At 42.2% G+C, this 60,948-nt stretch overlaps 3 protein-coding genes and 1 long non-coding RNA gene across 4 annotated transcripts; 1 reads left to right on the top strand and 3 right to left on the bottom strand.

Annotated features, from left to right (window-relative positions):
- Positions 1-2,223: 2,223 nt before the first annotated feature.
- LOC136768846 (E3 ubiquitin-protein ligase TRIM39) lies at positions 2,224-8,225 on the bottom strand. The gene is made up of 7 exons (XM_066723230.1): positions 8,069-8,225; positions 5,210-5,807; positions 4,907-5,002; positions 4,568-4,801; positions 4,068-4,215; positions 3,739-3,765; positions 2,224-3,109 (listed from the first exon to the last, which is right to left on the bottom strand). Exons 2-7 carry the CDS (start codon positions 5,789-5,791, stop codon positions 2,565-2,567), a joined length of 1,632 nt encoding a protein of 543 aa, XP_066579327.1. The 5' UTR covers positions 5,792-5,807; positions 8,069-8,225; the 3' UTR covers positions 2,224-2,564.
- A 790-nt stretch (positions 8,226-9,015) lies between these two features.
- LOC136768030 (uncharacterized) lies at positions 9,016-14,316 on the top strand. Its single transcript, XR_010821937.1, has 2 exons — positions 9,016-9,288; positions 13,360-14,316. It is a non-coding gene; the product is annotated as an uncharacterized LOC136768030 (long non-coding RNA).
- Positions 14,317-17,497: 3,181 nt separating this feature from the next.
- On the bottom strand, positions 17,498-27,702 carry LOC136768845 (serine protease 33). The gene is made up of 5 exons (XM_066723228.1): positions 27,479-27,702; positions 23,731-23,941; positions 22,676-22,947; positions 18,501-18,646; positions 17,498-17,934 (listed from the first exon to the last, which is right to left on the bottom strand). The coding sequence occupies exons 1-5, from the start codon at positions 27,528-27,530 to the stop codon at positions 17,773-17,775; spliced, it is 843 nt and encodes a 280-aa protein (XP_066579325.1). The 5' UTR covers positions 27,531-27,702; the 3' UTR covers positions 17,498-17,772.
- A 13,394-nt stretch (positions 27,703-41,096) lies between these two features.
- On the bottom strand, positions 41,097-50,655 carry LOC136768844 (serine protease 27). Its single transcript, XM_066723227.1, has 5 exons — positions 50,301-50,655; positions 45,225-45,435; positions 42,672-42,943; positions 42,211-42,353; positions 41,097-41,613 (listed from the first exon to the last, which is right to left on the bottom strand). Exons 1-5 carry the CDS (start codon positions 50,350-50,352, stop codon positions 41,452-41,454), a joined length of 840 nt encoding a protein of 279 aa, XP_066579324.1. The 5' UTR covers positions 50,353-50,655; the 3' UTR covers positions 41,097-41,451.
- Positions 50,656-60,948: the final 10,293 nt, after the last annotated feature.

Here is a 60,948-nt window from a genome sequence, read left to right as displayed (position 1 = left end):
GTTTTCCCTTAATGGCGGCTCCGTTTTGTTTCTGAGTGTTTTATTGTTTGTCTTTTTTTTTTTTCTTTTTGACAAGACATTTGCCAATGTTTGTGAGAACCTGCCAATGGTGTAGCCTGATTTTGTCCTTTGTTTTTCTTGGAGCTGAGCTCAGTTTAAGATGAGTTCGTTGTAGGGGCTTTGTGTCTTGGCTGCAACTGTGCGATCTCCCCGCTATCCCAACCGCCCCCAAAAAGGACGAATTTAAAAAATAATTGCTTACGTGCCAGTATCCCTGTTTGTTTGCTCTCAGACGGTGGGAGCCACAAAGGGACACCTCTCGCAGAGTCCTGTATGCCGTTTTGGTGAAATGGTGAAAAAAGTACTGTTTACTCTTCCCCACCCTTGCTACAAATCTAGTAGGATAAAATCGCATGACTGGTTTTGCGCTGCTTGCTCTCTGTGGGTCTCTTCCCACATTCCTCCCCACCAGCGACGGGGAAAAAAAGCCTCAGTAACAAGAAGGGATGTTCGTGGGAGACCAGAAAGATATTAAACCTCTGAGCTCTGGTTAACAGTGCAGAGAGTCCCGTTTTGTGAGCTTCGACACAGAGCCCATACACAACACTGGGCACAAAAGGGAGCATGCCTCACCCTTGGCCTGAGATAGACTCCCACTCCTGGACAGCGGAAGATGTTATAGTGGGGGAAAAACAGGGCGATTGTTACTGTGTACTGTGGGCTACTCCATGTAGTGTCAGAGCTCTGTATACATAGATCCAGGCTGTAGATAGGTATATATATATGTAGAGAAATAGAGAGCGAGAGAGGAAGAGTATTTTTGTTCTGTACATAGACACAGGCATTAGTATTGTTAACTTGATTTCCTTAAATTATTGTGTATGTATGTTTTTATTTTGCAATCTAGATGTCATTTGGCTTTGGAGAGAGAGAGTGAGAATGGTGATAATGGAGATTGGTCTGAATCATATTGAATCCAGTGGATCTTATGCCCTCCAAATGTACTTCCCAGGTCTCGTTATTCTTCTTTCCGCTTCTAACACAAATACCACCTGTTTAAACTAGTCAAGGAACTAACTGACTAACTTCAGTTAGTCTTTTTTTTTTCTCCTCCCCTCCCCTATTCCCCCTCTCCCTCTCTCTCTCCTCTCCTCACCTCTCCCCATCACTCTCTTTCTCCCTCTACACCCCTCCCTCCTGGTGTCAGTGCCTCACTGGACTAACATTGAAGTGGGGTAGGGGGGCTAAACCCTGAACAAAACACGATGGTACCCCCAGACGTGTGGCTCCGATGAGTGTAATTACATTCCCTGTTGTGAACAGTATTGAAAGAGGCGGCTGCTTTATCCCTTGTGAATAGCTCTGTGAACCGATTTCAGTCCTAGCTGTGTCGGAGTCCCTTCCCGAAATTTGTTTAAAGTGATAGACGCTCCAGGTTTCCTTTTTCAAAAGCAGGGTCGAACTAGAGAGCCACCCTTTATGCAAGCTTGCCAGTCTCAAGAGAAGGTCACATCAAGTTGTCGAACCTGTGTGTGTATGGGAGATGCATAGACTGTTTTAAAGTGAAGAAAAAAAAAAAATCAACCTTTCCTTAAGCTGACCATTGAGAGAAAAGGGCGAGACCTGTCCTTCTCACATCTATTGATCCTTGTGGACGTTTATATTATGCAAGTATGGAGGCAGGTGGACAGAGGCAAGCGATGGTCAGATGTTTCACTGCACAAGTTCCGAGAGGCGTATTTAATAACTGTTATGTGTGCGTTCTTTGTTAGTTCCCCCCCCCTATTGTTTTTCTTTTCTTAATAGATGGTTGTTTAATTTGTTTTCATTATTTTTTAAATTTTATTCAAATGTGCTGTTTTTTTTTTTCTTTTGTGTCGTGTGTGTGTGTGTGTGTGTGTGTGTGTGTGTGTGTGTGTGTGTGTGTGTGTGTGTCTCTCCTCGTTTGAAAAGTTTACAGAAGCGTGGTTATTTATAAGCAAACGGGCATCATTCCTAAAACGCCAGAAAAACAAAAACAAATCTAAACGCCATGTACTTAATTGTTATTAATTAGAATAATAATAATAATGATGATAATAATAAAAATAATATATTAATGTTTCCTCTTGGGGCTGTGGTTATTTTTGTTTGTGTGTGTTGGGAGGTGTATAATGTATAAAGGTCCTTCAAAAAGCTCATCTACAGTGCAATCCCAGAAAGCATTGTGAAAGTACATGCGTACACAGTGTATGTCATTGTTTTATCAGTTTGTTTCTTACATATATGAAAATATGTATTTTTTCCACATTTACACGACTTGCATCTTCAAAAGTAAAAGTAAAACGATTGATGACAATGATTATAATGTTAATATACAATCACTCAACATGCTTTTCTCAAGAGACCTGTAGAGACTAGAAGATGGCGTTTACTTTCTCAAATGACACCACGGACTCTGGCAACCAAATCTCCCTGGCATCCCTCGCTATGGATGGGAAGTAACCTGCTCAAACCCCCTTTACCTGAGCCCGAGGGAAAACCTGGGAGGGGTTTTCTAATCGTTGTCAGCATCGGTCTCTCTCTCAGTCCATGTGGCTGACTGGGGAGATGACTAGGGGGGCAGAGTTATTGCCATCCTCGTTGGTGCAGGGGCTGAAGTAGGGCAGGAGTTTCTCTGTGAAGGTGTCGGTGAAGGTGTAGATATGAGCCCCGGCCTCCACGTTGTAGAAGGAGACCTGCCCTTCCTCGTAGTCCACGTACACCCCCACCTTTCTGGGCTTCTCCGCCAGGTCGAGGGGCGTGGGGGGATCGGTGCGGAAGGTGTACCGGTTTCTGTTCCTCAGGCTCATGAACCAGAAGCCGTTGCCAGGACTCGCCCTGATCTTGCCCTTCCTGTTGATGGAGTCCCGGACTACGCCCAGGTCCCAGTCGGTCTTGCTCCACACTGTCACCTCCCAGTAGTGTCTCCCGGAGGTGAAGCTCTCTCTGCCCAGGATGCAGCCGGCGCAGTCGAACCGCTCGGGGTGGTTGGAGAAAGTCTGGCGTTTTGGGCCCAGCGCCACTTGCTTGTAGTCCTCAGACAGGGTGAGGTAGGGGTGGGCGGTCCTGGGGTCCAGAGTCACGTTCACTGGAATGTAAGAAAGGAGAGATGAGCACAGGACGCATCTCCGTCCATGGCAGTTCCTGTTCATTTAGGACCATTCCGATGGTGTGTCTGGTGTTCATACCAAATATATGACCCCTACAGGTCCTTGTCACAGAGGTCTTCAGCACGCTTGAGATTTTGTCTATACCAGGTATGTCTGAAATGGGCAGAAAGGCATCTGCAGACACTGGCAGCCTGGATCAGCCATACCTGCCATACCTGACCCACCCCCCCACACACACACAGACACACACACGCAGACATGAGTGTGAAGACAAACACAGGTGTAGAGATACAGACACACACAGACATGAGGCATGAGTGTAGAAACACAGACAAACACACATGAGTTCCCGGAGAGGCACAATCATGAGGTTTTCTCAGCTCTCTCTAAATCACCCCTCACTGACCACCTTCAACATAGGGACAATGTGGCTAATTAAGCCACACAGTTGGCTCCGTTAAGCAGATTTGGATAAAACAAAAGACCCAGAAGGCACTGCGGCTCTTCCAATCCAGGGTTGCCCACCCCTGCTCACTAGAATTGTCTGCACAGTTCGATTTGCTCTTTCTGCAGGACAGAACAGAAGAACAGGAGAGGAATTACTCACCTTCGTAGCGCTGAACCTTCTTCAGATCTGTGAGAGAAAAAATGTGAGTACTAAAAATGCTTTTGATGTACATCCAGATGAAGTCAGTTAATGTGCTTTCCTAACGCAGGTAAGGGTGTGACGCACTGTATCTGGAAAATTAAGTGGGGTTGATGGGAGAAAGAAGACAATTCTGCACTGTGGGTAACGAATACATCCCAGCTAGCAAAACGTGCCCGTTCTCGTGCTCTGAAACTATCTCAGGATGTACTTGTTCTTCTGTCTGTCTGTCGGCTTGTTTTAATTTCTTTGCAATAAATTGAAGAAAAAAAAAAAAAAGCTATACTCACCAGCCTTGGCGAGTTTGGTCACTTCGGTGTGGACCCTCTCCTCCAGCTCAGACACAACCCGCTGGACAGCCCCCAGGCAGAGGTCAGAGTGCACAGTGACATCAGACCAGTCCTTGCCTTGGGGAGTGAGGAACTGGGAGGGGAAGTTCTGCAGCACGAGAGCAGATGGTTGGCTTCAATGATTGTTCAGACTGTGTGTGTGGGTGACAGGAGGTGGTCTGGGCGCTTCTCTATCTCATTGACGATATTCAAGAGTATTGTGTCTTTGCAAGTGATGTCCCTGATGCTGTCAAGCAAAACTGTCCCGTGCACTGCTGTCTCTCCACAACGCCTTCCACTCGAACACTGGGTACAACCCCGTACAGGAAGTATCAGGCTAGGCCCCTAATATCTGTTGTTAATGTGTTTTGTTCATATATTGGTATTGTGTGTCATATGGCCTCTGAGTTCTCTGGGTAAATGGAAAGGCTGAGAGGATGGAAGGGCCAGCGGGGGCTGACCTGTACAAACTGGACGTGGTCCTCTGTGTGCAAGAGCTGCGCCAACTCCGCGTGCCTCCTCCTCAGCTCTCCAATCTCCTGCTCCAGTTCGTCGAGGAACCCGGCGGCCCGCCTCTCCACCGCCTTCTGCTTCTCCTCGATCAGCTTGATCAGCTTGGCCTGGCTCCGCTCCATGGAGCGCACCATTAAGGAGAAGAGCTGCAGGCTGTCGTTGAGGGCAGTCTGAGCCGAGAGCTGTGCGGGGGGGAGGGGGCTCGATCAGCGGGTGAGCGTGGGCTGATGCCAAGATGGACAAAACCACGTACAGCACACTCACTCATACACTCACAAAGCACTCACTCTGCTGAGCTCCACCGACCGACTGATCTCCTCTGCCTTCGCCTGTTTCTCCTGGATCATTTGCTGCATGTCTGCTATCGTCTTCCCCAGATTAGCCTGCAGATGAACGAGAGGCTCAGAATCCACCACAGGGTGAGAGCGCCCACTGCCACACGGGTGCAACACCCTCACTAGCCAGTGTGTGTGGCTGTCCGTGACCACATAGGAAACCACCAGGGTACGGCCCCAGTCAAACCATGTTCAAAATACCACTGTGAATGAACTGGTGTATGTGTAAACTAGGCATATAGAAAAAACACACACCTTCTTTAAGAGCCACTCTCGCTCCAGGGGGACAGTGTTGTGTTTGCGGTGGTCGGTCTCACTGCACATGGCGCACACGCAGGTGCGGTCAGTCCTGCAGTACAGGTCCAGGAGTCTGTGGTGCTTGGCACACTTGCGTCGCAGGATGTTCCTCACGGGCTGGGACAGTGTGTGCCTCCGCAGGTCCGCCCTCTGCTGGTGGGGCTGGAGGTGAGGGCCGCAGTAGGATGCCAGGCACACCAGGCAGGACTTCACCGCCTTGGAGGCCTCACCCGGGCAGAGGTCACAGGGCACCTCTGGCACCGTGTCCCCGGCCCAGCTGACCGCGGGAGGACTGGGCAGCAGGCCCTTGAAGCGCTCTGTGATCTCCTTCAGGATGGTGTTGATGTGCAGGTTGGGCCTCCTCTCGAAGCTCTGCTTACACAGGGGGCACTGGAACTGGGTGCAGGCTGCCCAGTACTTGCTGATGCAGACCTGGCAGAAGTTGTGTCCACAGGGGGTGGAGACGGGGTCTGTGAACACATCCAGGCAAATGGAGCACTGGAACTGGTCTTCGGATAGGACGCTGACGACGGATGCCATGGCTGCCCAGCGTGAACTTGGGGGGGGAGTGAGGGAAGACAGGAATGAGGGAGGGACACCTGCCAAGTCACCCAGTTGAAGTTTATATATACTGCAGTTGAGGCTCCCAGCCCTGGCCCTGGAGGACTCTCCCTGTGCCTATAGGCTGGGATTCCCTCTCACCTCATTTGTTTTTGTTTTAATTTATTTATTAGCAGATGTCCTTGTCCAGGGCGAGTTACAAAATATAAGAGCAATATAAAGTGCAATAATACAGTGCAGTTCAAGGCATAATACATTTTACAAATTCCAATTTACACAAGTGTATACAAGATGTACAGTAAACAATATATAAGGTCTTACATCCTAGAATAAAAAGCTGATAAGTGCAGACAAGATGATAAGTCAAAGTTAAGAGCTAAGGGAGAGGGAGCGTAGGGGAAATCAAAATAAACAATACAAGTGCTAGCAAGGAAAGAGTATGACAAAATGTTGTATAAGTGCAATCTTACAGGAGAGTAAATGTCTAAATTACAAGTATGGTCTGAAAAGATGAGTCTTGAATAATCGCCGGAATGAAGTCAAGGACTCAAAGTTTTTACTTCAATGACCAGCAGACACACAGGGTACCTATTGGGCAAGGATTGGCAGCCATTGCACTATATTATTAGTCAAAATACTAAAAGATGGCCGCTCACAATGTTTTAAAATGCAATGAGCACAGGCCACATAGATTGGAACACCAACCAGCCGACACTGCGGCCCCCCAGGACTGGAGTCTGACCCCCCGATTCATCCCCCAGGACTGAGACCTGACCCTTTACTATTCTCCTTGAATCTGTGGTAACATGGGGGCTCCTCATCGTAAACACTCCTTCATGGCTGCCACCCTTACAGAACAATCATACAGCTCTGGAAAAAATGAAGAGACCACTGCAAAATGATCAGTTTCTCTGGTTTTACTATTTATAGGTATGTGTTTGGGTAAAATGAACATTTTTGTTTTATTCTATAAACTACTGACAACATTTCTCCCAAATTCCAAATAGAAATATGAATGGAATGGAATGGCTGCCATACATGTAGAGATGCTGATTTAAGAAAAGTTTGCAGTGGACTCTTCATTTTTTCCAGAGCTGTATATTTTAAATATAACATAGAAATATCTGCCATATATTGTCATGTACTTGTTCTGTCCAGTCAGCGTTGTCCCGAATAGGAAAATGCATCAAAGCAAGTATGGCGGCCCTTTAGAAAAGTGAACCTCTACGGGCACTTTTACAGGCACCAGATGATGTCACGGGCAATATTTATGTCCAGGTTCAGCTGTGAAGATGGGAGACTGAACATATGTCTTAGATACCCTCTGAAATGGACAGTGTATATATTAGGGCTGTGCGGAGGGAGGTAAACTAAGAAGGAACAGACATTCTGAAATCTGCACCGACACAGAACACAGTCTCAGTCAGCAGACACAGGGGTGTTGTGGAAGGGGAGGAGAGGGGTGGAGGAATGAGGAAGAACGAGTAGGAATAGCCTATTTTTGTCAATTCTTGACATCCTCAGCTGGGAATGTGGTAAGACAGCCTTCATCTAGAGACACAGCGATCACAAGAGCTCTCGTTGGACCCTGAAGTTTGAGGACACTGGGGCACGGGACAGTGAAATGGCTTGACTTGAAAACCCATGCCAATGACTGATGGATATTATTATTGTTATTTTAAAGCTACTTTAATAATATATGCAAACCTGCAGCTGTCCTGTTATCTGAAGACAGAACACACGGTTGTGATGGTGGCTGTCAGTGTGAAGGACATGTTTACCCCAGTGGTGAGGCTACAATCCTGTCTTACTTCATTCCACATGCTTGTCATTCCAAATACATTCCTCCAAAATGTCAGGAGCCTGACCTCTCTCCACACTTACCGCAATGCAAAATGCTCATTTTCAGCAAAAGGCTGTACTTTTGCATGACATTGTCTCTCATCAAGTTGTGTAGAGTGCATCTAACAAGCAAGATTTGTGTTCAATGTATCTTTCTCTTCTTCTCTTCTTTTCTCTTTCGTATTTTATGTTTATAGTTTTTCATTAGTCTCTATCTGAATGTGAGTTGTCTTGGATCATATGCTATTATAACAAACAAAAACAAGGATCCTTCTGAAGAAATACTACTGCTGTTACTGCAACTGCCACTGCTAGTACAGAAAGTCAAACTATTATTATTATTATTATTATTATTATTAGTAGTAGTAGTAGTAGTATTAACCCCAGGACATTTACCCAAAATTAAACCATTACCTGGCAGAACTGCTGTCTCGACCCAAGTCACTCTTTCCGCGCTGGGGTAAGGGGACAGATCCTCACGTCCTCTGCCTTGTGTAGCCCTGAGCAAACCAAGGAGCAGTGCCTGTAGCACCTTGACAAAAAGTACACACCCAGCGTGTTGTTGTGTACAGAGGTGGAAAAAAGACACTGTCACCTGCACAGAGCTGCTCAGCCTGCTGTGGACTCCACCCACTAACATGAATCCACCCCCACACACACCCAGCACAACACTCCCAATCACACACTCCTGTGTAGTGTAAACCGCAGCGCAGTGAATGACAGCAGGGAAAACATGTCTGAGCAAGCTACACTGGGATGCAACCGTTAAGACCACGATACACTATGAAATTTCATAGTGTATCGTGGCCTTTACACAATATAGGCCTTTTGTACCAGAGCTATAGAGAAGATGCTCAGCTGCACCACCAGAGGTCAGTAAGGAAACAGCATTTAAACTATTCTCACTGCAGGTACTCAGATCTTTTTTTCTTTTGTAGTGTTAGAGAGACAAGCAAACGCTCCCATTTAATACCAAAAAAAAAAAAAAAACAGAGGGAGAAGGAGCTGGATTGTCCAAAGAGAGACATAATGATGCGTTTAATCCCAGGTGGGGGTACCTTGCCCAGATTGCTTCCTGTAAAAACACTGGATAAATTGGTAATTGGATGTAAATGTAGGCACTGTTATAAAGGAGCACTACTGACTTTGTTGAACTGTGGCTAAAGACTACATTACCCAGGATGCCAATTGCGCGCCTAGCATTAAATGTGAACTTGTGAATGTGAACTGATAGGTAAATAAAAAGACCATGTGTGCAAATGACAAGTGGAGCACCAATCACAACTCTTTCGTTATGATGGCCCCGCCCACCCTCAGAGCCATATAAGGAACTCGAGCTAAAGGACAGGGGATTTCGCGGGAACGACGGATAGGACGAGGAGCTGCGCTTTTGATTTCCTGTCCGGAGTAAGAAGAATAGTGTAGATTGAAATCCTTTACATATATGCGGGTTATCTGAACAACTGCTGTCTTGTTTTGAACAGTTAAACAAAAGAGGGCCGCCTGTCATGGCTGCTGCGCTGTAGAAGAGCTCTGACCCGGGAGAGAAGAGGACTGTGAGTAAACCATGAACATCCCGGCAAAGAGACCTCTCTTCCTGGTTCATTTTCCTCACTTATTAAGCAGTGTGACTAGTAAGCTCAATATTCTTCAAAGATTCTGTTGACATTTACTTAAATGCTTGGACTTGCATATGTTTTTTCTCTCCGCATTTATTGCATTTGATTATAAATTGCTTTGTTAAAACCCAACGAGGTTAAGCGCTTTTACACAATGACAACATAAATGGGACTCATTTAGAGTAGAGACTGTTGGTGAACCTGTACTTTTTGTTATTATTATTTTTGTTTATTTTCTCCTGTAAATTATGTTTCCTTTAATGTGAAATAATAATAATATAATAATGTGAACATGCATTCTACATGTGTATCTGGACAGTATGGGATATTCTATATATATATATATATATATATATAGATAGATATAAAATAAATGTATTAAAAGTGACTAGTTTTATGAGTCTTTGTGTAGAAACTGAAACTGAACTGAGGCACAGATCAACTCATGCATTTTATTATTTGTTGCTTAGCAGATGCCTTATCCAGGGCGACTTACAAAATATAAGCGCAATACAAAATATTTAATATAACATATAACAGAATGGTATGATCCTTACATTCACGGCCGGCCCTAGCCCTTTGGGGGCCATAGACGAGATTTGATTGTGGGGGCACCCACCTCGCCGCAAAACATTTTAGTGATGCCCATCTTAATGGCGGAGAGAAAATGTTAAGGTAACACTAAGAGACACAAACTTAAATATTGCACAGAACATGTATTGCACTTTAACATACACTGAAATAGATTTAGTAATACATACACATGTAAATAGTGCACTGTGCACACTGAAATAACAGTACAAAAAAAAATACCCACACCATCAATACTATATTACACAGTGCACTTTAAAAACTAAATCTATTAAAAAAATATACAATACTATCAAAAATCATTAGCTGACAACTGGCAAACTACTGTAGTAGTTAACAACTAGCTAATCATTATCATTTGGATGACAACTGGCAGTAGGCTAGCTATCACAGTGCTGCTCCACCACAATACCAGTCACATCACCAACATTTTCAAAAATAAGATTACTTCATTTGATTGAGCTGGATTATTGCTTTATATATAATGTGTAAAAATATGTTAATTGCTCACAAATTCATTACATTTTAAAGTCCCACTACTTGGAATATATAATACCTTCCAGCGATTACTCAAGACACACCTATTCAGACTGTACCTGTAACTTAGCTGTTATTCCCTTGCAGGGCTCAGCTCTCCTGTTAAATTGCACTTTATCTAGTTTTTGTTGTACAACTTGCTTTTACATTGCTAGCAGAGGTGCAGCTTATGACCAGGCAAGCCAGGCAGCTGCCTGGGGCCCCAAGACTGAAGGGACCCGCCGAGGGGCAACAAAATTGAATCCACAGCAATGCCGATGCCCCCCCCTGCTCTCACTGGAGAAAACTGTCAGCACCCACCAGCCCCCCCACGGCCCCGATTCTTCTGCCTAGGGCTCCCACAGACTCTAGAATCTCCACTGATTGCTAGTACTCGTGTTGTTTATATTGATTGCCCCTATGTCCCCTTCCCCTGAGCTATTAACTATGACTTCACATCTTGTCTACAATTAATAGCTCACAAATCTAGGATGTAGGGATTTAGGGAACACTTAAATCACACATCAGATCTCGATGAACGAAATATATTAAAGATCAAAATCTTTACTGTACATTGTGTAATTCGTTGAGAACAAAATGACGTAACAACGGTCAATGGAAACCAAAATCACCAATCGATTGAGGGCTGGATTCAAACTCACACCAAAAATCAAAGTAAACAATTGAAATCACAGGCTGTTCCAACTTGCATGAATTTCATCACAGCAACTCATAATGTGACTCAGTAGTGTGTGTGGCCCCCATGTGCCTGTATGCACTCCCGACAACGTCTGGGCATGCTTCTGATGAGACAGCGGATGTGTCGTGGGGGATCTCCTCCCAGACCTGGATCAGGGCATCAGTGAGCTCCTGGACAGTCTGTGGCACTACTTGGCTGCGTCGGATGCACTGATACATAACGTCCCAAAGGTTCTCAATTGGATTCAGGTCTGGGGAACGAGAGGGCCAGTCAATGGCATCAATGCCTTCGTCATCCAGGAACTGCCTACACACTCTGGCCACATTGTCCTGCACCAGGAGGAACCCAGGGCCCACCGGGGATTTCATCCCGGTACCTAACGGCAGTCAGGGTACCGTTGGCTAGCACGTGGAGGTCTGTGTGACCCTCCAAGGATATGCCTCCCTAGACCATCACTGACCACCGCCAAACCGGTCATGCTGGATGATGTTGCAGGCAGCATAACATTCACTACGGCGTCTCCAGACTCTTTCACGTCTGTCACTGAATCTGAATGATTCAGAGGAGAACTGGGTGAAAGTGTTGTGGTCAGATGAGACCAAAATCAAGCTCTTTGGCGTCTACTCAACTCGTCGTGTTTGGAGGAGGAGGAATGACCCCAAGAACACCATCCCCACCGTCAAACATGGAGGTGGAAACATTATGCTTTGGGGGTGTTTTTCTGCTAAGGGGACAGGACAACTGCACCGCATCAAAGGGACGATGGACGGGGCCATGTACCGTCAAATCTTGGGTGAGAACCTCCTTCCCTCAGCCAGGGCATTGAAAATGGGTCGTGGATGGGTATTCCAGCATGACAATGACCCAAAACACACAGCCAAGGCAACAAAGGAGTGGCTCAAGAAGAAGCACATTAAGGTCCTGGAGTGGCCTAGCCAGTCTCCAGACCTTAATCCCATAGAAAATCTGTGGAGGGAGCTGAAGGTTCGAGTTGCCAAACGTCAGCCTCGAAACCTTAATGACTTGGAGAGGATCTGCAAAGAGGAGTGGGACAAAATGCCTCCTGAGATGTGTGCAAACCTGGTGGCCAACTACAAGAAACGTCTGACCTCTGTGATTGCCAACAAGGGTTTTGCCACCAAGTACTAAGTCGAAGGGGTCAAATACTTATTTCACTCATTAACATGCAAATCAATTTATAACTTTTTTTAAATGCGTTTTTCTTGATTTTTTTGTTGTTATTCTGTCTCTCACTTTTAAAATACACCTACCATTAAAATTATAGACTGATCATTTCTTTGTCAGTGGCCAAACGTACAAAATCAGCAGGGGATCAAATACTTTTTCCCCTCACTGTATAATGCTACCAGAGAGAGAGAGAGAGTGTTAACTCGGAATGGCAAGTTTTTTGTGCAGGTTTATGAATCGATTGCAGTGCACAGGGAGTATCCACACACAGCATAAGCTCAGTCACACACAGACAAATGGTTACCAAATTTACAGCGAAAACAAAGGCTGTGACGACATCACCGTGCATCCATATACAGCGCAGACAATTATAGCAAAAGCCATTTCCAATGAAGATCCATAACTGCACTGACTAACACAGCACAAACCAAACAGCTCTGACCCAACACAGCACAGTGACAACACCTATCCTATGAACTGCATCCGGTCACATCGCATTAACCCTATTAAGACTGACTACTTTATTTACTCTTTATTATATATTATTATTAATAATATTATAGTACTTAATAATCATAATCATAATAATAAATTCCTGTTGAGTTTGTTCTAGAGCAGCAGCTTTTGACTTAGCTGCCGTACTGCAAGTTAAAACGGTAAAACTGGGAAACTTGCTGTCAACATCAGCTATAATGGTACAGTCGGACTGAGTTCAATAAAACATTCTTGTTAAAAGAATAGTAGCCTATGTGAGTGTTTGCATACATTACATAACCAGTATAGGTTATAATACATTTTCTTTTAACCAGGAAATGCATCATAGCTTCAAATGTCTTAGAAAAGTGACATGCAAGCATGAGTTTTCCATATGGGAGGGATCGACTTATGTACCATTCATATTAAAATGGTGTAGGCCATGTATGGAAAATATATGCTGTGATTTGTATTAGAGACAGAAGGAGAAAGAGGAGATCATTTATCCATGTTAGCCCAAACAGTGCAATTTTAGCCCAAGAATGAAAATAAAAATCCTGGTAACAGTGTTGTGAGCAAAACCTCTTATGAAATGATGGATCTTCTTACTGTCATAGGTGTTCAGGAGCAGGACCCAAAACAGCAGCTGCAGGAAAAGCATCTTGACCCTCCTGGATTCTCACTGGACACAGAAGACTGAATCTCCTCCACTCTACTGGACGCCACTGTAGACAACACGCTTTATATAGACCTCACTGTCACACACTGTGAAAAGGAGACGCCCACTGACACGTCCACAGTCTTCAACCCAACTGCTCTTTACCTGACACACTCACACACAGTGTAGGCACATTGACACTATAGGAGACCCCTGCAATATAGTGGTAAAACCACAGTAAAACTCTTACTGCATAAATGCCACATGCAGCCTCCCCCCCATCCTGATCAGGAGTTTATTTAAGCTTAGGACGTACTGATCTTAAAGTGGATGTGTGTGTGTGCGTTGTTGGGGTGGGGGTTGGTGGTTGCAGTGGTTGTTCTTGATCTTGTTCAGTTCTCTACTCACCACCACTGTTATTGGACAAGCCTGAGAAACCGATATGCATTGCTTAGTGCTGAGCTGCTCCAGAAGTTGTCAGCTACTACTTTGTGATGGAGATAACACAGTTTTCACACAGCTGCTCTGACAGTGCCAGGCCCCTGCAGTTATGTGCCATCAACACTCCACTCCACTCCAGCCCATGAGGCCATCCACTAGGAAGACACTAGTATAGGAAGTGGGCTACAGCAGGCACTATCCCCAGGATCTGCAATGGACAGCTCCCAGTTTCTCCTCGCAAAGGCTCCCCTGCGTCGAGCTGCTGCAGCACCATGGAGAGCAGCTAGAGGGCAACAAGGGGCAGCTGACAGCACTTCTAATGAGGAGGGAGTCTTATATAAGCAGCCCCTGCACTCTCTTCTGGAAAGAAGGCAAGCACATCACACCCCAAGAGGCCCAGAAAGAACAGGAACTATACATTTATTTAAATAAAACAAGGCAAATAAGCCTAATTTCACTACAGAACTTCTCTTGTTTCTCTTTCATTCCCAGGCCTACCCACCTGGCTCATGAAAGAAATAGATTCAGTTTGAGGCTCCCTATGCATAACAAATACATTATATATGAATGTGATGCTTGTTTCCAAAACTGTGACATGTTTCCACTTGTGTACAATTCAAACCACAATACATTTTGCCACAAGCAGGAGGAGGAGACCCCTCCTGATATAGATATTTTGCGACAGGCTTGGATTTACTACCGCTGCTTGCTCTCACACTGTGGAGGAAAAATACCTGGAAAGGTAAAAACCAACACAGCGACTAGCCTACTTGTAATATATACAGACAGGTGACAAATTAAAGGAACAACCAACATAAAGTGTCTTCGTAAGGTTTTGGGCACCACGAGCCGTCAGAACAGCTTCAATGCTCTTGGCACAGATTCTATGAGTCTCTGGATTCTACTGGAGAGATGAACACCATTCTTCCAAAAGATATTCCCTCATCTGGTGTTTTGATGATGGTGGTGGAGAGCGCTGTCTAACATGTCGGTCCACAATCTCCCATAGGTGTTCAATTGGGTTCAGATCTGGTGACTGCAAAGGTCATAGCATATGAGTCACAACATTTTCATACTCATCACACCATTCAGTGACCCTCGTGCCCTGTGGATGGGGCATTGTCATCCTAGAAGAGACCACTCCCATCAGGATAGAAATGTGTCACCATAGGATAAAGGTGATCACTCAGAATAACTTTGTAATGATTTGCAGTAACCCTTCCCTCTAAGGGGACAAGTGGACCCAAACCATACCAGGAAAATGCCCCCCACAACATAACAGAGCCTCCGGACCCCCTCACTATAGGGGTCAAGCAGTCAGGCCTGTACTGCTCACTTGGTGTCACCACACATGCACTTGTCCACTTGTCAAGAATATGCTGAAGGATGACTCATCTGACCATATCACTTTTTTCCACATCTCTGTAGACCAGTGCCTATGGTTGTTGTATCACTGATCTCTCAGATGTGCATCTGTCTTTGTAATGGGGGGTTTATGCACTGCAGCCCTACTATAATATCCTCTCTGTGTAGTTCTCGATGGACTGTTCTTGCTGACAGTCTGATCACGTCCTGCATTGACATTCTCAGTCACCTGGGAAAGAGTTGCTCTTCTGTATTACCTTACATCGCAGTAATGCACGAGCATCACGTTCATCGAATGTGCGCTTTTGACCACAATTTCAACCCTATTTACTTTCCCATAGATCTAAATGCAGATGTAACTTTAGTCACTGTTCCTATTGAAACACTAGCCAGTTGAGCGTCTTTGTGACTGAAGCTCCTGCCATTCGTGCCCCAATAATGACCCCTCTTTCAAAGTCACTTAGATTCTGTCCTCTTGCGATCTTGATCCAAAATCGAGGTAAACTGGGCCTGCTCAGCATTAGTATACATGCCACAGAGCAGGATAGGATGTTAATTGCTTAAATGCATCATGCAATACACCTCCTTGGAGGCATCAGCATTCGTTATGTTCCTCCACTCATTTATTCAGGTTTTTTCTTTCATTTGTCACCCATCTGTATGTTACTGTTTGTGTCTGTGTTCACAAGGTACATAGTAACATTCTTTTTCCAATACAATCTGTGGGAAGTAGTTAGTTTTGTCTTTTGTATAAAACAAAAGAGTTGTTTAAAATAAACACTGTCCCAACACTCCAGCTTGAGATGACTGTGCCACCTACAAACTAATTAAACAACTATGATCATAATGATCATAACTATTACTAGTTGATATTATTGTTTAACAAGTTTAGTCCAAACTGAAATGAGAACATGGCAGTATTGATTTTAAACCTGTAAAAGACAAAACATGGTGCCCTATGGGTTTTCCTTTTTTCTCTGTTCTTTACTGTTTGATCCGCTCTGTGGCAACTTCTTTATGAAGCACCCTATAGTACATAAAAATAGACGTGGATGTGATTGGATTGGATTGGAGTGATGAACTCAGCCCCATGTTTGAAGCTTTGACTTTTCTGAAGCTTTTGCATTTCCTGCAACTATTTTTACATAGAAATGTGTTGATCATGTGTATGCCACTGTGTATATTCAGTGGAAATGCTTATTATTATTATTATTATTATTATTATTATTACTTTTCATATCAAATAATTATATCAGTAATTGTGGAAGAAACAATAGATTCTGCAATGTAAATCTTGTTCTTCATATGCTTTCAATTATACACCTTAAATATATTTTTTATAATAGTAATATAATTCAATGTTCTCAAGTTTCCCAAAAGTTATTGGATATATTAGCCTTATGATCTTGAAGGCACTTGGGGAACCTGAAGCACTTTGGAAGGATTCTCCAGCACTAGGGTTGAGGATTGCGGGGTTAGGTGTATCAATAACTGTCAACAGGACATATTGATCTTGAAGTAGAATTGTGTGTGTGGTGTGTGTGTTGTATTGATGGAAGGATTGGTGAGGTGCTGTGGTGGTTGATCTTGATCTTGCTCAGTTCCTCCTACACCACCAATCAGTTATCGGACAACCCAGTGAAACAGATACACATTGCTTATCTAGAGAATAGCGCTGAGCTGCTCCAAAAATGGTACATACTCAGCACTTATTGATGAAGATACCAAAGTACATACTCAGCACTTAATGATGGGGATGTCAAAGTTCATACTCAGCTGCTCTCACTGATGGAGTGTCAAGCCCCTGCAGTCCTGTACCATGTCTCCCCCAACACCTGCTTTGTTGAGTGTGACTCCTGCATGGCTCACAGCTCCATGTGCTTTTTTTTGTTGTCTTGCTCCTTAATTCCCGGCTAGTGAGATTGTTTAGGTTCAGCTTCCCTGTAGTCATGTGAGTGTGTGTGTGTGTGTGTGTGCGTGTGTGTGTGTGTGCGTGTGTGCATGTGAGTGTGAGTGTGTGTGTGTGTGTGTGTGTGTGCGCTCCCTGTGATGGCCTGGCATCCCATTCAGAATACCTATTGCTTATATAAGTGGAAATAAGGGATATTTAACACTACACAGTTAATATAATTTTGTTTTTTAGTTTTTGAAAGCTTTTTGGACGGGTCTTTTGTTAACTACTTCTCTCTGCTAAAGCCGCTTGTAAGGGTCCTATTAAATGAGCTCTTTCTACATCTAATCAACCCATGAAGGTGATCAGTAGATCAATTAAAGAAGTGCAACTACATACCAAGTGTTTGAATGCTTTGCAGTTTTATTGAGCTGTTCAGCAGAGTCTCATTACAACTGATCTCTAATAGCAGAGACGGATCTGGAGACACAGTGAAAGAGAAAAGGAGAGATAAGAATACACAACAGGACAGGGAGACATGGGTCGAGAGGATGGGACAGAAGAAAGAGTGCAGGTGATATAAACTGCTGGTCTGAACAGATATCAGATCTGGGAGCAGCAGAGCGTGCAGTGAGCCAGCCAGCCAGGTAGGGGGCGCTGTCCCCAGTAGGAGCCTCAGACACCACTGTGCTCCTTTATCCAGTCTCGATAGCTAGACACCCGGGTGAAGACCCCTGGATAGTCTTTTAGTGCACAGCCAGCCCCGAAACTGGTGAGCCCAGCCAGGACCCAGGACTGCCCAGTCTTCCTACAGACCAGAGGACCCCCAGAGTCACCCTGCAACCAGATAGAGAGAGAGAGAGAGAGAGAGAGAGAGAACCAGTTATGTCAGTTTTTTCTTCTGTCAATCAAATTTGCTGGTTCTCAGATGTGCACTTTTTGGAAACTAGTTGCTCCACTCCACCATTCTGACAGTCTTTGATCGGCTCCCTGTTGGTCTGAAAAGCTGGGTTAAAAATGGAAGAATGCTAATTCACAGTGATCACTTTTCCTGGGTTTCCCTGTGCGAGTGTTTTTTGTGCAGCTGGGTGTGCTGTGGTTCAGCCATGACGTAAATCACTCAAAGTGCGTGCTATTGCTGTCGTTAAGAGCGGCCCACATGACAGCAAACGGAGCTCACAAGCAATTGAGTCTCTTATTTAAAAAAAAAAAGTGCAGCCATCGGAACAAAATCGGTGAGGACTTGTCTGTGTGTCACCTCTGTTGTAACTCAGACTCAACCAATTGATCACTTAAGATTTGACATATGACTGAATCTCAAATGTGACTCTCCACTGTCCACACAATGGGTGTAATCTTTCAAGTGTTAGCAATAGCAAAGCTCAGTACTGTCTGTGACCTACATGGCAGGGACCCATGCCCTCTTCACCCCCAGCGCACAGCATCTCTGGGAAGATAAAAGCATTCCCATAGTACAGCTCCATGCAGTGCTCATTGTCAACAATGGGGAGCTCAATTTCTTGTAGGGTTTGAGGTTCTGGCTGAGGCACTGGGAAGACAGAGAGAGAGAGAGAGACAGACAGACAGACAGACAGACAGACAGAGAGACAGACACAGAGACAGACACACAGAGAGAGAGAAAAGTTGGACTTTGTAATCATACTTTATTGCCAATCAATTTCAAAATAACAGGAAAATGAATCACTCAGAAGATGAAATAACCTATGGTGGTTTGTGAGATTTGGCTCACACAATAATGAATGTTACAGTGTGTGTGTGTGTGTGTGTGTGTGTTTGCAAGGTAAATAGTAACTTTCTTATTCCAGTACATTCTGCCCAAAGTAATATAAATGTTGTTCTAATACTTAGGTTACTGTGTCACAAAACTCTTCTGTGGATTAATCTTCTCTATTGTCGGATGCAAAAAATAATCTGGTGATTCATAGTTTTTCTGCTCAGAAGGATGTCGTGACACGACACATCTGCAATACCCCATCTGCCATTACTTGGTAAGTTTCAACTTTTACATTTTTAAAAGTTGATTATATGATGGACTTGATCTGAAAGAGTGTCATGTCACGCTTAGACACATAAAACTGTGATTTTAGAACAAGTGGGACCTTTCCTTTAACCTACAGCCAAAGCTGCTGCAAGGAGAAGGGGAGGGAGATGGAAACGGAGAATATGTCAGTTAGAAGCTGAGTGGGATTCATATAAAGACATTGCTGATCCTCTCCATAGACACCAACAAATTGTCTGCTAAATGGTACATGAGAAACTCGTACCCAATCACAGTTGAATTAATTAATTAATTAATTATTCAGGAAGTCACTCTCTACTTTCAACACAAGTGTGTCATTTGCAGTGTTGGGCAAGCTACTTGGAAAATGTAGTGAACTAAGCTACCAGTTACTCTACATTAAATTAAGCTTCACTACACTGAAGCTACCCACGGGGGAAATGTAGCAAGCTTAGCTACAGCAACATGACAAAAGTAGCTTACTACATCTAAGCTATTTTTTTATTTTCTTATATTGAACCAAATTAATTTCAATTCAGTGCTATCTCAGTGATCAGTCAAACTGTCAGTCAAACAGACAGGCAGGCAAATTGTTCAGTTCAATTGTTTATTAAACAATAAACTGTGCTCTCTGCTCTCACTGTTCCAAAAGCAACAAACAAACAAAAACATGTGCTCCACATAATAACAAAACCAGGTGTCAGAGTGTGTGTATGTTCATCTTTGTATGTGTGTGTGTTTGTGTGTGTGTACGCACCTGTGTTTGCATGGGTATGCTCAATTTGGACTTGGGCACATTTGCAAGGACAAACTGTAAGTTAACTCAAAACTCAATAACTCAGCTCAAACCACAGTAGCAAAAGAATAAAGACCTGCTCCAAACAGTAACAACAAAAAAACAAGTCCTCACCCTCTGCCATCTTTCCATCAAGTAAACTCAATCTCTGTGTCTTTATTCTCCTGCAGTCGCAGGCATAGTGCAAATGTACCTCATTACATAGTATGTTATAGGCTAATTTTCTATTACAAATAAAATAAAACCTTTTGGTTAATACAAGATATAATATACACTTCTGGTCAAATTAATTGTTGCAACAGTGATAAGTCTACTCAATTTGAGAAAATAGAAGATATCCTTCTTGAGTGTTGTGACGGACGAGCTCTGCATCAGCTGCATGTTGCTCAGACCTGTGATAGTGTTACCTTGACACACAAACACACACACTGTATTGTCTGAACTGTAACGGTTTAATGTTCAGCTAATAAAAGCATGATGTTTTTCATGAATGTGAAATCAGTCCTTTTATTTCTGTGATAGCACTGGAAATCTGGGTTTATAGTTTGCAAACACTTTTCTATATTTACATTCGTTATTGTTTCTATGAACTGAGCAATGCACCGTGCTCATACAAGTTATAAATCCCATCCAATTCCAAAAATAACATGCGTTAAGCTAACTTCCATTGCTTTAAAAAAAGTGAATGTAGCAAATTATTATAAAATTAATATACAAGTTATCAAGCCTGTCTGATTGTAAAAATAACATGCTGCTTTATATGCAGTTGGCTCTCCTGATGAATGACCTCAAAACTACTCGCTATCCATTTACTAACATCAGCGCCAATTCTCAGAAAAAATCACACCAGGACGTTTTTGTTTCCTGCCTCCTCTTCCTTTTTTTCTCCCGCCTTATTTTATAAATGAGAAAGGCGATTGATATGGGCTCAAAATAGCGCCATAAGTATCGCATTAAAAAAAAAAAATTGTAAACAAAAAAAACGAGAAAAAATTGATGTCGATATCAAAAATTAAAAAATCGAAAGCAAAATGTATAGAATTGTAAACAAAGCAAAAAAAAAACTTGAAAGCAAAAAATGTTAAATCAAGAGCAAAACCTGTCTTTGCTTGCGATGCTGCGATCTTCGCTTTCGCCGCCAGTTTCTTTGCTTTCGATTGATTTTTTTTCGTTACGAGTTTTGCCGCTGTTTTGTCGTGAGGGCGGGATTTACAGGGAGGCGCGGATCCTGGGTCTCCATTGGTCCAGCAGGTTTGAGTGACGGTTCTTCCTGACCCAATCAGTGCGCAGGTGGGCTGGTCCGACAGTCACTCTGTAACACATCTGACGTCACTGACTGACCCAGACTGAGAGGAGCAGCTACATGGAATTGAATTATAATCAAAGCATGCTTTTAATAAAAGTTGTGGACAATCACTTTCTACATCTTACATGTGTTTATTTCATACAGCCTTTATTCGCATCTTTATCAATGGCGCCAGTAGTTTTGTAGGTGACTGTGCATATGTATATAGTGTGTATGTGTGTGTGTTTCTTACCTAAACATAAACTGGGCATCACATGCTCTTAATGAATACGATGCCCCTCCATTTGCCTCTTGCTAATGACGTGATCTGCATCAGTCTGGCGCTGTTATCTGAGCAGCTGAATTAAAGTCTGCAGGTGACATTAATATGAACATGATATTAAACATGTTACTGTGCACATAGCAGGTGGATCCTGTGTTGTGTGTCAGTGCTGTATGTTGGGCTCAATGGCGGTGATCAGTGATTGCGCAGCTCTTGACTGCAGGTCTGCGCAAACAGGGGCTTTAATGAGTCGCTGAATCGGCGCTGCTGTTGAAACCGAGACAGTCGATACCATCCAGACCAGCCCACCTGCGCACTGATTGGGTCAGGATGACCCGTCACTCAAACCTGCTGGACCAATGGAGACACAGGATCCCCGCCTCCCTGTAAATCCCGCCCTCACGACAAAACAGCGCAAAACTCGTAAACGAAAAAAAATCAATCGAAAGCAAAGAAACTGGCATCGAAAGCAAAAATTGCAGAATCGCAAGCAAAGACAGGGACTGCAGGCGAGTTTTGCTCTTGATTTAACATTTTTTGCTTTCAAGTTTTTTTTTGTGTGCTTTTGATACATTTTCATTTTTTTTTACAATTCTATAAATTTTGCATTCGATTTTTGAATTTTTGATATCAACATCAATTTTTTCTCGTTTTTTTTTGTTTACAATATTTTTTTTTGAATGTGATACTTATGGCGCTAATTTGAGCCCATAGATTGGCCGCATACAAAATGACTGACAAGTCTCTCTCGCATCAAAAATTACTGGGCACATACAATGTGATTGACAGTTACTCCTCCCACAATGTGCAGCAGTACACACTTGCAGGCCTCAGGCCGAGGACAGGTGCGTGATGTCCCCCACATACAGGTCCGTCACTTACTGATCCTTAGCACTTGTATTTGAGCCTTGAGCTTGAGCTTCAGAAATGCTTGGGAAAATGTAGCTTGTGTGGACGCTACCGCACTCCTTGATCAATAAAAGAGCTTCGCTACTGAAAAGCTATTTGATTCAGAAAACAGCGACACTACCACCACGCTACTGAGAAATGTAGTTAAACTAGTAACAGCGCTACTTGTTTCGACGTTACTGCCCAACACTGGTCATTTGTGATTCTCCAGCATGTATTGATGTGATCTAGCCCAACACATAAGGTTGAAAGGGAGAGAGGTTAATGAGTTCAGCTTCCACCTACCACCCTCCATGATATTCCCCCAGCCTGTAGCCCAGCACTCCCAGGCCTTGGTGTATTTGTCTTCAGGCCCAGGCAGGGTCACGGGTTTAATGTAATTGTTGCTGGACACTGTGGCATTGAGCTCTATCAGCGCGATGTCGAAGCCTGTTTTGCCGCCCACATATTCCTCATGCTTGATGACCTTATTCATGGTGCGTCTCACTTCATGCTCACTGGGTTCATCCAGGGAATGCGCCCCAAGGACCACCTCAGATTCCCACCATTTATAATGGCTGAAAAACAGACGATTGATACAGTTATTCTTGTTGTTTAGAGTGCCCATATAGTGCCATGTTTTTGTCACTTTTAAACCATTTTCAGGTATCCACAAATATGACTGCAGTAAACTGATGTAGAGATGTACCACCCCCAAGTGCACTGTGTTGTTGTTGTTCTTCGCTGCACAGTAACATTGTGTGAATGTCATACAGGGTCCATTTAAGGAATTGTAATCCATGTCAAGCACAGTACTGTTATTTTGCAAGCATGCATATATACGGTATATATTGCATGTATGCATTTTACCATTAATTCTCTGTATTTTGCTATTTGTGAACATTCTTATTAAGTTTTAGAAATATCCTTTTAAAGCCTTATTTTACATTGTTTTGACCACACCTCCATGAGGTCAACACATTTGCAAATTTTTATTTTCAATATGGAAAATGTATTGTTGAACAGAACCTCACCATATATTTTCAATCCACACAATAAATATACAGATAACAAACAAATATATTTTAAATACATTCCATGCATTTTACAAATACCAAAAAGGGACCAATTTTGGCAGATGAAGAAGGAGCATACATGTCTACCTTATTTTAAACTATCTATTGGTTTAGTGTGGGGTAAGTGACCAGAAGTGCTGTAATTTTCCATGATGTAAAGGGGCGTGTCTTGGAGGGGTGTGTCCAGAGTGGGTCAAAGTGTCTGATTGGTCAGGGTCAATAAGGGTGTAATTCAATGGGTGAGCCCGGCTCAGGTACAGTGTGATACAGACAGAGGATACTCACAAGTCCACACAGTGTGCTGCAGTGAGAACCCAGCGGTCACTGATCAGGGAGCCACCACAACTGATATGCAATCCATTCATCAGGGTAATCTTCAGATACACCTGCCAGGGCCACTGTCCCTCCTTAGCATCCTCACCCCCCACTATGGAGCTCCTGGGATGAGGACGAAGATGTGTACGAGGATGAGGACGAAGATGTGGATGGCTGGACACTGGACAGAGCGAGCGAGAGAGAGAGAGAGAGGGAGACACAACAGAGAGTCCGTTAGTAATAACGACACACATAATGGGACCAGAGAGAGATAGAAAGAAAGTGTTAACTCGGAATGGCAAGCTTTTCGTGCAGGTTTATGAATTGATTGCAGTGCACAGGGAGTATCCACACACAGCATACACTCAGTCAAACATTTTCTCTTAATCAGGAAATGCACCTTTTATTTTATACATGTTATTGAGGTAAAGAGATGGAAAAAAAATGATTATATATATCAGAATAAAACAAGGAAAAGGCACGATCACAGAAGAAATCACTGAAAATTTAAAAGTAATGATAAAATCACAATAAAGTACAGAGCACAAGGAGAGCGGCGATCTCACTGCAATGGGTCCCTCACTCGTATCCACACCACACTTCACAAAGGGGGTGGGTGTGTCTGAAACTGTAGGGAGTAGCCAACCGATATAATTTGGAGCACCCAGGAGTCCTGGGTCTGTACAGCAGGAGCAGAGGAGTATCATCACTCAATGGAGGGGGAGGGGTGGCCGAGACCAGCTCCTCCTCCATGAGATTCACCTCAAGCTCTGAGCCTGTGTGTGGGCTGAGAGATAGGCAGTCCTACTCCCAAGTCACCTGTCTATCTGGACCTGGTGAGTTGCTTGCACTGCCTGTGCTGCCAGGAGATCACAGATCTGGTTCATCCTGCTGTTCAGAGCAAGGATGGCTGAATCTTGCTGTCTGTCTGCCAACGCTGCAGGGGGGAGTGTGCCGGCAACGATGAGGAAGAGGAGGAGGGGGCCTGTGAGCGCCGCTCCGTCGGTCTCCCCTGTAACTCTTGTGTCTGCACTAGTGGGACACGGGGGCACTGCAAAACCAAACCGCACGCAACCTTGCTGCTGCCAGACAGAACACTGTGTATTCAGAGTGTGGGATACAAGCACCACATAGGCCCATAGGCTTAACCACACCATGTGTGCTGGGGTTTCTGGGGACACCATGTGACCGGGGTCCGGTACCGAGACCACACACATGGGGGATAAAGTGTAGCGGAGCTCGATCCCAGCAAGCTGAGAGAGCGAGACCTCCTATAGCCGCAGGCGCAGGCTGTAGTGCGGGCGCAAGCTGGTGGAGGAGCCCCTCACATGGCCACAGTATTGGACTGAGCAAAAATATATTTGTCCAGCATATTTGTTCAAAAACTAGGTTCAAAATTGTTCATACCATTAACATTAAAATCCATTAAACTTTGGACTGAAATATTTTTGTGATATCTAACAATTATAATAAGAACATAAGAACATAAGAAAGTTTACAAATGAGAGGAGGCCATTGGATCCATCATGCTTGTTTGGTGTCCATTAATAACTGAGTGATCCAAGGATCCTATCCAGTCTATTTTTAAATGTTCCCAAATTTTCAGCATCTACCACATTGCTGGGGAGTTTGTTTCAGATTGTGACAACTCTCTTTGTGAAGAAGTGTCTACTGTTTTCCGTTTTCCAATTTGAGGATCAGTCTTTGCTGTGGAACCTTATCAAAAGCTTTTTGGAAATCTAAGTATATCATATCATATGCTTTCACGTGATCTACAGCTGCAGTTGCATGTTCAAAAATTCTAATAAATTAGTAAGACATGATCTGCCTCGTCTAAACCCATGTTGACTATCTCCAAGAATATGGTTTTCATTAAGATGCTCCTCTATTTTCTGTCTAATCATTTTTTCCAACATTTTACAGGTGATGCAGGTGAGACTGATTGGTCTGTAATTTCCTGGCTCAGTTTTGTCCCCTTTCTTGTGGATTGGTTTGACATTTGCTGTCTTCCAGTCAGTTGGCACATCCCCTGTTCTAAGTGTCATTTGGAATATTTGAGTTAGCGGCCTATAAATAATTTCCCTAATTTCTTTAAGTACTGTTGGAAATATCCCATCTGGCCCAGGTGATTTGTTTGTTTTTAATTCTGCTAGTCCCTTTAGTACCTCCTCCTCATTTATCCTGATCTCTCTTCGGATTTGACTGGACTGATTGTTAACCTGTGGCATGTCATCTGTTTTTTCTTTTGTAAAAACTTCTGTGAAACAACATTTTCTTCCTCTTGATATTTTTTTGCATACCTCTATTAAACCATTTTGGCCACTGTTTTTTGGTCCTCAATTTGCTAAGTTTTGGTACAAATTGCTCCTGAGCCTCAAGTAGTATATTCTTATAATATAACCATCCATTTTCAACTGACTCTGTATCCAGTGTGCTCCAGTCTACCTCTTCTTAGTGCCGCATCATACCTTCAATGTTTGCTTTTCTAAAATTGTAGACCATTGTTTTAGACTTGGACCTTGTTTTTTGAAAGAGTGCCTCAAAGCTAATCATATTGTGATCACAATTTGCCATTGGTTCTCTAACTAGTGTCCCTCTGACTCTGTCTTGGTCATTTGAAAAGATCACGTCAATGCATGCACTCTCCCTGGTTGGTTCCCTGACAAATTGAGTTAGAAAGCAGTCATTTACCATCTCAACCATTTCTATTTCTCCTTCTGTAGTCCCAACTGGGCTTTCCCAGTCTATGTTTGGGAAATTGAAATCCACCATTATAACAGCCACATCCTTGCTACATGCAGTCCTGATTACACTGTACAATGCATCATCTAGCTGAATATCTGAGTTGGGTGGTCTGTAACACACTCCTACCACTAATCCTCCAGATCTCTTGTTCAAAAGTTTCACCCACAAAGATTCTGTTCGGTTACTGGGATCTAATTTGAGTTCTTCTGCCTCAATGTCATTTTTCACATATAATGCTACCCCACCACCTCTTCGATTTTGCCTGTCTCTCCTAAACTGTGTGTATCCTTCCAACTTGTATTCATCCCCATCATTTTCTGTAAGCCATCACTCCTACAACACTTCCGTCACTCCTACAACATCATAATCACATCATCATTATGATCTAATCAGAAACAGAGACACATTTAATCGTGCCAGAAGAGATGACTGGCATGACATGAATGGGTCCCAACTAATGGGTCCCAATCCACCAGTGTTAGATGTCTACACTTACACTTTGTTTGAACTAAACAAAGATGTTTTAAAGTTAAAGTACACTCACATTTAAAATAACTTAGGATACCCTATAGATCAGTGGTGTCCAACCCTGGTACTGGAGAGACTCAATAATCTTAAACTCATGTGTCACCCGCAATAACCAGTTTTCTAAATACTGGGAACAAATGTGAGTTATTTATCAATTAATCAATTGGCAGGCTGTAGGTATTCACATAATTACTCCAATACTCCAATAGTTATTTAAATACATTAATCTGCTTTTATTTCTATACATTGACCTGTTTATTATTTTGTTGACCATAAGTACATGTATGTATTTTGAATTTGAGAGAGCAAGAGAGAGAGAGAGAAATAATAGATAATTTATCAATGTTAGCCCAAACACAGTGCAGTTTTAGCCCAAGAAAGAAAAGAAAAATCCTGGTAACAGTGTTGTGAGCAAAACCTCTTATGAAATGATGGATCTTCTTACCGTCATAGGTGTTCAGGAGCAGGACCCAAAACAGCAGCTGCAGGAGAAGCATCTTGATCCTCCTGGATTCTCACTGGACACAGAGCACTGACTCTCCTCCACTCTACTGGACCCCACTGGAGTCAACACGCTTTATAAAGACCTGACTGTCACACACTGTGACAAGGAGACGCCCACTGACACGTCCACAGTCTTCAACCCAACTGCTCTTTACCTGACACACTCACACACAGTGTAGGCACATTGACACTATAGGAGACCCCTGCAATATAATGGTAAAACCACAGTAAAACTCTTACTGCATAAATGCCACATGCAGCCTCCCCCCCATCCTGATCAGGATTTTATTCCAGGTTAGGACATACTGATCTTAAAGTGGATGTGTGTGTGTGTGTGTGCGTGCGTGCATGTGTGTGTGTGTGTATGTGCTAATGGGGTTGGTGGTTGATCTTGATCTTGATCTTGTTCAGTTCTCCACTCACCAGCAATGTTATTGGACAAGCTTAGACATCGTATAAACAGATACACATCGCTTATGTGAAGAATAGTGCTGAGCCGCTCCAGAAGTTGTCAGCTACTCATCACTTTGTGATGTAGATAACAAAGTTGATGCACAGCTGCTCTGACAGAGCGCCAGGCCCCTGCAGCAACACTCCCTCCCTTTTCCTGAGTGGGGGTCCCGTATCCCAGGGATCCTTCCTGGCCTTCACCTCCGGTAGCCTCACAGCTCCATTTTTTGGGGGGGATTTCTGTGGTTTCCTCCCACTCGCCAAAGACAGTTTGCTTAAGTTCATTTAGGTTCAGTTGCCCTGTAGTTTTTTGTGTGTGTGTGTGTGTGTGTGCCTGTGTGTGTGTGCGCGTGTGTGCGTGTGTGTGTGTGCGTGTGTGTGTGGTTTCAGCTCAGGTTCTCTCAACCACACTTACAAATTACATATTAATGTACCATTGCCTTCTGAGAGCAGGGGACTTGCTTTATTGGACAGTAATGAAATGAAAGTGTTTCCTAATGTTTAGAAATAGATTTGTGAATTTTCAGGATGACTAGAGAATCTGGGGTTCCCTATACAGAACAAATATATACTTAAGATACCATAGAATTGTAAGATATTATATTATTTATATTCCAACACTGGGCACTTTTTAAAATATTTAAAATATACACGATGACGAAGACATTGATGCCATTGACTGGCCCTCTCGTTCCCCAGACCTGAATCCAACTGAGAACCTTTGGGACGTTATGTATCGGTGTATCCGATGCCGCCAAGTAGCGCCACAGACTGTCCAGGAGCTCACTGATGCCATGATCCAGGTCTGGGAGGAGATCCCCCAGGACACCATCCACCGTCTCATCAGGAGCATGCCCAGACATTGTCGGGAGTGCATACAGGCCCTTTGGGGGCCACACACACTACTGAGTCACATTACCGTGATGAAATTCACGCAAGTTGGAACAGCCTGTGATTTCAATTGTTTACTTTGATTTTCGGTGTGAGTTTGAATCCATCCCTCAATCGGTCGGTGATTTTGGTTTCCATTGACTGCTGTTACGTCACTTTGTTCTCAACGAATTACACAATGTACAGTAAAGATTTTGATGTTTAATATATTTCGTTAATCGAGATCCGATGTGTGATTTAAGTGTTCCCTTATTTTTTTGAGCAGTGTATGTTGAAAATATATTTTAGAAATTAACAACAGTGAAACTAAACTAACAGCTACATTGGGAATTATGTGCAATTCTTTAAACAAAGCTTAACAAACTTTGGAAAGTATGGAATTACACCACTCAGTTATTGCTAGAATATTTGTCAGATAAGTGGAAATCAGTTACATCGTATTTGGTTATTTCTGATCTCTCACAGCAGAGCAGAGCCAAGAGCAGCAGCTGATATCACAGTGGGAGAGGAGAGAGCAGGGAGACCCTCAGGAATGAACACAGAGTTGGATCTGGAGACACAATGAACAAGAGATGGAGATGAAAAGAGAAGAACACAAAACAATTGGACAGGGTGACATGGGGAGAGAGGAGGGGACAGAAGAAAGAGTGCAGGTGATATAAACTGCTGGTCTGAACAGATATCAGATCTGGGAACAGCAGAGCGTGCAGTGAGCCAGCCAGCCAGGTAGGGGGCACTGTCCTCAGTAGGAGCCTCAGACACCACTGTGCTTCTTGATCCAGTTTCGATAGCTGGACACCTGGGTGTAGACCCCTGGAGAGTCTTCTTTACCACAGCCATCCCCGAATCGGGTGACCCCGGCCAGGACCCAGGGCTGCCCAGTCTTCCTACAGACCAGAGGACCCCCAGAGTCACCCTGCAAAGAGAGAGAGGTTTAAAATATATTTTCAGAGTCTGTCTGAGTCTGTCTGAGTCTATCCGAGTCTGTCTGTCTTTTTCGGCATCCGTATATTCCTCATGCATGATGACTTTATTCAAGGTGCGTCTCACTTCATGCTCACTGGGTTCATCCAGTGAATGCGCCCCCAGGACCACCTCAGATTCCCACCATTTTAAAGGGCTGAAGAACAGATGATTGATACAATTATTCTTGTTGCTGTTTATGGTGCCCATATGGTGCCATGTCTTCACCACTTTGAGACCAGATGAAGGCAGTGACACTCAGTCTGAGGCTCGAGAACCTGAATTTGCTCTATAAGGTGTCTGCTGTGGCTCATAAATAAAAACTGTGAATGTGTAGTTCAAAAAGCAACAAATGTAATTTCCCCCTATGCACTGTCAGCAGAACTGCTATTACATGTTCCCCATCGTACTTTTCAATATGAACATACAGACATGCTCAAATGTGTTGGTACCCCTCTACAAAATACGAAGAATGCACTATTTCCTCTGAAATAACTTGAAACTGACAAAGGTAATTGGCATTCACCATTGATTATTCCATATTTAATAGAAATCAGACTTTGCTTTTGATTTTGTTTTTCAACATAATTTGTTAAGAATAAAACAAATGAAGTTGGCATGGACAAAAACTTTTAGAAGCAATCACTGCAATCACACATTTACTGCAGCTCTCAATGAGACGTCTACACCTGTTCACTGGTAGTTTGGCCCACTCTTCCTGAGCAAACTGCTCCAGCTGTCTCAGGTTTGATGGGTGCCTTCTCCAGACTGCAAGCTTCAGCTCTTTCCATAGATGTTCGATAGGATTCAGATCAGGACTCATAGAAGGCCACTTCAGAACAGTCCAATGTTTTGTTCTTATCCATTCTTTTAGCTGTGTGTTTTGGGTCATTATCCTGTTGGAGGACCCATGACCTGCGACTGAGACAGAGCGTTCTGACACTGGGCAGTACGTTTCGCTCCAGAATGCCTTGATAGTCTTGAGATCTCATTGTGCCCTGCACAGATTCAAGGCACCCTGTGCCAGGCGCAGCAAAGCAGCCCCAAAGCATAACCGAGCCTCCTCCATGTTTCACTGCAGGTATGGTGTTCTTTTCTTTGAAAGCTTCATTTTTTCATCTGCAAACTTAGAGCTCATGTGACTTGCCAAAAAGCTCCAGTTTTGACTCCTCTGTCCAAAGGACATTATCCCAGAAGGATAATGTGGCTCGTCAATATGCATTTAGCAAATTCCAGTCTGGCTTTTTAATGTTTGGAGTCCTCCTGGGTCTTCTTCCATGGAGGCCACTTTCGCTCAATGAGTGATGGATGGTGCGATCAGGAACTGATGTACCTTCACCTTGGAGGTTGGCTGCAGTTCCATGGACCTTGATCTTCTTAATAGTATTTGCAACCGTTGTCACAAGAACATCAAGCTGCTTGGAGACGTGTGATACGAATTAAAGAAACTAATTATTTTGGAATATCACTATAATCCAATTATTTATTATCTTTTCAAAGGGGTACCAACAAATGTGTCCAGGCCATTGTAGAATATCTTTGTAGAATGAGCAATAATTCATCTCTTTTCACAGCTTCTTTGCTTTGTTCTATGACATACCAAAGGCATGCAAGTATACATGATGCAATAGCTTTTAATGTCATCACTTTTCAGGAGGAATGAAGCATTATTTCAATGAGCTGTAAGGGTACCAACAAATTTGAGCATGTCTGTACATTTCTATGATTAATGAAACAGAGAATTTATACTACTGTGGACAGTACTTCATTTGTAAATGACAGAGTGGCAGAGTGGGTCAAAGTGTCAATAAGGGTGTGTTTCAATTCAATGGGTGAACCCATCTCTGGAACAGTGCGACACAGACCCGATAAACACATAGTAATATAATTAAATGTTCTCAAATTTCCCAAAAGTTATTGGATATATTAGCCTTATGATCTTGAAGGCACTTGGGGAACCTGAAGCACTTTGAAGGGATTCTCCAGCACTAGGGTTGAGGATTGCGGGGTTAGGTGTATCAATAACTGTCAACAGGACATATTGATCTTGAAGTGGAATTGTGTGTGTGGTGTGTGTGTTGTATTGATGGAAGGATTGGTGAGGTGCTGTGGTGGTTGATCTTGATCTTGCTCAGTTCCTCCTACACCACCAATCAGTTATCGGACAACCCAGTGAAACAGATACACATTGCTTATCTAGAGAATAGCGCTGAGCTGCTCCAAAAATGGTACATACTCAGCACTTATTGATGAAGATACCAAAGTACATACTCAGCACTTAATGATGGGGATGTCAAAGTTCATACTCAGCTGCTCTCACTGATGGAGTGTCAAGCCCCTGCAGTCCTGTACCATGTCTCCCCCAACACCTGCTTTGTTGAGTGTGACTCCTGCATGGCTCACAGCTCCATGTGCTTTTTTTGTTGTCTTACTCCTTAATTCCCGCGCTTCCCAAAAACAGGCTAGTGAGATTGTTTAGGTTCAGCTTCCCTGAACATTCTTTTTAGTGCACAGCCAGCCCCGAAGCTGGTGAGCCCAGCTAGGACCCAGGGCTGCCCAGTCTTCCTACAGACCAGAGGACCCCCAGAGTCACCCTGTAGAGAGAGAGAGAGAGAGCGAGAGTGAGAGAGGACCAGTTATGTCAGTTTTTTCTTCTGTCAATCAAATTTGCTGGTTCTCAGATGTGCACTTTTTGGAAACTAGTTGCTCCACTCCACCATTCTGACAGTCTTTGATCGGCTCCCTGTTGGTCTGAATAGCTGGGTTAAAAATGGAAGAATGCTAATCCACAGTGATCACTTTTCCTGGGTTTCCCTGTGCGAGTGTTTTTTGTGCAGCTGGGTGTGCTGTGGTTCAGCCATGACATAAATCACTCAAAGTGCGTGCTATTGCTGTCGTTAAGAGCGGCCCACATGACAGCAAACGGAGCTCACAAGCAATTGAGTCTCTTATTTAAAAAAAAAAGTGCAGCCATCGGAACAAAATCGGTGAGGACTTGTCTGTGTGTCACCTCTGTTGTAACTCAGACTCAACCAATTGATCACTTAAGATTTGACATATGACTGAATCTCAAATGTGACTCTCCACTGTCCACACAATGGGTGTAATCTTTCAAGTGTTAGCAATAGCAAAGCTCAGTACTGTCTGTGACCTACATGGCAGGGACCCATGCCCTCTTCACCCCCAGCGCACAGCATCTCTGGGAAGATAAAAGCATTCCCATAGTACAGCTCCATGCAGTGCTCATTGTCAACAATGGGGAGCTCAATTTCTTGTAGGGTTTGAGGTTCTGGCTGAGGCACTGGGAAGACAGAGAGAGAGAGAGAGACAGACAGACAGACAGACAGAGAGACAGACACAGAGACAGACACACAGAGAGAGAGAAAAGTTGGACTTTGTAATCATACTTTATTGCCAATCAATTTCAAAATAACAGGAAAATGAATCACTCACAAGATGAAATAACCTATGGTGGTTTGTGAGATTTGGCTCACACAATAATGAATGTTACAGTGTGTTTGTGTGTGTGTGTGTGTGTGTGTGTGTGTGTGTGTGTGTGTGTTTGCAAGGTAAATAGTAACTTTCTTATTCCAGTACATTCTGCCCAAAGTAATATAAATGTTGTTCTAATACTTAGGTTACTGTGTCACAAAACTCTTCTGTGGATTAATCTTCTCTATTGTCGGATGCAAAAAATAATCTGGTGATTCATAGTTTTTCTGCTCAGAAGGATGTCGTGACACGACACATCTGCAATACCCCATCTGCCATTACTTGGTAAGTTTCAACTTTTACATTTTTAAAAGTTGATTATATGATGGACTTGATCTGAAAGAGTGTCATGTCACGCTTAGACACATAAAACTGTGATTTTAGAACAAGTGGGACCTTTCCTTTAACCTACAGCCAAAGCTGCTGCAAGGAGAAGGGGAGGGAGATGGAAACGGAGAATATGTCAGTTAGAAGCTGAGTGGGATTCATATAAAGACATTGCTGATCCTCTCCATAGACACCAACAAATTGTCTGCTAAATGGTACATGAGAAACTCGTACCCAATCACAGTTGAATTAATTAATTAATTAATTAATTATTCAGGAAGTCACTCTCTACTTTCAACACAAGTCTGTCATTTGTGATTCTCCAGCATGTATTGATGTGATCTAGCCCAACACATGAGGTTGAAAGGGAGAGAGGTTAATGAGTTCAACTTCCGCCTACCGCCCTCCATGATATTCCCCCAGCCTGTAGCCCAGCACTCCCAGGACTTGGTGTATTCGTCTTCAGGCCCAGGCAGGGTCACGGGTTTGATGTAAGTGTTGCTGGACACTGTGGCGTTGGGCTCTATCAGCGTGATGTCAAAGCCTCTCTCGACCTCCACATACAGTGAGGGAAAAAGTATTTGATCCCCTGCTGATTTTGTACATTTGCCCACTGACAAATAAATGATCAGTCTATAATTTTATTGGTAGGTGTATTTTAACAGTGAGAGACAGAATAACAACAAAAAAATCCAGAAAAACACATTTCAAAAAAGTTATAAACTGATTTGCATGTTAATGAGTGAAATAAGTATTTGACCCCTTCGACTGGTGGCAAAACCCTTGTTGGCAATCACAGAGGTGAGACGTTTCTTGTAGTTGGCCACCAGGTTTGCACACATCTCAGATGTTCATTGGCAAACGGGCCTGTACATGTGCTTTCTTGAGCAGGGGGACCTTGCGGGCACTGCAGGATTTCAGTCCGTCACGGCGTAGTGTGTTACCAATTGTTTTTCAATATGGAAAATATATCGTAGAACAGAACCTCACCATATATTATCAATCCACACAATAAATATACAGATAACAAACTTAAATATATTTTAAATACATTCCATGCATTTTACAAATACCAAAAAGGGACCCATTTTGGCAGATGAAGATGGAGCATACATGTCTACCTTATTTTAAACTATCTATTGGTTTAGTGTGGGGTAAGTGACCAGAAGTGCTGTAATTTTCCATGATGTAAAGGGGCGTGTCTTGGAGGGGTGTGTCCAGAGTGGGTCAAAGTGTCTGATTGGTCAGGGTCAATAAGGGTGTAATTCAATGGGTGAGCCCGGCTCAGGTGCAGTGTGATACAGACAGAGGACACTCACAAGTCCACACAGTGTGCTGCAGTGAGAACCCAGTGGTCACTGATCAGGGAGCCGCCACAACTGATATATCCGTTCTTCAGAGTAATTTTCAGATACACCTGCCAGAGCCACTGTCCCTCCTTAGCATCCTCACCCCCCACTATGGAGCTCCTGGGGTGAGGACGAAGATGTGGACGAGGATGAGGACGAAGATGTGGATGGCTGGACACTGGACAGAGTGAGAGAGAGAGGGAGACAAAACCATGCATCCATACAGTAATAATGACATTTATAATGCTTCCAGAGAGAGATAGAAAGAGAGTGTTAACTCGGAATGGCAAGCTTTTCATGCAGGTTTATGAATTGATTGCAGTGCACAGGGAGTATCCACACAACATAAACTCAGTCACGCCCAGACAAATGGTTACACAAATTGACAGTGAAAACAAAGACTGTGATGACATCACCGTGCATCCATACACAGCGCAGACAATTATAACAAAAGCCTTTTCAATTGAAGTTCCTTAACCATGCTGACTAGTACAGCACAAAACAGCTCTGGACAAATGCTTGTAACTCCGGGACGTTGATGTGGAGGGCCCACGTGGAACCCGAACCTTGCTTCGCAGATTGCTTGCTTCTGTAGGGACTGTGGGTTTCCATGATGTGGTGGGGATGGACCTGGTGAGCTGCTTGCGCTACCTGCACGGCCAGGAGATCGCAGATCTGGTCCATCCTGCTGTTCAGAGCAAGGATGGCTGAATCTTGTGTCTGCACTAGTGGGACACGGGGGCACTGCAAAACCAAACCGCACGCAACCTTGCTGCTGCCAGACAGAACACTGTGTATTCAGAGTGTGGGATACAAGCACCACATAGGCCCATAGGCTTAACCACACCATGTGTGCTGGGGTTTCTGGGGACACCATGTGACCGGGGTCCGGTACCGAGACCACACACATGGGGGATAAAGTGTAGCGGAGCTCGATCCCAGCAAGCTGAGAGAGCGAGACCTCCTATAGCCGCAGGCGCAGGCTGTAGTGCGGGCGCAAGCTGGTGGAGGAGCCCCTCACATGGCCACAGTATTGGACTGAGCAAAAATATATTTGTCCAGCATATTTGTTCAAAAACTAGGTTCACAATTGTTCATACCATTAACATTAAAATCCAATAAACTTTGGACTGAAATATTGTTGTGATATCTAACAATTATAATAAGAACATAAGAACATAAGAACATAAGAAAGTTTACAAATGAGAGGAGGCCATTGGACCCATCATGCTCGTTTGGTGTCCATTAATAACTGAGTGATCCAAGGATCCTATCCAGTCTATTTTTAAATGTTCCCAAATTTTCAGCTTCTAACACATTGTTGGGGAGTTCAGATTGTGACAACTCTCCGTGTGAAGAAGTGTCTCCTGTTTTCTGTCTTGAATGCCTTGAAGCCCAATTTCCATTTGTGTCCCCGGGTGCGTGTGTCCCTGCTGATCTGGAAAAGCTCCTCTGGTTTGATGTGGTCGATGCCTTTCATAATTTTGAAGACTTGGATCAAGTCCCCACGTAGTCTCCTCTGTTCCAGGGTGAAAAGGTTCAGGTCCCTCAGTCTCTCAGTAGGACATTCCCTTCAGACCTGGAATAAGTCTGGTTGCTCTCCTCTGAACTGCCTCTAGAGCAGCGATATCTTTCTTGAAGTGTGGAGCCCAGAACTGCACACAGTATCCAGTTGAGCTCTAACTAGTGCATTGTACAGTCTGAACATTACTGCCCTTGTTTTAAACTCTACACTTCTGACAATATACCCTAACATCCTGTTTGCCTTTTTTATTGCTTCCCCACACTGTTTGGATGGAGAAAGTGAGGAGTCCATGTAGACTCCTAGGTCTTCCTCATGCAATACTTCATCTAGTTCTATTCCTCCCATAGTGTAATTATAGTGGACATTTTTGTGACCTGCATGTATTACCTTGCACTTGTCCACATTGAATTTCATCTGCCAGGTGTCGGCCCACAACTGAATATTATCTAAGTCCCTCTGAATAGCCTGTGCTGCCGAGATTGTATCTGCTGGGCCACCTATTTTAGTATCATCTGCAAATTTGACAAGTTTGCTAACTATCCCAGAGTCCAGATCATTAAAATAGATTAGAAAAAGCAAAGGCCCTTGTACTGATCCCTGTGGAACTCCACTAACAACCTCACTCCAGTTAGAAGTGACTCCTCTAATCGACACCCTCTGTTTCCTATACATCAACCAGTTCATAATCCATCTACTTACATTACCCTGAATGCCTACAGCTTCCAATTTGAGGATCAGTCTTTGGTGTGGAACCTTATCAAAAGCTTTTTGAAAATCTAAGTATATCATATCATATGCTTTCACGTGATCTACAGCTGCAGTTGCATGTTCAAAAATTCTAATAAATTAGTAAGACATGATCTGCCTCGTCTAAACCCATGTTGACTATCTCCAAGAATATGGTTTTCATTAAGATGCTCCTCTATTTTCTGTCTAATCATTTTTTCCAACATTTTACAGGTGATGCAGGTGAGACTGATTGGTCTGTAATTTCCTGACTCAGTTTTGTCCCTTTCTTGTGGATTGGTTTGACATTTGCTGTCTTCCAGTCAGTTGGCAAATCCCCTGTTCTAAGTGTCATTTGGAATATTTGAGTTAGCGGCCTATAAATAATTTCCCTAATTTCTTTAAGTACTGTTGGAAATATCCCATCTGGCCCAGGTGATTTGTTTGTTTTTAATTCTGCTAGTCCCTTTAGTACCTCCTCCTCATTTATCCTGATCTCTCTTAGGGTTTGACTGGACTGATTGTTAACCTGTGGCATGTTAGCTGTCTTTTCTTTTGTAAAAACCTCTGTGAAATACTCATTTAGAATATTTGCCACATCTTGTTCGTTTTCCAAGATACCTCCATTTTTGCCCTTTATCTGTTTCACTTCCTACTTTATTGTCCTCTTGCTGTTGTAATATTGAAAAAAGCTCTTTGCACTAGTTTTAGCTCCAAGAGCTATGTTTTTTTCTATTTCCCTCTTTGCTTGCCTGATCCCTTTCTTAAGATCTCTTTGCAGTTCAACATATTATTTGTATTTTGTTTTATCTCCGTCCCTTCTGTATGCACTATACAACATTTTCTTTCTCTTGATCTTTTTTGCATACCTCTAATTAAACCATTTTGGCCAATGTTTGTTGGCCCTCAAGTTTTGGTACAAATATCTCCTGGGCCTCTAGTAGTATATTCTTAAAATATAACCATCCATTTTCAACTGACTCTGTAGCCAATGTGCTCCAATCTACCTCTTCTAAGTGCCGCCTCATACCTTCAAGGTTTGTTTTTCTAAAATTGTAGACCGTTGTTTTAGACTTTTGCTTTAGACTCCTTGTTTTTTGAAAGAATGCCTCAAAGCTAATCATATTGTGATCACAATTTGCCATTGGTTCTCTAACTAGTGTCCCTCTGACTCTGTCTTGGTCATTTGAAAAGATCACGTCAATGCATGCACTCTCCCTGGTTGGTTCCCTGACAAATTGAGTTAGAAAGCAGTCATTTCCATCTCAACCATTTCTATTTCTGCTTCTGTAGTCCCAACTGGGCTTTCCCAGTCTAAGTTTGGGAAATTGAAATCCCCCATTATAACAGCCACATCCTTGCTACATGCAGTCCTGATTACACTGTACAATGCATCATCTTTCTGAATATCTGAGCTTGGTGGCCTGTAACACACTCCTACCACTAATCCTCCAGATCTCTTGTTCAAAAGTTTCACCCACAAAGATTCTGTTCTGTTACTGGGATCTAATTTGAGTTCTTCTGCCTCAATGTCATTTTTCACATATAATGCTACCCCACCACCTCTTCGATTTTGCCCGTCTCTCCTAAACTGTGTGTATCCTTCCAACTTGTATTCATCCCCATCATTTTCTGTAAGCCATCACTCCTACAACACTTCCGTCACTCCTACAACATCATAATCACATCATCATTATGATCTAATCAGAAACAGAGACACATTTAATCGTGCCAGAAGAGATGACTGGCATGACATGAATGGGTCCCAACTAATGGGTCCCAATCCACCAGTGTTAGATGTCTACACTTACACTTTGTTTGAACTAAACAAAGATGTTTTAAAGTTAAAGTACACTCACATTTAAAATAACTTAGGATACCCTATAGATCAGTGGTGTCCAACCCTGGTACTGGAGAGACTCAATAATCTTAAACTCATGTGTCACCCGCAATAACCAGTTTTCTAAATACTGGGAACAAATGTGAGTTATTTATCAATTAATCAATTGGCAGGCTGTAGGTATTCACATAATTACTCCAATACTCCAATAGTTATTTAAATACATTAATCTGCTTTTATTTCTATACATTGACCTGTTTATTATTTTGTTGACCATAAGTACATGTATGTATTTTGAATTTGAGAGAGCAAGAGAGAGAGAGAGAAATAATAGATAATTTATCAATGTTAGCCCAAACACAGTGCAGTTTTAGCCCAAGAAAGAAAAGAAAAATCCTGGTAACAGTGTTGTGAGCAAAACCTCTTATGAAATGATGGATCTTCTTACCGTCATAGGTGTTCAGGAGCAGGACCCAAAACAGCAGCTGCAGGAGAAGCATCTTGATCCTCCTGGATTCTCACTGGACACAGAGCACTGACTCTCCTCCACTCTACTGGACCCCACTGGAGACAACACACTTTATAAAGACCTGACTGTCACACACTGTGACAAGGAGACGCCCACTGACACGTCCACAGTCTTCAACCCAACTGCTCTTTACCTGACACACTCACACACAGTGTAGGCACATTGACACTATAGGAGACCCCTGCAATATAATGGTAAAACCACAGTAAAACTCTTACTGCATAAATGCCACATGCAGCCTCCCCCCCATCCTGATCAGGATTTTAATCCAGGTTAGGACATACTGATCTTAAAGTGGATGTGTGTGTGTGTGTGTGCGTGCGTGCATGTGTGTGTGTGTGTATGTGCTAATGGGGTTGGTGGTTGATCTTGATCTTGATCTTGTTCAGTTCTCCACTCACCAGCAATGTTATTGGACAAGCTTAGACATCGGATAAACAGATACACATCGCTTATGTGAAGAATAGTGCTGAGCCGCTCCAGAAGTTGTCAGCTACTCATCACTTTGTGATGTAGATAACAAAGTTGATGCACAGCTGCTCTGACAGAGCGCCAGGCCCCTGCAGCAACACTCCCTCCCTTTTCCTGAGTGGGGGTCCCGTATCCCAGGGATCCTTCCTGGCCTTCACCTCCGGTAGCCTCACAGCTCCATTTTTTGGGGGGGATTTCTGTGGTTTCCTCCCACTCGCCAAAGACAGTTTGCTTAAGTTCATTTAGGTTCAGTTGCCCTGTAGTTTTTTTTGTGTGTGTGTGTGTGTGTGTGCCTGTGTGTGTGTGCGTGTGTGCGTGTGTGTGTGCGCGTGTGTGTGTGTGCGTGTGTGCGTGTGTGTGTGGTTTCAGCTCAGGTTCTCTCAACCACACTTACAAATTACATATTAATTTACCATTGCCTTCTGAGAGCAGGGGACTTGCTTTATTGGACAGTAATGAAATGAAAGTGTTTCCTAATGTTTAGAAATAGATTTGTGAATTTTCAGGATGACTAGAGAATCTGGGGTTCCCTATACAGAACAAATATATACTTAAGATACCATAGAATTGTAAGATATTATATTATTTATATTCCAACACTGGGCACTTTTTAAAATATTTAAAATATACAAGATGTATCAGAAATGTAATTTGGTCTAATTCGTATATGTATTTTTATGTTGAAAATATATTTTAGAAATTAACAACAGTGAAACTAAAAACAGCTACATTGGGAATTATGTGCAATTCTTTAAACAAAGCTAACAAACTTTGGAAAGTATGGAATTACACCACTCGAATATTTGTCAGATAAGTGGAAATGTGGGTTATATTAAACACCACAGTTACATCGTATTTTGTTATTTCTGCTCTTTTATCAGACCTCTTGCAGAGTACACCTCTCAGCTGAAAAACGTTTGAATGATCCATTTAAAAATGCTATCTCTAACATCTAATCAACCCATCAATAAAAGAAGTGCAGCCCCAGACCAGGTGTTTGAATGCTTTGCAGTTTTATTGAGCTGTTCAGCAGAGTCCCAGTACAACTGATCTCTCACAGCAGAGCAGAGCCAAGAGCAGCAGCTGATATCACAGTGGGAGAGGAGAGAGCAGGGAGACCCTCAGGAATGAACAGAGAGTTGGATCTGGAGACACAGTGAACAAGAGATGGAGAGAGGAAAAGAGAAGAACACAAAACAATTGGACAGGGTGACATGGGGAGAGAGGATGGGACAGAAGAAAGAGTGCAGGTGATATAAACTGCTGGTCTGAACAGATATCAGATCTGGGAGCAGCAGAGCGTGCAGTGAGCCAGCCAGCCAGGTAGGGGGCGCTGTCCTCAGTAGGGGCCTCAGACACCACTGTGCTTCTTGATCCAGTCTCGATAACTGGACACCCGGGTGTAGACCCCTGGAGAGTCTTCTTTACCACAGCCATCCCCGAAGCTGGTGACCCCGGCCAGGACCCAGGGCTGCCCAGTCTTCCTACAGACCAGAGGACCCCCAGAGTCACCCTGCAAAGAGAGAGAGGTTTAAAATATATTTTCAGAGTCTGTCCTCAGTGGCCCTGCTCTGGACTTGCTTTAGCAGTGTCACACAGAAAAGTGCTTTGTATTTTTGCCCAGATGGGCTTGTTGTACTGATCTGTGTAAGTCTGCGGGAAAAAAGAAGTCAGACGTTGTTTGAGCAACTCCCTCTTGGTGCATTCATGGTGAGAATTCTTCCTGGGTTTCCATGGGGATCCCTGTGCGAGTGTTTTTTGTGCAGCTGGGTGTGCTGTGGTTCAGCCATGGCATGCGAATCACTCAAAGTGCTTGCTATTGCCATTGTTAAGAGTGATCGACATGAGAGCAAACGGTGCTCACAAATAATTTAAAAAATGCAGCGCGGACCTCGGGACAAAATCGGTGAGGACTAGTCAGTGTGACACCTCAGTTGTAACTCAGACTCAAACACTTGGTCACGTAAGACACAACATACTACTGCATCTTGCATGGAGACATGGTCTGTGACGAAATGTGAATCTCCACTGTCCACACCAAGGGTCTTTCACGTGTATCAAGATTTCAAGTGCTAACAACAGCAAGGTTTAGTTACAGACTGTGACCCACCTGACAGGAATCCACACCCTCTTCCCCAGTGCACATCATGTTTGGCAAGATAAAATAACGCCCATAGTACAGTGCCATGCAATCCTCATTGTCTACAAAGGGGACCTGGACTTCTTGTAGGGTTTCAGGTTCTGGCAGATCCTCTGGGGAGAGATAGAGATAGATAAATTTTTGAAAAGAGATGCAATCAATGTATTTTTTTTTTTTTTAAGTTTGTCATGCGTGATTCTCCAGTATGGTTTGATTTGACCTAGGCCTATGCATAGTTACTGTCAGCTTTTAGGAAATTTTGTTATCCAGATCAAAAAAGAGGAAGAGAGGGGAGGAAAGATAGAAAAGGAGGGAAGGAGAGATGGAGACAGGGAAAGAGAAAGAGAGAGGGTGGGAGAGAGAGAGAGAGAGAGAGAGAGAGAGACAGAAAGAGGAGGAGAGAGGCCAATGACCTGCAGCTTATTCCTTACCGCCCTCCATTATATTCCCCCAGCCTGTAGCCCAGCACTCCCAGGCTTTGCTGTATTCATCTTCGGGCCCAGCCAGGGTCACGGGTTTGATGTAATCATTGGTGGTCACTTTAGCGTTGAGCTCTATCAGTGCGATGTCGAAGCCTTTTTCGGCATCCGTATATTCCTCATGCATGATGACTTTGTTCAAGGTGCGTCTCACTTCATGCTCACTGGGTTCATCCAGTGAATGCGCCCCCAGGACCACCTCAGATTCCCACCATTTTAAAGGGCTGAAGAACAGATGATTGATACAATTATTCTTGTTGCTGTTTATGGTGCCCATATGGTGCCATGTCTTCACCACTTTGAGACCAGATGAAGGCAGTGACACTCAGTCTGAGGCTCGAGAACCTGAATTTGCTCTATAAGGTGTCTGCTGTGGCTCATAAATAAAAACTGTGAATGTGTAGTTCAAAAAGCAACAAATGTAATTTCCCCCTATGCACTGTCAGCAGAACTGCTATTACATGTTCCCCATCGTACTTTTCAATATGAACATACAGACATGCTCAAATGTGTTGGTACCCCTCTACAAAATACGAAGAATGCACTATTTCCTCTGAAATAACTTGAAACTGACAAAGGTAATTGGCATTCACCATTGTTTATTCCATATTTAATAGAAATCAGACTTTGCTTTTGATTTTGTTTTTCAACATAATTTGTTAAGAATAAAACAAATGAAGTTGGCATGGACAAAAACTTTTAGAAGCAATCACTGCAATCACACATTTACTGCAGCTCTCAATGAGACGTCTACACCTGTTCACTGGTAGTTTGGCCCACTCTTCCTGAGCAAACTGCTCCAGCTGTCTCAGGTTTGATGGGTGCCTTCTCCAGACTGCAAGCTTCAGCTCTTTCCATAGATGTTCGATAGGATTCAGATCAGGACTCATAGAAGGCCACTTCAGAACAGTCCAATGTTTTGTTCTTATCCATTCTTTTAGCTGTGTGTTTTGGGTCATTATCCTGTTGGAGGACCCATGACCTGCGACTGAGACAGAGCGTTCTGACACTGGGCAGTACGTTTTGCTCCAGAATGCCTTGATAGTCTTGAGATCTCATTGTGCCCTGCACAGATTCAAGGCACCCTGTGCCAGGCGCAGCAAAGCAGCCCCAAAGCATAACCGAGCCTCCTCCATGTTTCACTGCAGGTATGGGGTTCTTTTCTTTGAAAGCTTCATTTTTTGTGAGATGATGTGACTTGCCAAAAAGCTCCAGTTTGGACTCCTCTGTCCAAAGGACATTATCCCAGAAGGATTGTGGCTCATCAATATGCATTTTAGCATATTCCAGTCTGGCTTTTTAATGTTTGGAGTCCTCCTGGGTCTTCTTCCATAGGGGCCACTTTCGCTCAATGAGCGACGGATGGTGCGATCAGGATCTTCACCTTGGAATTCAGCTTGTATCTCTTTAGCAGTTATCCTTGGTTCTTTTCTGCCATCTTTCTGTTCAATCTGGGGTAGATTTTCCTCTTGCGGCCGCCCAGGGAGGTTGGCTGCAGTTCCATGGACCTTGAACTTCTTAATAGTATTTGCAACTGTTGTCACAGGAGCATCGAGCTGCTTGGAGATGGTCTTGTAGCCTTTACCTTTACCATGCTTGTCTTTTATTTTCTTTCTGATCTCCTCAGACAACTCTCTCCTTTGCTTTCTCTGTTCCATGTTCAGTGTGGTGCACACAATGTTACCAAACGGCACAGTGAATACTTTCATCAATTTCAATAGGCTGAATCACTGATTACAAGATTGGAGACGTGTGATATTAATTAAAGGAACAAATTAGTTTGGAACATCACTATAATCCAATTATTTATGATCTTTTCAAAAGGGTACCAACAAATGTGTCCAGGCCATTTTAGAATATCTTTGTAGAATGAGCAATAATTCATCTCTCTTCACAGCTTCTTTGTTCTATGACATACCAAAGGCATGCAAGTATACATGATGCAATAGCTTTTAATTTCATCACTTTTCAGGAGGAATGAAGCATTATTTCAATGAGCTGTAAGGGTACCAACAAATTTGAGCACGTCTATACATCTCTATGATTAATGAAACAGAGAATGTATACTACTGTGGACAGTACTTCATTTGTAAATGACAGAGTGGCAGAGCTAAACTTCAATGTGAGAGAGCAGATGTACAAGTGGAAGTGGAGGAATCGTTGTGTTAAGTGTGGTGCTGTCGAGTTGACTTGTCTTCAATGTTACTGAGCTGTAAGTGCATGTTACATTTTTTATGTCACAAGGAGGTGCCAGAGCATGGACAGTCTACATTTCTGAGGTGAGAGCTCTGGCACTAAGCTCTGACTATGGCTCTTGGGTAAAGTTGCTTGTGAATTTGTTTTCAGAACCACTGAGTTGTGAGTACCAGTGGGATCTCGGCTGGCACTTTTCTGTTCTGTTCTGTATGATGTTAAGAGTGGGGCAAAGTGTCAATAAGGGTGTGTTTCAATTCAAAGGGTGAACCCATCTCGGGTACAGTGCGACACAGACAGGGCAACACTCACGAATCCACACAGTGCGCTGCAGTGAGAACCCAGCGATCACTGATCAGGGAGCCACCACAACTGATTGAGAAACCTTGCATCAGACTAAGCTGCAGATACACCTGCCAGGGCCACTGTCCCTCCTTGGCATCCTGACCCCCTACTATGGAGCTCCTGGGATGAGGATGGAGATGCAGATGAGGACGAGGATGAAGATGAGGATGACTGGACACTGGACACAGAGAGAGAGAGAGAGAGAGAGAGAGAGAGAGAGAGAGAGAGAGACATACATGACAGAGTTATATTAACATTGATTTAGAAACAGAGATGTCCCTTTTTCTGCTGCAGTTCTTAGCTCTTCACATAGAAACACACAAAAAGATGGGCTGATCTATGTAAAATGTCAAGAAGGAGACTGATCCAAGAGGCTACATACAATGACAACTTTGCATGAGCTACAGGCTTTTATGGTCAAGACTGGTCAAAGTGTGTATGTGACAACAATGTCCCAAACACTGCACAAATGCAAAATGCAAAATGGATATCTTTGATCATAAACACTCAACACACTGAAGAAGCTGTTTATGGACTCTGCATGGAACTAAATAATAGAATTGGCAGCCCAGGAAAAGCTGCGGGGCTGACGGCATCTGCAAAGAGATGTTGAAACACAGCAGCCCTGAGTCGCAGCAGGCTCTGCTCCAGCAGTTGTATCTGGTGCTCATTGTGGGCTACTTCCCTGACATCAGGCTGATGGATGACAAACACAGAGGCACAAGGTACCTGGTCAGCAAGCACAGGCTGACCACTGAGACTGGCTGGCAGGGACAGGCTGTGCTCCCACTGTCAGCCACAACAGGTGGAGACAGAGTTGCATTTCATACTACGATTAACAGAATATCAACAATTAAGAGAAAAATGTTTTTTCCCACAATAACAGAACTCTGCACAAATGTCCCAAATTTGCCAGACCCTGAGAATCTCCAGATCCTCCTGGGAGAATCCAGGAGTTGTGTGACACTGGCAGCCCAGTACACAGTGGCCTGTCACAGAGAAAATCAAAACCTAATCCGTTCTGTGTAATAATTTCATTCTCTATAACATCTACTGTTAATATAATTTTTGTCATGAGGGGGCCAAGCCAAAAAGTATTGGAATTAGTAGGAATATATTTTTCCACCATATATGTCAAATGACCATAAAATGGAAACTACTGAACAGAAACTCATGAAAAGTGGTGTGATGGTAGATACTTATAGGATGTTGTCAAATGGTGGTCATACTTCATAGTGTGGTGACAATATTATTATTATTAATTATGAGACAATATTCAACCATCTTCTCCGAAACCGCTTATGGGACACTTATGATATGTTATGTTATGTTATGATCTATATTCAGACAAGTTGATCAGTCTCATGGTTTGGCAGCCATATTGGATTGATCAAACATATTACATTATTTTCTTCTCTGAAACCATTTGGTGGAGTGAAGTGAAATTATGCAAACATGACTTTGGATAGGTCCTCTTTCAAGTTTGTTCAAGAAAAGTTGATTCATAGAACAGGATGGCCAACATGAACAAAATAATTTACACCTATTGTCACGTTGCATATTTAGACTCATAATCACAGATCAGTTTTTATTTTGATGTTTAAACTAAAGATGTACTTGTCCCCCTACAATTCTGCTTGCAGTTATATTTACTTTTGACAAGAATATTGTTGTGTATCGTGTCACACGAAACAGAAGTATTTACAAGTTGCCACAGAGAGAGACAGGAGAGTACAGGTGAGAGGCAGCCATCTTGTTGTTTGACTAGTTTCAGACCAGTCTTAGCATTGCTCATTTTGTTTTAAGTTTGCCTTAATTGACATTAGCATTGTCTGTAGTTTGCCTAAATTGAAGTAAATTCAGTTCAGCTGCTGAGTTGGTGAAAGTAAACGGGTTGGAGAAGGGAGATTTTGTCTAGGACTAGCAGGAATTCTGTTGCAGGAGGAGCCAGGTGGGGCCAGTTATGTGTGAATTGGGGGTAGGTAGACAAAAGCTACTTAAAGCAGCTGTTGAGAAAGAGCTGTGCTGTTTCTCGCTGACAAAAGTTAGACAGTTGACTAGCAGCAGGAACCAAGAGAAGTCTAAAGAAACAAACAAAAAAAAAATAATAACATTTAGAAGCATGTGGCCACTACAGTGTCAGGTTTGCAGAATGATTGCCTTCCTGGATGAACTCATTGAGGCAGAAGAACTTGTATTAGATCCCAGTAACCGAACAGAATCTTTGTGGGTGAAACTTTTGAACAAGAGATCTGGAGGATTAGCGGTAGGAGTGTGTTACAGACCACCAAACTCAGATATTCAGAAAGATGCTGCATTGTACAGTGTAATCAGGACTGCATGTAGCAAGGATGTGGCTGTTATAATGGGGGATTTCAATTTCCCAACTTAGACTGGGAAAGCCCAGTGGGGACTACAGAAGCAGACATAGAAATTGTTGAGATGGTAAATGGCTGCTTTCTAACTCAATTTGTCAGGGAACCAACCAGAGAGAGCACATGTATTGACTTGATCTTTTCAAATGACCAAGATAGAGTCAGGGGGACAGTAGTTAGAGAACCAATGGCAAACTGTGATCACAATATGATTAGCTTTGAGGCATTCTTTCAAAAAACAAGGTCCAAGTCTAAAACAATGGTCTACAATTTTAGAAAAGCAAACCTTGAAGGTATGAGATAGCACTTAGAAGAGGTAGACTATAGCACATTGGATACAGAGTCAGTTGAAAATGGATGGGTATATTTTAAGAATATACTACTTGAGGCTCAGGAGCAATTTGTACCAAAACTTAGCAAATTGAGGACCAAAAAACAGTGGCCAAAATGGTTTAATAGAGGTATGCAAAAAAATATCAAGAGAAAGAAAATGTTATATAGTACATACAAAAGGGACAGAGACGAAACAAAATACATAGAATATGTTGAGCTGCAAAGAGATCTTAAGAAAGGGATCAGGAAAGCAAAGAGGGAAATAGAAAGAAACATAGCTAAAACCAATGCAAAGAGCTTTTTTCAATATTACAACAGCAAGCGGTCAATAAAGGAGGAGGTGAAACAGATAAAGGGCAAAAATGGAGGTATCTTGGAAAACGAACAAGATATGGCAAATATTCTAAATGAGTATTTCACAGAGGTTTTTACAAAAGAAAAGACAGCTAACATGCCACAGGTTAACAATCAGTCCAGTCAAACCCTAAGAGAGATCAGGATAAATGAGGAGGAGGTACTAAAAGGACCAGCAGAATTAAAAACAAACAAATCACCTGGACCAGATGGGATATTTCCAACAGTAGTTAAAGAAATTAGGGAAATTATTTATAGGCCGCTAACTCAAATATTCCAAATGACACTTAGAACAGGGGATGTGCCAACTGACTGGAAGACAGCAAATGTCATACCAATCCACAAGAAAGGGGACAAAACTGAGCCAGGAAATTAAAGACCAATCAGTCTCACCTGCATCACCTGTAAAATGTTGGAAAAAATGATTAGACAGAAAATAGAGGACCATCTCAATGACAACCATATTCTTGGAGATAGTCAACATGGGTTTAGATGAGGCAGATCATGTCTTACTAATTTATTAGAGTTCTTTGAACATGCAACTGCAGCTGTAGATCATGTGAAAGCATATGATATGATATACTTAGATTTTCAAAAAGCTTTTGATAAGGTTCCACACCAAAGACTGATCCTCAAATTGGAAGCTGTAGGCATTCAGGGTAATGTAAGTAGATGGATTATGAACTGGTTGATGTATAGGAAACAGAGGGTGTCGATTAGAGGAGTCACTTCTAACTGGAGTGAGGTTGTTAGTGGAGTTCCACAGGGATCAGTACTAGGGCCTTTGCTTTTTCTAATCTATTTTAATGATCTGGACACTGGGATAGTTAGCAAACTTGTCAAATTTGCAGTTGATATTAAAATAGGTGGCTCAGCAGATACAATCTTGGCAGCACAGGCTATTCAGAGGGACTTAGATAATATTCAGTTGTGGGCTGACACCTGGCAAATGAAATTCAATGTGGACAAGTGCAAGGTAATATACGCAGGTAACAAAAATGTCCACTATAATTACACTATAGGAGGAATAGAACTAGATGAAGTATCGCATGAGAAAGACCTACGAGTCTATGTGGACTCCTCACTTTCTCCATCCAAGCAATGTGGGGAAGCAATAAAAAAGGCAAACACAATGCTAGGGTATATTGTCAAAAGTGTAGAATTGAGAACAAGGGCAGTGATGTTCAGACTGTACAATGCACTAGTTAGAGCTCATCTGGATACTGTGGACAGTTCTGGGCTCCACACTTCAAGAAAGATATCGCTGCTCTAGAGGCAGTTCAGAGGAGAGCAGCCAGACTTATTCCAGGTCTGAAGGGAAAGTCCTACTGAGAGACTGAGGAACTGAACCTTTTCACCCTGGAACAGAGGAGACTACGTGGGGACTTGATCCAAGTCTTCAAAATCATGAAAGGCATCGACCACATCAAACCAGAGGAGCTTTTCCAGATCAGCAGGGAGACACGCACCCGGGGACACAAATGGAAATTGGGCTTCAAGGCATTCAAAACGGAAAACAGGAGACACTTCTTCACACGGAGAGTTGTCACAATCTCGAATAAACTACCCAGCGATGTGGTAGAAGCTGAAAGTTTGGGAACATTTAAAAATAGACTGGATAGGATCCTTGGATCACTTAGATATTAATGAACACCAAACGAGCACGATGGGTCGAATGGCCTCCTCTTGTTTGTAAACTTTCTTATGTTCTTATGTCACACAAAGGCCTGTCTGCTCTGAGTTACCAAAAGGTCTATTACAATGTTGGTATTTAGAGAGACAAAAAACATACAACTAAGAATACAAACAATAACTGTATAGACCTACACATTCAATCTCAGGTTATTAAAATGCCTTTAAACAAAACCCTTAATCATAATCATATCAGAGCAAGAGATTGAGAACGAGTTACCCACAGTAGCCCGAATACAGTGCAGTTTCAGTCCCAAAAACACTTTTACAGGAGAATGGATCTTCTTACCTTCATAGGTGTTCAGGAGCAGGACCCCAAACAGCAGTTGCAGGAGAAGCATCTTGACCCTCCTGGATTCTCACTGGACACAGAGCACTGACTCTCAACAACTACTGCAGCTCACTGGACACTGAGCACTGACTCTCAACAACTACTGCAGCTCACTGGACACTGAGCACTGACTCTCAACAACTACTGCAGCTCACTGGACACTGAGCACTGACTCTCAACAACTACTGCAGCTCACTGGACACTGAGCACTGACTCTCAACAACTACTGCAGCTCACTGGACACTGAGCACTGACTCTCAACAACTACTGCAGCTCACTGGACACAGAGCACTGACTCTCCCCCACTCTACTGGACCTCACTGCACTTAATATAGACCTCAGTGTCACAGGAAGATGCCCACTGACACGCCCTCAGTCCTCAAACCAACTCCTCTTTAACTGACACACACACACACACCATATGGTGTACTTAAATGCTGACTCACACTCTGATGAAACATACATTTAAAAAAATGTCCTTTTCACAGGGCTCAGTGTAAAACATTTAAATTTTGGCAGCAGATTCATGATCAGCATGTTTCTTACATACCTGGAATATAGGGGTTCTCAATCTTTCAATTTGGCTCTCATGACCTATCTTCTACTTTTCACCATAAAATAATCCTCAAAATGCCACAATACAATGAATTGTGTGTTTGTGTGTCTGTGCGTGTGTGTGTGTGTTGTTTTGATGGAAGAATTGGTGAGGTGCTGTGGTAGTTGATCTTGCTCCTCACACACCGCCACTCTGTTATCGGACAACCCTATGAAACAGATACGCATCACTTATCTGGAGAATAGCGCTGAGCTGCTTCAAAAATTGTCAGCTGCTCAGCACTTAGAAATGGAGATAACAAAGTTCATATTCAGCACTCAATGATGGAGATATGAATGTTCAAATTCAGCTGCCCTGACAGAGTGACAAGCCACCTCACTTCTGTACTGTCGGCACTTTCCTTCATCTTTTCCCCCAGCCCCCTCTTTGCTCAGAGGGGCTCCTGTAGCTCAGGGGTCCACAGGGCATCACCTCTGGTCCCTAAACTGCATGGAATTAAAGGTTTACAAAACCTGCAAACTCTATTTCAACTCAAGTAAGCTACAGATTTGCTAAATGTACACACTGTGTAAACTGCTTTGTAAACATTAAGATTATACAGTGTATACAATGGTTTGCTTGCCTTGTAGCTCACCATGTATATTTGTTTACATACTATAAACATGCTTCTCACAAAGTTTACTGAATAATGTAAGATTATTGGCAATTTGTAAACATTACATTTGCATAAGTTAAATTACACAAACATTGTAGGTCATCATGTTTACAAATGGTAAACTTTAGGTTTGTTTCTTTTAGTTAGGTAGCTTTAACTTTAATGTTATAGCGTGGTTTAATTAAAGGCTTTTTAGGGAGTTATTATAGGATGGTTTCCCCATTGTTTGAATAGTGAAACCCTGAGATAGACTCTTTGCCTTTGGGTTAGAGCAGTGGGCCGTGGGCCGTGACGGTATTGCAGGGGGGCCGCCAATTATTATTAATAGAAATAATAATTTTGTTAATATATGTAAAAATATCATAATTAAATATCATAATTCGATATATAATTAAATAATGAAAAATAAATATTAAACTGTTACTGTGCGTTCACTATTCAAGCTCGCTTATTGGTTTGAGAGTAACCCGCCAATTGCCATTTCCGACAACATACTTATGCGAGGCTGGATTTTCTGCATTGGTGGCACTCAAGACAAAATACCGGAATAAGCTTCACGTCGAGCCTGATCTCCGTTTGCAACTTTCTTCTCTTCAGCCCGACATACAGCACTTAGAAAATGCTAAACAACACCAACCTTTGCATTAGGTGATTCACAATGATTGTAGTTTATGAGGTCTAACTGTCATGTGATCAAGTCGAGAAGGTTTTTTTGTTTGCTTATGTTATCTGTTTAGCTAAGTTTGTTTCATGGTTGTTGTTTTCAAATTATTCACACATTGCAAATTACAAATGGTCAGGACTTGGGTTTGATTGCTGTCTTCTCAGTTCTGTGTTTCCCTCGTGTCTTCTTTGTTTTTGTTTTTCCCTTCAGCGTGGCAGCTGCACGCAGCGCAGTTGCTCATTAGTTTCTTACCTGGTTTCTCTCTATTGATTGTTCACTCTATATCTGCTCTCACTTTGTGCTTGTCACTCGAGCCTGACTCCAGTCTTGCCTTGCCTTGCTTTGTCCAGTGCTCCAGTCCTCAGCCGGTTTTGACTCTGCTGGTCTCGACCCTGCTCTGCCTGTTCCCTCTTGACTGATTGCTCCGCTGCCGACCTATGCCTGGATCTGGTTTTCCCGGGCTCCTGAGCACTGCCAGCTCGAGTCTCTTGAGGCTCGGTTACCCGTTATCTGCAATTTCTGTTCATTGCCAGTTTATTAAATAAAGATTGTTAACAATCTCTGCTTCTGAGTCCTCAGTTATCAACCTGACAGAAATAGTCGGGTCCATTAAAATTTTTGCAGTGGGCCGCGGAAACTGATGTGTTTGGTTATGTGGGCCGCGAGTTGAAAAAGGTTGGGAACCACTGGGTTAGAGTATTGTCAATTGTATTAAGAAATGGTTTTCTTTTAACTATCTTGTCTGTGTGCTGTGAACCTGCCTGGGGGAGAAGTCTCCCCCACCTCATACAAACTCAGGGGATGGTGTAATCAGTAATTTGGGTTTTAGATGCCACTACCACCCGTGACAAGTTATCCATTGCAAAATATAGGCATATTTAGAAAATATGTGCAGAGAACACCATGTTGCTTTTAAGTTAAAATCCAAATACTGTCTACAAGTTCTCTACCCGACCAAGTATTATATGGCTACATTATATGGCTGGTTTAAAGTTTTTTGAAGTAATCGATTAAACCTCATTTGTAGTAACAACAAAATTACTTTAATTTCTGGGGTGTGCTTGTAGAACCGTCTCGGAAATAAGTGGAGAGTCGCGGAGATAAAGCAAATAGAACTTTAATCGAGCCGGCTCGGAAGCTCCACTGTCAGAAATAATTCCTTCAGTGAGGCTTAATGTTTACAAACATGAGTACAACTTTATAGGAAAAATGACGTAACATCTTATGGCCGTTCATCCAATCAGAAGATACAGGCCTGTCCTCCCGTGAAGAGGTGATGGATACAAAAAGCAGATGTCCGTCTTTGATGTGCACTAGGAAGATGCGATCCTACGGTGGTAATTTACCTAGTGTCAGTCGCTCAGTAAAAGAAACATTCCTGCCTATCTTGAGAAACGATTAAGTCATAATCAAATTCGCAGCAGACATCTGTAGGCTATTTCAGCACTGTGTAATCTTTCATTACTGACAGGAGATTCTAACAAACCAACCTTGTTGACCCTTTACTTGTCCTGCTAAATCTAATCTGCTCAGTCTGTATACAAACTACTTCTAATGCTAGTATTAATATAAAACATTATATAATTATCACAAAACACTTTCTTCAACATCCTATACAGTCTTCAGTGCTAAAAAACAATTTTATTAAAACCTCAAGATCTTGACTACGCCACCTCTGTGGTGAGGTGAGGAGTAAGGAGAGGACACCACAACAGATAGGGGTAAGGATTGACATACATTGTTCATTGTGCAATAGCCAAGAGCAACAGCTGATATCACAGTGGGAGAGGAGAGAGCAGGGAGACCCTCAGGAATTAATGCAGAATAAGATCTGGAGACACAGTGAACAAGAGGCCAGGAGAGATGGGGAGAGAGAGGGAGGAAGGGAGAAAACAGATGACAGAGTCCAAACAAACACAATAAGAGAGAGAGAGAGAGAGAGAGAGAGAGAGAGAGAGAGAGAGAGAGAGAGAGAGAGAGAGAGAGAGAGAGAGAGACTATACTATGGAGGCCTTTGCTCACAGTATAGAGACCTTCGTGCTCCAGAAAAAAGAGAGAGAGCTGCTGATGGCTGCAGATTTCACAGCTTCTTGCCATTGGGCCAGAATCGACTGACACTGATACTGAATGCATGTGTTTAGATTGCACTGCTGTAGAACAAGGGCTGATCGTTAATGTTGTAATTGTCTGTCTTTGGTGAGGCAGGTGTATTTAAGCGGAGAGCATCATTATTCAATTAGCTCTATTCAAAGTAGCTTGTCTTTTGAACTGAGTGTGGAGGGAGTGAAAAGACATTTTAAATTTTAAAGTTTGGATAACAAGCATTTATGTACACTGGCTATGTCTGAAGTAATTTAGATAAGTATCCAGTGCAGGGCAGCATTCATTTGCAATTTTAAGGTTGTTGCAACAACAAATAAATTATTATTAAAAAAATATATATATATATATATTAACTGCAGTTTTATTGTGTATGGGTTTTATATAGCCAACAGAGAGGCAACTGGTTGGATTAGTTTTAAGTACCAGTGTCTTAGTAAATAACGATTTATTTATAATATTATTGCATGTGACATTTTGGGTTGTGAAGTGTCCTGTTCTGAAAGTTATTTTGTTTTTCATGTGGACATTGCTGTATTTTACTATTTCACAATTGAAATGTATGTAATTGTTATAGAAACTACTAATGCACTTTAACTTGCTGCTGCTATCTCTCAAAAAATACTGGCTAATTGAAGCATTGTACAAATAAGGTGTCAAACTTTTAAGTGGTTTTGGGAGTAATTCTGGTATAAGTCCTTGCTCAATAAAAGAACCTTTAATACATTTTTCTCCCCATTAATATTGGGGAGTGGCATAGTGGCTACATTTTACCTTAATTGGTAGGTGTAAGGTGTGGTTACACTGTATGTTTGATTCTGTGATGACATACATACATACAGACAATTATAGGTATTGGGTAATATTTATTACTACTACGTCCACAACATTTTGTTAGTACTGCAATACTACGCGTGTGAGCCTCGTTGTTTGCCCTGTCAGGACAATGGCATAGAGGTGCGCAGTATATTACCAAGGAGGTCTGCATTCGGGATGTGTCCAGACTTGAGTGCACTGTACAGTATGGATGTGATTTCTAATTAGATATATGCATGTGTGTGTGTGTGTGTGTGTGTGTGTATGTGTACAAATAACAGAACATGAAACATGGCACTCACCTCTGTCCAGCACACTGCCTTCATTCATCCACCTGCAGAGTCATGTTCCTTTTAATGACTGACTCAGTAGAGCTTTAAACCTAACCAGAATCAACTTGTTGCATTTAAAAATGCAGATTTCCGCCAAAATGAATTATCATGAGAGGGCATTACACAATAACTATAATGCTGCATGCTACAATAAATGTTATAAATTGCTGAGATGTACTCACTTTTGAGGACACAAGCTCAAGTACATAGTAAATATATGAAGAAAATATGAAATATTATATGGTGTTGTTCCTATTCATCAAAAGCTGAATAGGGCTGGAAAGAACTGATATGGCTGGCATGTACATTAATCAACAAACTATCTGGCATCATCTTACTGGATGTTAGGTAACTAGTAGGAATGTTAAATTATAGTAAATGTGCAAACAACACAAATAAAATAGCTTAAATGGATGCTTGAAAGTGTCCTTGTACATTTTTCTTTAATAAATGGTGATGAAGATGTGACAAGTAGAAACAGCCAAGCAATATTTTAACTAAATTACATGGATTACTTCAACAGAGAAGTGTTAATTAAAGGAAAACAGAAATTGTGCAGCACCCTGAGACACTTCCGCCTATATGGGGCACTATAATACATTTTTGTTGATGTTATCCTGTTGCTGTCAATTTAAAATGTTGCTCAATTATTAATCACCAACCTCTACAATGTATCATGAATAAACAAAAGAAGTTACATCCCCCTCGCATGCCTTAAGAGTATCAGCGTTTTGTGAAAGTGTGCAACAACAACAATTAATAATAATAATAATAATAATAATAATAATAATAATAATAATAATAATAATAATAATAATTGTCCAAAGACCTGAATATATAATTTTTGTGGGGACTTACTTTTTCAACCCCACCTTTGCATTTTTATTGTGTTGTTTTCCATGATTGTTTTACTAATTATTATTATTATTATTATTATTATTATTATTATTATTATTATTATTATTATTATTATTATTATTTATTTATTGGCAGACGCCCTTATTATTCAGGGCGACTTACAAAATATAAGTGCAATACAAAGTGCAAAAATACAGTTCAGTACAACGCATAAAACTAATTTAAATGTACATAATACAGTGCAATTCAAATCACAAATACATTTTACAGATTCGAATTTACACAAGTGTATACAATATATGAGGTCTTACATCCTGGACAGTAAAGCTGAGCAGAGGTGGAAAGAGTACTGAAAAATCCTACTCAAGTAGAAGTACTGTTACTTTGATGAGATTTTACTCAAGTAGAAGTACTGGTTTAAAAAACTACTAAAGTAAAAGTAAAAAGTAGTTCATTTAAAAAGTACTCAGAGTACAAATTACATAGTTACTTTTAACAAGGCGTTGTCACATGATCTCTAAGCAAACGCTAACACACACACATATATATACACACACACAGGAAAAACCTGAATAAATTAGTGGAGGAACATAACGAATGCAGATGCCTCGAAACAGGTGTACTGCATGATACAATTAAGCAATTAACATCCTGTCATGCTCTGTGGCATGTATACTAATGCTGAACAGGCCCAGCAGACCTCGATTTTGGATCAAGATGGCAAGAGGAAAGGATCTAAGTGACTTTGAATGAGGGGTCATTATTGGGGTACGAATGGTAGGAGCTTCAGTCACACAGACGGTCAACTGGCTCGTGTTCTGGACAAGGGGGCGAGTGCATGTGTGGCGACAAGAGAACGGTACAGGCCTGACCGCTTGACCCCTACAGTGAGGGGGTCCGGAGGCTCTGTTATGCTGTCGGGGGCATTTTCCTGGCATGGTTTGGGTCCCCTTAGAGCAGTGGTTCGAAACCCTGGTCCTGGAGGACCCCATACCCTGCCGGTTTTTGTTCCAACCGAGCTCTCAATTATTTAATTGAACCTTAATTGAAGTACAAATCTGCTTAGATATGACTTTTTAAATTGGGTAATAAAAGGGTTGTTTAAAATAGTGAAAAGGCTCTGATTTAGGAAATTATTAGTTCAATTAAGGGTTCAATTAAGTAATCGAGAGCTTGGAGATATGCAGATATATGTAACAATAAAGTAGCAGTTTAATTGATTTAAAAGTTTGTGTTATTATTATTATTATTATTATTATTATTATTATTATTATTATTATTATTATTTCTAAATGGCTGTAACTGATACTTAAATAAATAAATAGAAATAAAATCACAACACCACCTTCCCTAGAACACAAATATGTGTTGATATAACTTTACTATTAGTTTATTTCGGACAGACTAAAACAAATGACAAAACAGAATACCCATTGACTATAATGGGGAGTGGAATGCCCATAGACTACAATGGGGAAAACAGAAGGACGGCCTGTATCTTCAAATCCCACACGGAATCCTAAAATCCTGAATACACTTTCTTTAAAATAACCTCAGATAAAAAATGTAAGTGGAATGACATGGAATGACAGCTGCTTTCTATGGAATGACAGGCCTGGGATATTGAAAACATAACACAAATAGGATTGACTGCCTATTAATCTATATTGCAGAAGGTGTGCTGTGGTATCTGGCACCAAGACGTTAGCAACAGATCCTTTAAGTCCTGTAAGTTGCGAGGTGGGGCCTCCATGGATCGGACTTGTTTGTCCAGCACATCCCACAGATGCTCGATTGGATTGAGATCTGGGGAATTTGGATGCCAAGTCAACACCTTGAACTCTTGATTCATCAGACCAGGCCACCTTCTTACATTGCTCCGTGGTCCAGTTCTGATGCTCACGTGCCCATTGCAGGCGCTTTCTGCAGTGGACAGGGGTCAGCATGGGCACCCTGACTGGTCTGTGGCTACGCAGCCCCATACGCAACAAACTGCAATGCACTGTGTGTTCTGACACCTTTCTATCAGAACCAGCATTCACTTTTTCAGCAATTTGAGCTACAGTAGCTCGTCTGTTGGATCGGACCACACGGGCCAGCCTTCGCTCCCCACGTGCATCAATGAGCCTTGGCCGCACATGACCCTGTCACCGGCTCACCGCTTTTCCTTCCTTGGACCACTTTTGATAGGTACTGACCACTGCAGACCGGGAAAACCCCACAAGAGCTGCAGTTTTGGAGATGCTCTGACCCAGTCGTCTAGCATCACAATTTGGCCCTTGTCAAAGTCGCTCAGATCCTTACGCTTGCCCATTTTTCCTGCTTCTAACACATCAACTTTGAGGACAAAATGTCACTTGCTGCCTAATATATTCCACCCACTTAGATTAGGTTATTTTAAAGAAAGCGTATTCAGGATTTTAGGATTCCTGTGTGGGATTTGGAGATATAGACTGTCCTTCTGTCATTGGGCATTCCGTTTTGTCATGCATTTTAGTCTGTCCACTGTATTTTACAGAAACTCTTTCCAAAAAGCAAATTGCTATTAAGTATGGGTTTGCAATTTCTGATATTGTCTGATATGTTGTCAACATTGCTGAATGATGTATTCATTATGATCGTGTGAATGTTTACCATTTCAGAGATCATTGTTATTTTCAAAAATGAGTGTGATGCTGATTGGCTAAAATTGATATATTGCGTTTTGATATAAATCAGGAAAGTCAAATGTCACCATTTTTTAACATTGGGATTACAAAACATATAACTCTTTTTAGATTAAACTGTGTATACTACGTGAAAAGGGTACACTCTAGGAGTAAATCCACAGCATGAACCTGAATTATGTGTGGAATTGGCTTCATTATCACATTTTGCCACGAAGCTCTTCAAATGTTTGCTCACTAATAGGGCTGTAATGATTCCACACATTTTCAATTTGGTTCTATTTTCGATTGTAGTTGTTATTTTTCTTCACACACAAAAATCGAACAATTATGTTAACACTGCCAGCCAGGAAATTAACAGTAAATGAACAGTAAGGGCTTATGAAACGCACTTTAACGGATTTTAAGTAGTTCTAGATTTGCATGAACAGTTTTTCTAGAGTTTCATGATTGAATTCCAGGGATCGTCAGAAACTCGCTGAGCCGATCAGGACAGGCAGACAGGAGCTGGATCAGCTGCCATTATTCAATTATGTATCAAAACCTGCACATGTACACAAGAATAATAATAATAAAACAAACTTTACACAATACATTTTATAACTCAGTATGCACATATCTTAGCAGACATATACAATTATAAAACAAAGAACCGGTTATAAAATTAGCAGGAAACTGAAATATGACATAGCTATAGTATTATGCAACGTGAAAGCGCTTTGAAATGGCTGCGTCTCTATTACAGCTGTACATCAATGCAATAAACATGCTTTTCTACACTACAGTGCCTATAATATAAAAGAAATAGCATCAAACTGGTCATTGTCAAACACTGATCCAGAGACCTGGTCTGCAATGAGATCGAGACACATCAGTGGAGTTTTACAGCTGGACAATTGACTAAGTCGACTGTATACGAAAGTGTCAGTCATTTAAATAGCTATTTGAGTCTTAAGAAACTTGACCCTTGGAACAAACAGGGCCCTGCTTTCCTCAAAGACTTTGTCCTCAAGTAACTATGGTGGAACCCCTGCTTACAAAGAAGATTTTGTGCACAACCTTGGAGCCTTCAAACCAGTGGAAAATCTGTTTGGAAACGACTCTACATTTGCGAAACCCCAACTTCCAAGTGCATCGACTGAGTGGAAGTTCTTGGACAAAGCCGAACCGGACTGCCTTTGTTCCAAACCACACGGACCTCGTGCCGTGTGCTGTTATCTGAGCCCGAAGACAGAGAGGCCTCTCTGCGACGAAGTTCAGATAAGTTTAACAGTTTGGAGTTCATGATTCATGACATTTGAGAAATCAATTAGAAATGTTAATCTGTGATTCATAACTCTAGAATGTGTAATATCATTTAGTTTTCTTAAATATAAATGTGTGTTGCATTAAACTGTTTTGTTGATAATTTTAGAAATAAAATCTGTCAACGCCGAGAAATATCTTCTCATTCCTGTGTAACTGTTTTGTCTGAAATTGACACAAGTTAATAGACATTAGATTATTGGTGGCCCTGCCTATCCTTAATCATTGAATAATAATCAGTTAAGGGAAATTGTGGTAACAAGTAATGATAGGATCTTTCTTGGCACCTAAACGTAAATGAGACTGATATATATATATATAACGAGAAGTTACCTGACATAAATACTAACCTGCGTAGTTATTTAATGTCTGACTAATAATACTAACGAGAGACTCACCTTCGTCTTACTAACCGGTATTGTAGTCAATGTGTTTATAACCTTTTTTGTTTAACGATTTGTGTGTTATCATATGCGATCCCATGGTCTTTGATTTGGTCACGGAAGTGATTTGTCTTTGATTTGTTGATCTAGAGTTGAATTTTAATTAGTTTTTCCCTTTTGTATAATTAGTGTAGTGCTACATTTAGTCTTTGTTTTTGAATAAATTTGACAATTTATAACTTTGGAATTGGTGTCTGTGTCCAATTATTAC

This window comes from Amia ocellicauda, chromosome 14 (assembly GCF_036373705.1).
Source record: "Amia ocellicauda isolate fAmiCal2 chromosome 14, fAmiCal2.hap1, whole genome shotgun sequence".
Lineage (NCBI taxonomy): Eukaryota > Metazoa > Chordata > Actinopteri > Amiiformes > Amiidae > Amia > Amia ocellicauda.
This window is presented reverse-complemented; position numbering and strand designations above follow the sequence as displayed.

Excerpts from the sequence above, each read along its gene's own strand:
- LOC136768846 (XM_066723230.1), bottom strand. The coding sequence starts at position 5,791 with ATGGCATCCGTCGTCAGCGTCCTATCCGAAGACCAGTTCCAGTGCTCC. Across the intron at positions 4,216-4,567 it reads ACCACGTCCAGTTTGTACAG|AACTTCCCCTCCCAGTTCCT; the intron begins GTCAGCCCCCGC and ends CTCGTGCTGCAG. Across the intron at positions 3,766-4,067 it reads GACCAAACTCGCCAAGGCTG|ATCTGAAGAAGGTTCAGCGC; the intron begins GTGAGTATAGCT and ends TTTCTCTCACAG.
- LOC136768845 (XM_066723228.1), bottom strand. The coding sequence starts at position 27,530 with ATGCTTCTCCTGCAGCTGCTGTTTTGGGTCCTGCTCCTGAACACCTAT. Across the intron at positions 22,948-23,730 it reads GCAGCACACTGTGTGGACTT|CCATTATAAATGGTGGGAAT; the intron begins GTGAGTATCCTC and ends TCTGTTTTTCAG. Across the intron at positions 17,935-18,500 it reads AGGGCATGGGTCCCTGCCAT|GGTGACTCTGGGGGTCCTCT; the intron begins GTAGGTCACAGA and ends ATCTGGTTGCAG.
- LOC136768844 (XM_066723227.1), bottom strand. The coding sequence starts at position 50,352 with ATGCTTCTCCTGCAACTGCTGTTTGGGGTCCTGCTCCTGAACACCTAT. Across the intron at positions 45,436-50,300 it reads GCTCCTGAACACCTATGAAG|TGTCCAGTCATCCTCATCTT; the intron begins GTAAGAAGATCC and ends CTCTGTGTCCAG. Across the intron at positions 41,614-42,210 it reads AGGGTGTGGATTCCTGTCAG|GGTGACTCTGGGGGTCCTCT; the intron begins GTGGGTCACAGT and ends CTCTCTTTGCAG.